Source organism: Columba livia, chromosome 9 (genome assembly GCF_036013475.1).
Source record: "Columba livia isolate bColLiv1 breed racing homer chromosome 9, bColLiv1.pat.W.v2, whole genome shotgun sequence".
In the NCBI taxonomy this organism is placed as follows: domain Eukaryota; kingdom Metazoa; phylum Chordata; class Aves; order Columbiformes; family Columbidae; genus Columba; species Columba livia.
The window spans coordinates 9,813,844-9,885,932 of NC_088610.1; the positions used below are offsets into that span (position 1 = coordinate 9,813,844).

A 72,089-nucleotide genomic window follows, 5' to 3' on the forward strand; every position below is an offset into this window, starting at 1 on the left:
CTCAGACAAGAGTCTTGTTCAATTGCTAGTATCAAACATGTACCAATAATGTAAATCCCTCCATCCCACCTCAACTCTTGCCAGGTTTTCCCATTTACAGGTAAAAGTTTCCTTTATCCTTGGTAAAGACAAAATCTCTCTCTTAAGCAAGCAGAGGGTTCCCAAGATCTCCCTTTCTAGCTTTTCTTCAATGTCAAAGTAGAAGCATTAGGTAACATTTATTCAACCCATTCCCAACCCACGTGGAAACTTGCACATTTCATAATGTCTGTCCTTTTTTCTCTAAAAATGCAAAATTTCACAATAGAAAGAACCACTAAGTATAAATCCACAAAATTCCCTTTGTGAGTAAAGCTACCAGCCCTTCTAAACAGGCACTAGGAAAATGAGGAAAGAAATACAATTAAACTCCCTTTCAGGACAGTTTTCTCCTGAAAGTCACCACAATCTGGATCTAGTAAAAGGCTCTGCCAAGTAGGAGAATCAAACCTCATGTAATTAATTACAGGGAAGGAGTCCCTGTAATTGGTTTAGATGAGATGAAAAATTAAAGACTAGTTATGCCCTGGTAAAGTCACTAGCTTGCACAGTGATCCTGCCCCTTTTCTGATAAAAAAGGGACAAAGGGGAAACCATCTTAAAACCAAATCCACTCCTACATATGAGGAAACTCTAGTTGCCTACCAGGCCCATACCTCTCTACAGCCTTTTCTTGTTCCCCCATAAAACAAACATCTAGTTGTTTTCCACTTGCTGGCTCCCCTTTCCATATTCAAAAAGGCCTCATAGGCTGACAGGGGCCTTGTGCTCTGCAATGAATGGATTTGGTTCCTTGATCAAGTATGAAAGTTTCCTTTTATTTCCATCTCATGAAACACTTGTACAACAGTACAAGTGCCTTGACCAAAACCTTTCTTCTATCCTCTTTAAAAGGCAGTAGTTTATTTTCTTAGTAGTGTTATTTAGATAACAGGGAAGGAAAGAGACAGGAGACTACCTCCAAACTATCTCAGAAGACATTAAATCAGGCACTTGAAATTTTAGTGAAAAAAGGCACCCAGACTGAAATTTTGACGTATTCAAAGTGAACACAGAACTCACAGAAACTATATAGCAGCAAAGAGAAATTCTGTCTTCCACTGCAAGAGCCAGCAAAATCACAAGCTGCTCAGCCAACGATCAACTCTTAGGCTAAGCTGCTCACGTGAGGGCTTGTGAGTCCGAGGCCTTAAGCAACTACAAGCTGCTTTTGTTCACCAGGTTCTCCAGGAGCCCATGAGGGCATCAACACGTTCTACAAGCACAGAGGATGACACTAAAGCTTTTCATTCCTGCAAAGTAAGTACTGATCAGACAGCACCACATGGAGCTTTGAGTTGTGACCAGTTTGAAGCGGAACCTTAGGGCCAAAGGCTGGCACGGTCTCACTGCCGCGTTACTCAGTTTCCAAAACTGTGACTTCCGACTAGAACTAGAGACAGATGGACACTCGACTGTTGTGCTGCATGTGACAGCGTGTTATTAATGGATGACACTATGTAAATAATATCTAAGTACAAGAGCCAGGCCTGTAATTCTCCCTCATTTTTAGTGATCTCCAGCAATCAAATAACTGAACTTGTCCACCTGGAACTTGTGTCTGATGTGACATCAACGTGGATGGCCTGAGGGGTCAGTACCCTGTGCTGACAGCTCAGCAGGGACGGCTCCACTAGCACAGAAATGTTCAGGACAGGGTGGCTCTGCATGAAGGACACGGTGTTAGTGCACCAAGGACACAATGTCACGGCACCAAGGACAGGGTGTCAGTGCACCAAGGACAGAACGGAGGCAGCAAGACCACAGCTCATAGAAAAATGGGACCATCAGAGAGGAGGAGCAAATTACTAGAATAAAAGATGAGAAAAATGGAAGAAAAACTACATGTAAAAACCAAATCTGGTGTACGAAAAGGCTCTAGGTCAGGAATTAAACCCCGCATTTGCATCAAGCATAAGATCTGTACTGTCATTTTGACACCACTGTGCTCTGTTCCTCTTGCAGCAACTACCGGCCAAGGCCAAGGGCAGACGTGTCTCGGACTGATCTCTGCAAGACCTCCACCAGTGTCCCCTCGGTTCCGGAGCGCTCCCCGGAGCGCACAGCACCGGAGGCCCCCGGCCGTCCCCGAGCCGAGGTGATGACTCTTTCCCTACTCGGGGCCCCTCCCTGCGGGCCGCCCCCGCTCCCGGCCTGCGCCCCCCCGCTGCTCCGCACCCCTCCCACCGCAGGCAGCACCCCCACCCGGCTCTGCCCCCGGGCCCTGTCCCGGGGCGGTGTCCGCAGCTCTCTTTCCCCGCCCCACGCCGCTTTACGACAGCCGGTGGCGGCTTTGCGGCCGGTCCCGGTGCCGTAAGGCGAGCCGGGGCGCTCCACGAGCAGAGCCCGGCTGGTCGCCAGAGTGCGGTCGGGGCGGCCATGGTGAGTGCGGGCGGGCGGGCCTGGCGGGTCTCGCCGTAGGAGCCGGGGGCCACTTGTGTACGGGCCGGCGACTCCCAAGCCTTTCCCGGGGCCGAGGAGCGCGGCTCGTCCTTGGCCCTGTCCGGCTGCCCTGGGCCGCGCGGGGCGGGCGCTGCCTGCGCAGGCCGCGGCGGGGCCGCAGTCTCCCGCCCCGGCCCCGGTGCCCTCCGCCGGTAAAGCGGGGTCTCGCTCGCCCCGCACAGCTGGGGCTTCCCGCCCGACCCCCACCCCGCTGCCGGCAGCACCTGCGCTGCTTTGGCCCTGTCCCTGGGGGCACTCGGGGCAGCGTTGCCAAAGTAAATCCTCTTCTAGCTGCCTTTCCCCGTTCACATTGTTTTCTACATATATACCAGTCCGACCCGCTGTAGAGATTGCCGGGTGAGCTTTTTTCCTTTTCCTTTGGTAAACAAGTACTTTATGTCTTCCCTGTGCAGGCCAGTACAATGGTGGCGGTTGGTCTGACCATAGCGGCAGCTGGATTCGCAGGTTTGTGGATGATGGGAGGACACTGAACGCCCAGCTGTACTTATCGTTGCCTGCTTCAGTACCGATGAATGTTAAGGGAGTTCAGTAGCTGATACAGGACATGCTTTTGGGAGCGCCTAAATCGAGAAACGTAGCTCTATTTAAAGAGCGAAATTCTAACTTTTTAAATGTCCCTTAAAAGTTTATCCCACGTTCTAATCCACAAGTTGCCAGTTGCACTGAATTGCTAAAGCTTTATGAAACTTTACACTTTCCTTGTTCAACACTCTTTTCTTTAAGGTCGCTATGCACTAAAAGCTATGAAGCAAATGGAGCCACAAGTAAAACAAGCACTGCAGAGTCTATCAAAACCTGTAAGTTTCTGTTTTATCTGTAGCCTCTTTTTATTTAAGAGTTTACATGTTGAAATAAACACAGACAACTGTATAGCACAGTTGTATTTTCTTGTAATACTAAACACAATTTTGTCAGTAATAGAATTAATCTTGATGATTCTGATGGTGGTTGACTAATAGTGAATTTATTTTGGCAAGTTCCAGTAGTCATTTAAGTGGTATTCTGTTTCAGCTGTATTTCATATTACAAGTGCAAAAGAAACTTGCAGTGTTACAGACTAAAAGCTCAGCAGCTACTAAAGCAATGAGTTGTTTTAGCTGATAAAAGTAAAAATTAGTGTCTTTTAAAATAACATGTTTTCTCTTTCAGGGTTTCAGTGGTTATTACAGAGGTGGATTTGAACCCAAAATGACTAAACGAGAAGCAGCTTTAATACTAGGAGTGAGGTAATAGGAAATTTATTAGAAATTAAAGGTAAAAAAGGAAGGTATGGTGTTATGTAGTTGCTGTCCTGGTTTGAAAAGGACTTAATTCTCTGTGCTTAAGACTGTCCCATGTCCAGCTTCCCCTGGGGATGTCAGTGCTAAGGTGGGAAATAAGAAGCAGCCTTTCAGGATTTTCTGTTTTTATTTGGGATTCTTTGCTGCATGTCAGCTTGCTTAAAACTCCCTCTGGTTGGACTTCCATACATCTGCAAATCCCTCGCATGGTCAAAATCCACATGAATACACCATTTTCAAGAAGCCTTGGGGTTTACTCGGTGTGGGGAGCACAGCTGTGGTGTTTGCTGGTGGTTCCTGTCACTGCTGGTGAATTTCAGGTAGGTGCAGTGTGAGGGTGCTGCAAACCCGCTCCTTGCAGGTGGAGTCAATTCATCATTTCTAGAGAATCTTGGGTATGAGTTTGGCAGCTGTTCCTGCTAATCCTTAAAGAGACTTAAGACCAAATACAAAAGTTTACCTAATGAGATACAGAAGAAGAACCATTTCTGTTTGAAGACAACTTCCAACTGTGAAGTTTGTATACGAACAGGTTTGGTATTGGGGTTTTTTGTTGTTTGTTTATATAAATTAAGAGCAAATTTTATTTGATTTTTTCCTCCAGCTTTTAAGAAGTTGTCCCAGTAAAAATGTTACAATATAACTGTTTTCAGTGGTGTGAATGTCCCCTGCCGTATCGCACTACTGTAGCACATCATCTTCAACATAAAGAATTTTGGGAAAACCTTAGAAACCCTCTCCAGGATTTACCTGCTACACATCAGTAATAGGAAAAGAAAAACATACATGTAACCAAAGAGTTTATGGATAAGGAAGAGCGCTTGCTTATTCTAAGACGTCTTCTAAAGATCCAGGGGTTTTATGAGGTTTCCTTAAGTCAGTTTTTCTCTCTCTTTTAAAGCCCTACAGCAAACAGAAGTAAAATACGAGAAGCTCACAGACGCATCATGCTTCTGAATCATCCAGATAAAGGCAAGTAAATTAAGTCATATTAATGAATACATGTTTTTAACACAGATTAATACAACTGTGTAGGGAAGAAGTGTACCTCAGCTACCAAAAAGAAAACCCCCAAAACAACAAAAAGACCAGAGTATATTTGTGTCCTTGATGTAACGTGTGAATTTGGGTTCATTTGAATGCATTTGGAGATCACCATAAATGGCCGGTATTGAGCCTTCTGTGTCTGTTGAAGACACTAAATTATGAAATATTTCTGTTGGTGGTACTCTGAAGGCTCAGAATCTAGTTATGCTTAAAATTAATAACTTCAGGCATCTATACTTCTTATAACTTCTATTTACTTCAGTGAGTCAGAATCATGTGTTAGTGCTTGGCATTTAACTCTTTAATCCTCATTTAAAAGGTAAATATGGCATCCTTTAAAGCGGCTGTTGAACTTCATTTACTTTTATCCACCAAAATTCAAAATAATTATTTGCATATGCCTTTCATAGATAATATCTAGCAGAAGTTAATGTGAAAATTAATGAATATATGCAGAACCTAAAAGACTTCTAGGTGCATTTCACCTGTTTTATGTGACTTCAATCAGTTAAATTAAGCTTCAAGTAAAGAGAGTAATTCTAGTACTAATAAATGATACACGTGCTACAAATACACCCTACAGACCTTTGCACCTCATGGTCAGTTACAGTTTCAGTGCGTTTGCATTGTTGATTCTGTTTCAGTATCTTTGTAAATCATTGGTATGTCATGTTTAAAAACTGAGCCAGTCCATTGCCGCAGCAGCAGTTCAGATGCTGGCCCTGAACTGGGGGAAGGTCTGTCTGCAGGCTTGTTAGCTTCACACTGCTGTATTCACAACAAACTCCGTGCTAAGTCATTAGCGACCGATTCATTTACAACTGATAAAACTGGAGGAAAAAACCCACTCCAATAAACTAAGAGCATCTGAACAGGAATGAGCTGCCTGCACATCTCCCTGCTGCAGTGAATGTATGTGTAAGTTTACATGGCTTCAGTCATAATGCAGTTTGTTCTTTAATTTGAATTACTTTCAAACTATACTGTTTGTTTTTTTTTTTCCTGTGTACTGTGGCATTAACAACACAGAAAGAAAATACTGTTTTTCATCTGACGTGACATGAGGTTATCTTTATTCTAGGTGGTTCTCCATATGTAGCAGCCAAAATCAATGAAGCTAAAGATTTACTGGAAGACCAAGCTAAAAAATGAAAGAGAGAAAAGCCAGGAGGGTTTGTCCATGCAAATGATTATTTTTGATAAATGGCTTAAGAAAAGTTCTAATGTCAGTCTTTGACTTAATATAAATGAAGCTGGAATTATGAATCCAGGGAGGTGCTTCCCTCCCCGCTCACTTCTTAGGCACTTTTTGGGGAAATGTGTGAGGGAGCAGGGCATAAAAGCTTTTCTTCATAGCTGTTCTTTATTAAGCAGGAAAATCTGCCACTCAGAAGTATTTTCAGTGTACAAGAGTAATAACTTGGTTTGGCCAATGCATGTTAGCAGGTACAGGTAGACTTACATGCTGTTACCTAATTTTTGTTAAACTAGCTATGTTTAAAGTTAATGCTGCTGTTCTTTCATATGCCAAAGGTAGCACGATGAATTGTTTTGGGGGGGATGGAAAGAAATCAAGAGGATTTATTTGACAGCAAGAACTGGGACAGATGTGTGTGTGTCTCTGACTGAAGAAATAAAGTATAGGAAACAACGTACTCCGTTGTCTTCACCTTGTGAAGAACAAGATTGGTTGAGCTGTTACTGATGGGTCTGGAATGTCTGGGATTTTTAGTAACTTTCAATTTTTAATTCATTTTATAGAATTTAATAAATTCCAAATTTGTAATTTAAGTATTGTAACTTTATACATTATTTTACGCTATGAAGTTAGAACTCACATAATAAGGCTTGCATTTATAGTCATTAGGAAAGAGGAACTCTTACACAGACCACTGAAGATACCTGAGCTGGATTTATTGTGCTGCATGAAGCCTGCATACCCCAGCAGTGGCCTTGTAAGTATGTGGATTGGGGCCAGAGAGTTTGCTCATACTCCAAAATTGTGCCAGTCTTTCTGCAACTGTGGGAAAGCTGCTGTATGGCACACGTACGAGTTAACACCCGTCTTAACACCCGTATTCACAAATACAATGGATTTCAGCATTTTAATTTTTTCCAGAACTAAGAAGTCTGTACTTCAGAGTGGTGTGAGCAGTCCTGCACTGTGTGAGCGCTGGCTGCTATGTCGCTGCATTTGTGTAGACTAGTTACAGGCCATTAATATTACCAGAGTGACAGTAAGGACGAGTGCCATGCCTTAAGAAAAAAGGATCTCATCAATAACAGGAGTATGAAAAATGTTTAGAACCTACATGTTTAGAAACAAAGGTAACTTTACTACAGAATTTAAAGTGGGGTGCAAAAACCAGCTGGAACGTTGCTGTGCAGCAGTTCCAGAGTGCACGTTTCTAGCCAGATGCAGTTTTTTCCTTGCCAAATACTGACTTTCCAAATGTAACTTCCCCCAACCGCCCCAGCCCCTTCCCCATTTTCCAAATTTTCTCCACTCTGGTTGCTGCCTTATGAGTTGAGATACTTGTGCACACTTCAGAGTTCTAACATTTTAACTGTTTGCTGTCCAGGAGGGAGCACTGTCAATGGGTGTCAACATTTAAGTCATATTACAAACTGCACATCTCCTTAAATGAAATACATACCAGACCCAGCCGTACAGCTCTGCTGGAGCTCTATCAGGTAGAGCAGCTGCAGTCACAGGTGGTTCCAGGGACTTGGTTTTGTTCTTGCTCACTTTTGATGAAATCAGGTAAGACCATTTTTTTTCTTTGAAGTCAGCATTACCGGTTTGCTCCAATTTCTTCCAAGATCTCCTTGCTACCCAGGTGTTTTTCTGTACCTGTGTTTTCTGCTTCATTGCTCATGTGCCTGAAAAGATGGGTTAGTGTGTCATGCTTCCAACTTCTCTATCAAAAACTACATCTGCATTAATTTCTATATATGTTAGTCAGGTTAAGCGATTCTCCAAGATAAGTCTGGCTTTAGACTTGGTAACTGATGTTTTATATCATCACCTTAAAGAATGGAAGGTTAGCATGTTAGAATTGTGACTCTTCCGAAAGAGTTAAAGGTTCAAGCTGCCTTGCAAGTGTTAGTGTTAACAGCTTGAAAAGCTTAAAGTCAATAGTAATTTAAATTTGATAGAAACAGTCAACAGATGGAAGATCAAAGTTTATTTTCTTTTACTACCAGCATACAAAAAAAACATATTGCACATCAAACAACCAAAACAAAAATAAAAATACTCTACTAAGGACTAACATATGTAGTTTATACAGAATAAACTTTCTGGAAATTGATCTTTTCAGTAGTTCAGGTTATGTCTTAATGGACATGACTAATTCAGCTTAGTGTTAACTAAAGCTATGTTTGATTTTTAAATACTGTACAGTTTAATAAATAAACCAAACAAAGCCTCAATGTAGAACAGTCACTGCCAATGTCACCCAGTATCCCTGCAGATTATGAGAATTTAACAAATGTATTCCAGTGGTCTGCAGATTTTTCCTCTACATACAGCATTTAAAAAACATGTATTAAAACAGACCAGTTTCCAGACTAAAGTAATGGAGAAATTACATTTCAGTGCAAAATATTTTAGACTGCATTTCTTTCTAGTATTCCTCAGGTGAAGAAGTGGTTGCATATTATTAAAAATGTAACAAAAGCAGCTAATGCTTTCATAAAGAGTATTATGTTAGGGATCCCCCTCACATCTTTGCCATATTTTGAAAACAAAATAACATTTCCTATAGCCAGCAATTTTGTTTATTTAAATGTTACATATACTATCTCAAGGCACATCTGATGATATATTTATAACACAGTAGGTGTCAAAGTATGTTTAACATATGATTTTTTCAGGATCCCTCCCCTTTCTGTATTCCAAAATGGAGGAACTGAAAGTGCGGTGTCAAGACTGGCGATCCATATTCTATCTTTGGCAAGCTTATACAAGCACTATTTTAAATGTAATGTAAAAGAACTGTAAACTAGGAACTTCAGTTTATGAAACACCATTCAGCACTGCTTCTTCCTGATTATTCCCATCCTCTTGAACAGTAACTTTCTTCTCATCAGGACTGTGCTGTACTTTAGAAGGCTCATCCCCAGAAGTCGTAGCAGGACCATTCACTGCTTTTTCGGAAGGGCTGTTTTCATCAATCGCATCTTTTGCCTTGCAAAGCAGAAACGGGATAATATTAAAAATTCTGTAAAAATACACAGAGTGCAATCTAAATTTCCCTCTGGCTCACACAGCGATTTTGCAAAAGGAAACCCCTCTTGTCTGTGTGTGCCCATATCCTGTCATTTAGTGTTCTGTCACTTGCCTTGTCCTTTATACAGTATTTCTGTATCAGACACTTTGCAAGACATCATGTCAGACAGCACAACCCCAGCACAGCCAGACTGGTTTACTTCACAATTTCTATTTCTCTGAGCCAAGTGGAAAATTATCTGAAAAGCCGAATTTTACATCTGTACTAAGATCAGAGTTTATTAATCCTACAGCAATGGATCTTCCTTATTTTGCTGAACTCAGACGTACCTTGTGGCAATAAGGTCAGTGTTACTCTAGAAGTAAAGGAATTCTGCTTTATTCAGTTCTGAACATTATTTTTTGTATGGAATGTCACTCTTATCCTTTAAGGAGAAGAGATCTCAAATCTACAATCTTTAACAGTTTATAGAAGTCACTAAACGTGCTACCTAGTACCCTCTAGTGTCTTAAGGATTAATTCTCAAGACTCATCCATGGATAATCTTCACTAATGTAGCATTACATAATAGAGTGTAAGTGTAATATTTTAAAGGCAGAAAGACTTAATGTGAGCATTACACTGGTCAACAAAGCCTGCAATGACAGTCTACAAGTCAGTGTCAGTTCTGCTTACTCTGGGCCATTTTTGCTTTTAATGAATTACTCTTTAACTCATGCATTTGTAGTCAAAGGAGGGTGATATAAATGAACCATTCCTTTACTGTTTGCTGCAAGGGAGGAGAAAAAAGGACACATTAAAAAAAGTATGTATCTTCTTACCGTTTCTTTCTTGGTTTTGGCTAGTGTCTCCTTTGGAGGGTTTCTCTGTCTACTTTGAGATTCAGCTCGTGATATATAGTCAGCTACTGTTACTGTTCAAGGAAAGAAATTACAGTGATGCTCACATCAGCAGTCTAATTTAGCGTTAAGCTTCATACATCTTTTCTGTACAAGTTATGCTCTAACTGGGAGATATCTCACAAAAGGCCTTCACACTTACAGGTATCAACTACAGAGCAAGGATCAATTTACTTCTGCTAAATACAGTTTTCAGTAAAACGAGTGGATACATGATGATCTGAACGTGGAATCTTAAAGTTAATTAAATGGTAATTTTGGTCCAATTGTAAATTTTACTAGAAGACAAGGGCTTTCTGTTATGGGTTTGAAGGGATCAGACTGCAGGTTCTTTAAACTACAGCCTGTGTTTGTCATTGGGTTTCTACCACCTTGAGTAGTGAAGAATTTCACACGAATAGAATGAAGGTAAAATATGAAGAGAATTGGGGGAGGTTGAGAGCATGGCGTGACTTACAATAAAGCCGCATTCAAATCTTTGTTACTTCATGAAGCCACTGGTAGGGGAACTCGCCCTCCTCCTGGTATTCAAAGCGCAATCCACAGTGAGCTCTGCCGTGGGGGTGTACGAGCCCTGGGGACGAGCGAGCCCCTCGGCACCGCTACGGCTCCGCTCGCTGGGGCTGCCCCGGGGGTTCTGACCTCTGCTCTTCTCACCCCCTCAGCACATGCTCCTGGTTTTGTCTTATCCGGCCCTCTTGTAACCACACCAACTGAGAGTCAGTTCTGTCTTCAGAATAGTACTACAGATTTAAATATACACTCGGATCTTTGAGCTGAAACACATTAGAGTAGGCAAGCATTCTCTATCGAACAGGAGAGTCAATGATATTTAGTATATATCATGCATTCAGGTGAACTATTTTTCTGGGTTTAGCAGTGGTTGTGTGTGAAACCTACATGGGAACAGGAAGTACAGCACAGGAATTTTCTGTTAGAGGAACTGGACTTGTTACACATGGGTCCTTGCATAATTGTAAAGACAAGTGCGTTTCTGCACAAGGAGACTTATGTCTTTAAAATGAGGTTCTGTAGCCAGCTCCTCTAATGTCAAGATGAAGCATGGTTTATGCACAGTGTTAAGACACCCATTCTTAATATTAGGAACCTCAAATGTAGAGCAATGTAAATCAAATAATACAAGTAAATGACTGAAGTGCACTGTTAGCACTGGGGGAGGGCTGGGAGCTCCTTCCATCTAAATTTCACTCACTACACACTTAGTCTGTCTTTACGAAGAGACTAAATTATTAGAGCTTTTTTCACAAGGACAGTGTAACTACCCATCAATGCTCTTCCTGTTGCATTTAAAATTATTTATTAGGCAAACTGAAGATGAATCCCAAACAAAGACATCAGCAGGAAAAAACACCCAAGAAGTCTTGTTTGGGCAATTTTGTTTTGTTCTCAGAATACTTAAGATTGAAAAGAAATACAGAAATACCACAGCTTTTGGAGAGAGGACTAACATCTTCTGATGGTGAAATGAGCTGCTTAGAAGTAAAAGCTGAAATCTTTTTTTTACTTTTCCCACCAGTTTATAAATTCATATCACTGTTAGAAAACTAGAATGTTCAGAAGCAATGAGTACCTTTGGTGTGTGTTTTGGTTGGTGTTTTTTTGGTTGGTTGGTTTTGGTTTTTTGTAGTTTGTTTGTTTTGGGGGGAGGGGGAAGAGGTATCTTTGCCCAAGTTTCAATTAGTGTAATGCAAATGCTGTATGAGCACCACATATATAAGGAAGACAAATCTGAGTGCAATTTTGAGCCTGTCGATCCGGAAGACCTTCTGTTACTACCTTAACACCACGTACGCACGAGCATGTTCTAGACAAGGCATTCTACTGAAAATCAGCTAGTTCACCTTTAACATTTCAAGTGTTAGTACACACAGAAGAAATGCAACAAGCCACAACAACAAAAGATTGGAAGCATGCAATTCCGTTTCAATTCCACCTCCTTCCCACCCCTCCACTTAGGGCCGGGCAGACCCCCGGAGCTCCCCCCGCGCTCCAGCAGCCCCCGCCTGCCCGGCCAGCGCTCGGCTCCCGGGCCCGCGCTGGAGGCTTGTGGCACATTCAATGCGAGCGCACGGATGCAAGTGAGTGCGGATCATGAACCTTCACGTTTGTCCCGATCCTGGACCACGGAAGGCAACAGCTGTTTGGCTGCTGACTTCAGTGAGAACAGGATCGGCAGCGTAACTCGCACATCCAAGCAGAAAGTTAGACATTATAAATTAGTTTCATTAGGCAGATTAAGAACTTTTAGAAGTTCTCCTAGTAGAAGAAATGCCTTTCATCTTTATCCAGTAGTCTTATTAGTCATTGAGTAACCTTTTTGTATTATGCAGCTATATGTAAAACAGCAGACACAACATTCTCTCATGCTTTTGACCTGAGATGACCCCCAGCTCCACTCCAATTACCTGGCTGTCTATCTTCTGCCTGACCCCTGAAGCGACGCCTGCGGCTACGATTGCGTCGCTGGGGTTTTTTGTCACTATCATCTGCAATTGCAAAGTTTACCATGAACTATTTCTGATGATAAAAGAAATAAGTTCTTCAGCAGTTTCAGCATGGAGCATTTAAAATTGCTTCTGTTAAAGAGACAGGCTAAATAAGACAGGCTGAAAGATAAACAATTTTATACTGAAAGCATACACAATAATGCAGAAACTATATTTTACTTTTTTTTGCTCTTGGCTCATTAAAACATTTAGGCATATGCTTAATGACCTCAGATTTCATTTATTAAATAAGTAACGAAATGTCAAATTTTAGCCACATAACCCATGAAGTTTTTTTTCCTACATTATGAAGCAACATTATATTCTTGTCCCAGTGAGTACCAAGAGAATTTACTGAGGGAAAGTACTTAAGCAGAAGCTGGATAGAGACAAATAAACAGCTACTTAAGTAGCTTTCCCACACTGAGACTGAGGTTAGCGAGGACAAACAGAAAGCTGCTCCAACAGCACCGTTTCCATGAAAACAGCAGTACCAATGGGAAACAACAAGTTAGTCTTTGGTGTCTCCATCAGACAGTTTTTACAAAAGAGACATACAAAAATACTAGTGGAGCTCAGTAAACAGGAGATTTCATGGCAGAGCCATGGAGGAATCTTTCATTAATCAGACAGCAGCCTTTCACAGAACGATTCGTCACTAACAAAAATGAACAACTTTCACTACACTTACATGGACAACACATTTTTTCTCAGCTTGTTCTGGGACTGTCGTCCCACTGTTTACATACCTAAACCATTCTCATTAACAGAAGCTGTATCAGACTCTGTCATTCCATCCATGAGAACAGCATCTTCATCGGTCCTTCGCCTGCGTGACCTCCTGCGCCGGTTGCTACTGTGGTGAGATTCACTCGCATCAGTATCCACCGTCTGGTCTGACTCTGTGTTATCAAGCAAGCTGTAAGGGTTGCTGTCCGGATCTTTAAGCACTAAACAAACAAAGAGTTTCCAACTAAGACACTGGAGCTACATATAATTTAATATCCAGCCTGACTTACATCTGTGTTTGAAAGTTTCAAAATCTAAAGCAACCTTACAAAAAGTTATAACACACAGAACTACGGTGTTGATGATTTCATGCTGGTTCTGGTTCCTCTCTGACTCTAACCCAACAGTCAGTATTCTGCGGCACCACAACAGGCACTTGTGCTATTTCATCAAAAGATCTCTAAGGTAACATTTAGAGAACCTTTCCTCAAACCCACTACATGTATAAAATACACCTTCCAATTCAGAGCAGCATGGTGCTTCTGACACTACTGAAGTGCTGTGGATTAGCACAGTCAAATTCTGATAAAATACGAGATAACTTCAATTCTACACCACCTTCCCTCTTTCTAAACATAAGCTTAACTCAGAAGAGATCATGCCAAAGATTTATAACCTTTTATATCATTATTATGTGTGAGGAACGAAATGAAGATCATAGTGAAAGAGAACAGAAATAGAAATCTAACAAAATAGCATACAACAAGGAACGGTAACACAACTCCACTGAAACCTCAGAGTAAAAATGGAGTACTGCAAGACAGAGGTTATACAGGAAACTGCCAAGAACAAAAACTAAATTCCAAATACATTTGAAACACAGTACCAGAGCTAATGGATGACTTGCCACCACGGGGTCCACCACGTCCACGGCCTCCAGAGACACTACGGCCTCGGCCTCCAGGACGTCGCCTGTTGTCACGCTGATGTCGGCTTTCTCTGTCATCTTCTCCTGCCAAGGACCAGTCACTAAGTTCATCTTTTCTCTCAGATTCTGTTTCAGAGGGATTAGAGAGCTCGGAGTTTGTACCTTGTACGAGAAGAAAACGAAAACTGGAAATGAATATCAAATTGGGCATTATATTCTGGTTTCATATTCTCACAGAAGTCTTGCAATCAGCATGGCTGGCTGGTTATATATACACATTAAATACAAAAATTAAATAAATTCATTAATATATACATATAAAAGTACATAAATGTATGTATAATTACACACATACATATAAAAATACATGCGCATGTAAAATACAGATACAGCATAAGTTACCAACACTTCTATGATTCCCAACCTAAATTTGTAATAACATAAGAAATAAGGGCTCAAAGATGACCAAACCTGTATTTTCTGGACACACACAAATGCCGGATCCTCCCTTTGTGTACACCCTGCAGGCAGCTGCTGCAGTTTCCAGGCAACTTCTCTGAAATTCCCAAGGACAACTTTGCCACCTTATAGCCGATGGCTGTTGCTAAGCAACCCCTTCTGGCTGTTGTGATGCTGCCCGAACCATTTAACTGTTTCTATTAAACAGCACCCACAACATCGCACCCTCTCTGAACTATCCAAATCCTCACTGCCTGTTACTACTTACAAATTCAACACCCACTGTTTATTTTAAGCATCCAGGAACCCTCTCTAGTAACCACTCTGGAATAAAGGTAACCCGGATGATTCTAACATGCGATTCTTGTCATTTTGGGGAACACAAAGTTTTCTAAATTCAATTCTGTGTGTATATAAGCAAACTGAAGAACATTCATTACTATTGAGTCGAACAACTCATTGAGAAATAGTAAAAAGCAAAGTTACAAACATCAGCATTATCACGGGAATCACCCTGACCAACGTGGCACGATCCTGGCAGCTACGGGCAGGGAGAAACTCTGAAATCCCAAAGAACAATATGTCTGATTTCCTAACAGAAATGAGCTACATGTAGGTAATCGAGAGTAATTTACTGCATTGAATAAATAATTTTGGTTTTGTTCTGTTCACTGGGGCACCTGTGTTTCTTGTGAAATCATCTCTATTGACATGCAGGCTGTCTCTATCCCGAGAGCTGCTGCTGAGCGCAGGGGGGGTGCGCGCGCCTCTCAGGAACTCAGTAGCAGTTCCCTGCTCATTTAGAATACATCAGAATATCTCACTACATCTTAAACAAAACCAGTTAGCTCCTGACTGGATTAAAAAAAATGAAACAGGATTTTGTGCTGTCTCCGTTTTTAATTATATTGTTTTACTTTTCAAAAATACTTATAAATAGCTATGATCACAGACAAGCGTTTTTTCTTCTCCTGAGTCAAAACAGACAATGCTACTTCCAGATTCTTTACTTAGGCTCTTGTAGAGTATGTGTAGCTCTCTTTCCCAGCTTTGTATGCTTTAACTACTACTGTTGAAGTGTAAAATCCTACCAGAGTTCAGTTTGCTCATTTCTTCAATTTAGAACTTAACTTCAACGGGAATGTAAATCTAATTAGGTGTTTTGAGCTATGTAAAAAAAAATGGCAATTCTACATTTTCAACCCTACGTTCCACTCAACTACACGGAACACAAAGAAACTCCAGAGACAGTTCTGGATTCAGAAGTGCAGATGCTGAGGAAAACTCACCGTAACCAGATGTGTAATTGGGGCCCCTGCGGCCTCTCCCTCTGCCGCTGTAGGACCTGGAGCCCTGCACCGAGGACAGGGTGCTCTCGTCGGTCGTGTAACCCTTCTCTTTTTCAGGAGCTCTAGCGGAAGAAGGTCTGAAACCCATCCCGATCTGACGCAACTGTTCATCAATCTGGAGCCTCTCCAGTCTGAGTTGTTCTACCTCCTACATAGAAGAAAACAAACAAAAATCGCCGATAAAGAAGTGTTCTTTCCCCTCACAAAGTCACCTTAAAAACCAGCACTCCTGTTGGAGAGTTACCACCACCTTGAAGGGAACTGCAAATAACAGAAATCAGCTGTGAGTTCTGCAATCTCCAAGTTTTGGAAGAAAGCTAAAACCTTTCTTTTGAATCACCAGCTGAAAGATTGTTTTTAAGACTATTATTACTTTTCTTAATTACACTTCACCACGTTTTCTCGTCAAGTTTTAAAAAAAGCAAACTGTCAAAGTAGCATGATACAAATGCACTTATTATTTCTGTTAAGTCAACACCACAAGTCCATACAAGGCCAACTAATCCAAATGGATAAGTGTTCTAACACCATACAGTATTAGTGTGTTACTGTTAGAAATTCCATCCTACCACAGGAGTATATTAACATCAGAACAACTGAACACTAACAGATAAAAAAAGCGTGTGTTACTTCCCAAATGCCCCACACAGCATTGTTCTTTGCAGTCCAATCCTTTCCACACCAACAGCACTAAGTACCCATGATAATGTATTTAAAGGCTGACACCAAACCTATGGGCAAGGGGTGGGTTCAAGGCACCAAATCCTAAATCCCAAAACATGGGTTATCCACTGCAAATCCCACAAAGTTGTACTCAAAATGTTACTTCAACCAAAGCTTCCTCTAGAGATTCTTTCTTCTGAAATGCACTTACCTTTAGATACGCGATGTGGTATTCTAAAAGAACTTGGACATTTCCAATGCTTTCTTTAGTACCAACAAATACAAACGGTACCATTCCCTACAAAAACAAAATGTCAGATCTTACTTTCAAGAAGAATGTTAAAACAATACTTTCTGTTTAATTATGAAAAAAAACGTTTAAATCACAGGAGTGAGCTAAACAGCAAAGACAGTAACAGGGCCTTGGGCTGCAAAGATACACTAGAAATAGCTCAGACCAGGGTAGGGAGGGGATTACACATTCCAGACTTCAGGCTGTCCAGCTTTCCCAACAACCTGTTCTGGCGGTGGCGGTAACCTGACGTACAGCGTTTGTTTTACCCCCACAACACAACTGCTGCGTGTGTTTATCACAGCAGGGTGGAGAGCACCCACAGTTTACCAAGAAGTGTCCGGTGGTTAAACTGAACCAACTTTACAGGAAAAAGCCCCCTTAGAAGAGTTTTATCTTATGTTCTCATATATTTAAAATACATGAACGCTATTAAGACTATCAGTCCCAAATAATTATGCAGCTAAAATACATATAAGAGAAAGCACATATAGGACAGCAGCAAAAACCTTTCCTCATATGTTTCATATAGAATTTACTGCAAGACACCAGGCTGAAAAAGACTTAAAAACTACTCTCTCTATATCCACAGAGATAAAACTGGTTTTGTTAGATAATCCACAAGCGTGTATCCCAGAAAACCAGCCCAATCCCAGACACCACAGTTGTGTAACGTGGACATTGCCACCACTGCAGGCTGGCCATGGGAAAGGGGCATGCAGACCACAAAGGCTGTATTTATAAACTGTAATGATGCAGACGTGAAATAGTGACCCGATTCTGTAAGGTACCACTCTCACTCATTTGAGTCATGGCCCAGAAGTTGTCACTTTCTGCGCATTTTCCTACATATTCTTTGTTAAAAGATTCAATTTAGCTGTCTTCGAAAACAAAAACCTAATCATAGGAAGGAAGAATAAAGTACTTACATCTTCGCGGGGCAGTTTATTTTCATTGTCTCCTTCAATTCTCACCCTGACGACTCCAGACTTGTCTACAATCTCCTGAATCACTTTTCCATTTTTTCCAATAACTTTTCCTTCAGAGGGCAAGAACGGTTAATTTCGCAACAGCATGCAAAATATTTTAACAGGTTTCTTCATATTTCAAGTTATGTGTAACATAATTGTAACAATCACCTGACTCTCCTTTACGGTTCACATTTTTCGAGGTTTTCTCCTACTTCACAGAACTACAAAAAACCCTAAGAAAAGCCCACATTGTGCCAGCAGAGGTGAAAACTTCCCAAACCAAACTGTACATGTGCACAGAATGACAAGTGTTGATGAAAATCACCACTACGCAGAAGTTTCATATGGACCCTAAGAGTGAAATGGCACAAACATGAGTACTACCCGTACTCCCTATATTACCTTTAAAGTATTTATTTTGAGGTCATGTGTGGGATCTAAACCAAAAGGTTCTTTAGAAACTGTATGTTTAAATCTCAAAATAAGTGATTCCTTTGCTCCTTTACGAAAAGATTTCAGCTCTTCCTTGACCCAAATTCATGTGAAAACATTTCTTCATCCCAGCTACAGCTACCTGGCCCTTCAAAATATTTATGTTATGAGTAAAGGAAGGCAGAACCTCTGAAAGAAAAGGGTATAAAAGCCAAAAGTGTGAAAGAAAATTCCAAAAGGACCGTTCTTTACACAGGTATCACCATGACAGAAAGTGCAAAAAGCATTTTAAATGGTTTCATTTCATCAACAGTTCAAATAGCTCAGAAGTGTTTTTTGTGTGTTTTTTGTCTTAAACCCATCATTCTGTATGCCTACAATTTCATTTAGCAGTGATCATGTTACCACTACTACTACAATGAACAACATTATAAACATTCTATGGATATCTATGGACAATCATTAGCCAGGATTTGGGGAAAAGTCCTCAGTCCAAGGAGCCCCAATGGCCAAAACCAGCTCAGCAGGTGGCTCTTGGTACAGAAAGCAGCACCCTGGGCATAACGCGGTATCTTCAACTTGAGTCACCAATGATCACTGTACTTCTTTTAACTTGGCTGTCTTCGTAAAGCGTGGTGAAATATGTCTGCTTATATATATGATTTGGGCAAGATGTCTGCTTTTATCATAAATTGGTATTGTAACTATTTAAAAGCAGCGTTTTCAGGTAAATGTATTGCTATGACAAGTTACATGGGTGTTATTCACGTTAGTTAGAACGTTACCCAAATCCGCAATTTGTAAAAAATTATATTTAGCCACATTCCTTGGTTCAGCTAGGTTTGCTGAATGAGATCATACAAAAAAGTGTTCATGAACAAATTCACAATTCATTTGCTGAATGTCAAAACAAGCTTTAACATTCGGTAGATGAGAGAACCATCAAGCCGCATCAGATACATAATTTGCACAGGTCTTATTAAAAAAAAAGAAACTAACAAAATGCTACACCTTAGAATCGTTTCAGTTGGAGGAGACCCTCAGGATCAGAGTCCAACCATAACCCAACTCCAGCACTAAACCATGTCCTTAGGAACCTCATCTAAATGCCTTTTAAACCCCTCCAGGGCTGGTGACCCCACCACTGCCCTGGGCAGCCTGTTCCAATGCCTGACAACCCTTTCCGTGAAGAATTTTTTCCTAATATCCAATCTAACCCCAAGTTTTCAAGTTTCAGCAGTTACTACATACCAACAAGATTTCTGGGAACTTGAATAAAATCCTCCACGAATTCCAAGTAACTTCTGGCCTTCTTTACTGCATCGGCAGTCTGGAAATTAATTGGGAAAAAAAAAGGTTTGTGATTGTAAGATGTTAAAAGTTTGTAGCAAGAGCTGCAAGCCTGCCAAACAATCTTATTTTCAAAAAGAGAAGAATAGAGACAAGATTAATCTAGTTTTAAAGTATATGCTAAAGAAATAATTGAGTAAAACACCTAGAAACAAAATTCGGTGGCATAGCATCAGTAATGAATACAGCAACTTTTTCTCCAAAATCAAGACACAATTTTCAAATCTATAATCCATTAAAAAAATAATCAATATAACAATTATCACAAAGATTCTGTACTGAAAATAAATAAATTTCTAAGTGGTTCTACCAGCATTCACAGAAACTTCAGCTTATATGAATTCGATGTTAAAACACCTTTAGATCATTCATCTCGTCTCACCTGACACTGCAGTGTATTAGTTATATGGCTATTATTGATGAACAAGCCATAAACCAATAGTTTAGTCTCTGCCTTTTCCTCTGAACTTCTTCAGAAGCACCCAGCTCTTCTCAACAGAAACTGTGCTATCATTGATACTGTCAGCAATGTTAACTTATTTTGTCATTTTTAATGCCATTTTTAATGTATAATATGGCGTTACATTTCCCAGAGGGTCACATGTGGAAAAATGGTGAAGGAGAAAATGAATTTCAGGCTCGTTTGTCTCTTGACAGCAACTGAATGTTATGTCATCACATGTCCAAGGCTGAGGAGCAACCTCTGCACAGAACTTTCCAGGCTCACTGCAAGCGGTGAGTGGCCTTACAGCCCCTTCCATAGAAAGGTGTGCTGCTGTTTCAGAACAGCCTCAATAAAGCAGCTCGTAGGCTGTCTCTCCTCTATGAAATTGCTGTTTTCTTACTCAGTATTCAAAACAATAGAAAGAAAACAACAAAAATCAGTCACAGAACCTTTTGTTGCAATAGACAGAACCACTCTGCATGCAAGTCTTAATACCAAGTCCTGTTTGCAAACACAGGTTAATCCCCTGTGAACGAATGGTGCCAGAAGGACAGGTCCGCGCAGGCTCCCAGGGCTCGGCCGCCCCGCGGCTGTCTGCAGGACAAGGGCACAGGGGCTGCGAGCACGGGCAGAGCACGGGGCTCTGCAGGAGAGACGGGGATTCCAAGGAGCAACACCACGGCAGGAAAGCCCAGGAGCGAACAGACACAGCACACCGACCCTGCTTGGAACTAGTGCAGGTAGGAAGTTTCCTGTTTGCTCTACAAAAATTTGTGTACTTCTGTTTGTCGCCTGTCTTATGTTTGACAGGAAACTGAGCGTGAGTAGCAGGCGCCTTCAGGGAAACTCTCTCCTGTAACTGCAAATTACACTAATGCAACCTGAACCCTCAAGTCACCACTAAAATAGTTTATTGCACAAAGGAATCTGTCCTAATCACACCACCTCTGCAGCATAGCAAATATTACATGCAAGGCATTCTCCTTCCAGAATGCTGGTTTCTGGCCACAGTTCACCTGCAATGTTTTCCAAGATAGGATAGCAGCACTGGTTAATAGGGAAAACTCCTATGAATCCTCTCTTAAAGCTTTATTATTAAATGACAGAAACTAACTGAAAGTTAATCAAGGCTATAAAGAGGCTGGAACAAGAAAAAAAGCTTCAAATTAGCAGCAGCTGAAGTGTAGGAATGAAGGAGTAACAGCATCTAGTCAGTAATGACAGCTTTTGAGCAGAGTTTCCATTTTACACTAATGCCTCAGCCCTTACAACTGTCATTTTCTAGGCAACACATGAACTAAGAGCTCCTGCAGCTTGCAAAGAAACTAGGGAACTCCTGGAATAACCAAAAAAACCCAAAAAACCTCTGCTTCTGGCAGAGATCACAATGACAGCATGAGAAACATGGGCAAACTGGATTTCAAGATAATGAAAAGCAATAGAGCGTGGAAAACAGATGAACAGAAGTCATCCTAAGGAGCAGAGGCTACGCTGCATACTCAGGGCAGCTGCTAAAATGATAAGAATCTCAACACACATTAACAACTTTTCACCTTCAATGAACTCTACAAGCAGAACACAGCTGAGTTCAGACATCCTGCCTCAGAGGTACGTTTAATCAATTCTTTCCTGAATAAAGATGAAGGAACAGTGATGGCTTTCACAGAGTCAGGATGAGAAAATAAACAACTGCCAGGACCAGTTCTCCAGAGCACCCATCCACATATCTACCCTTGGCCACAAGCACTCAGGATTTTTGTTTCAGTACAACCTGTGTGACTCATTCACAGCCCAACATGAGAGCATCTAAAGCTGACCTGGACAATGTGTTCTCAGTTCCCTGCAGTCAGCAATTCGGAAAAGAAAAAGAATTTCTCTCTAAATATCAGTGTGCGTGTGGATGAAACACCTCAAACAATCCCAGCCTCTAGTAACTACCTTTCCAACTTTGACAGTCTACTTGTCCACTTGAGCTTTGGTTACTTCACACTGTAGTCCATATAATCAAGACAGGACCAGGTTACCTGAAGAGCCTTTAATAGAAAGATTAAATACAGGGTATTTTTCTAAACTCAGAATTATACCTTTTGCAGCAGGAGAGTTGTTGTTTGACACCGTTATTCAGAACCATATGGCTGCAGATTTGAGGGACAATGATTTGTACCACAGTCACCAACACAGATCTAGTGGCTACAGGCTGGTGGAGTGAGCTCCTGTTACAAATGGTGGATGTGTCTCAGGAGCCTCAAACAAGGTTTCAAAAGTCTCTCCAAAGTCCAAAGACCTTCCCTAACGCAAAAAAAAAAACCTCAAAACCTTTAGGCATCATTTGAAAAGCCTTATTCCATGCAGACAAAAGACAAAGCCCTCCTAAGTCATGGCAGGGAACAATGCTTTTTCAATCGTGATACAAGTCTTTTTTCAAGAAATTAAAGGCATGTTACTACCCTAGTTTAAATGGAACTGAGCGATGAAAGTGCCAAAGGAAAAATGAGTTTTAAGAAGTAACCATCTCCTGAAAAAGCCAGGACATGATCTTGCTATCGTTCTACCCAAAGGAACAGTTCTCATGCAGTTAAATATATTTAAAAATATGGTATAAGAGAGAAGCACAAGCATTAAGAACTGAACCCAGATGCTAGCACTGAAGGTCTAAGAGAAGCTTTTCTGCTAAGGCTCTCCCTCTCTGGGGAAGCACAAGATTCCAGAAGTAAGGACAGCCACTCACTGTCCAAGCTCTGAAGTTCAAGTACTGTGGTCTCCGTAACAGGTATCACAAGCAACAGGTCAGGCAGAAGGGGAAGGGTCTTGGAATCAAAGTGGTCTTGACCAGACAAGGGAAAAGCATGAACACCATGCCATACAGTTTAGCTTCCTTCTCATCATATAGCTTTCCAATACTCCTTAAAATTTATCTCCCTTTCCTCAAAGATTTGGCCCTGAAAAACAGTGAACTTTGCTACGGGAGCCCCTCAGGCCCTGGCCACAATGCCAAGGACATTGGATCACTCCTTCCACACATCTCAGCCTAAAATTGCCTGCACACTCAGCCATCAGGGGCCCGGCTGCTTGCCAAGGTCGGCTGAAAAGAGGCAAAAAGAGTAGACGAGTTCACCCAGACGCTGAAGCCCTTGTCATGTGGAACACTGAGGCTGCCTGGCTTTTTTAGAAGCAGCTATCACTTCCAGGAAGGACAAGGCTGGAAGTGTCCAAAGGCATTTTTATGCAGGGGCATCTGGTATGTATAATCATTGCTGTGCACTACCGTAAGAGGCTGGTGACAGTCATAACCTTTCCACAAGTTTCAGCATCATATCATTCATGTTAAAGAGACTGAAACTGGAATACACTATACTGCATTTAGGCTTGTCCGATTCTTCTTCGTGAACTGTGAGACGTGATTTACTGGTAGCACAGGGTCAAAGAAGGATCTGTTGCCACCCTGATACTCTGGAAGTATTTAAGGTTTCCAAAAAAAAAATACAGAACTTCAGAGCTAGTGAAGAATACAGAAGTTTGCCCTCCCCCTCAGCAATAACAACTTCATCTGACCCTGAGGATCACTCCTGACACGCACGGAGTATAATTCAAGATCACAGATTCCTCAAACAGTGGACATCCAAGGATTTCTAAAAGTGTCCAAACCAGAGACTCAGGTGTTAGTGGCACCTGTAGAGTGGCTAACAGGGGATTAAACCCCTCAGGAAGTGTTCTGACAGGGCCCTGGTGGCAGCGGCATCTTTCTCACTACTCTTCTGCCTCCTAAACAGATCCTCATTTTGACCCAAGGGCCAACTACAACTCAAGGCACTTGTGAGATTTAAAGCACAACAGGTAGGAGTCACACAAATAGAATCAATTTGTGGCAAAACAGTATTTTTTTGCCAAAGCCAGCATTATATTGCCAAAATAGAAGGGTGACAAGCAGCAGATATAGGCTTTAACATGTTTGGCTAGGTCAGAGGAACACATACCACACAGCAAAACGCACAAAGTGGGGGAAGGGGAGAACCATCAAGAACAGCACGTACAGTCTGAAGGAAAAATAATCTGTGATCAAGTAAAATAGCAGCAAATGGTACTTCTCGCAGGCTGACTGAGATGTACAGTGCAGTTACAGAATTTCTGCACTGGAACATAGAGCGATTAGGACAGAACACGTTTCAAATACATGCAGTACAAGCTGCCGTAGTGTGAACAGGCATATAGACACTCAGACAACTACTCAGCTATTTCTAGTTCTTAGTTTTGAGTACAGCGCTCACCACTCCAAAAAACAGATACAGAGCAGAACACTCAGACTGCTACAAAGTTTCCCTCTTACCTCTCCGTAGATTCTGAAAGTACCGGTATCCTCCTCAAGTTCAATGGCAGTAACTCCTGGAACCTTTCTGGCCTGTTGTATGTTACTGCCGTGCGTTCCTATAGCAAGTCCCATTAAATCTTCTCTGACTACAAACTCCTCATGAAATGCTGCAGCAAGCTGCTTTGTGCACTGAAGGGAAAACAAAGTAAGACTCATTCACATGCACTCAATGTAACTTACAGTTACATGCTCAGTTTCAAGCAAGAATTACAAGCTATAGCTTACTTCCAAGTGTTTTGTAGCTTCTTCATTTCTTGACATAAGCATAAGTTTGGTACGAATGCTGCGCAAATGCATGTCACTCAGTATGTTCACCCTCTTCACTGCTGCTTCACTGGCAGACTACGAAAGAGAAGATGAAGGTTCATTTTTTAAGCAGATCTACATCTAAAGAATAAACCATGGACCTATTTAAACTAAATCACAAACATCATCTAAATTTCTAGTACTTACACGGACATTCTTCTTCCTCAAAACAAAGCATAAGGAATTCAGAACCACCTTTGCAAACCAACAGTTTTCTGTTCTCACTCACAGCATATTTTACACTAAAGATTGCGCTGCTGCATATGCACAGTAACTCTTTCCCCTTGATGTTCCTCAGACAAACAAATATCATTCTACCATATACATACTTGTCACTCACTGTCTGAATGGCAGAGCTAAGGAAATAAGCAGGGCAGCACAATCCTGAAAGTGAGGTTCAAGCAGGTAACATTAACAGATCTGTAACAAGAAACTAACGCCGGGCAAAGTCTAAGTAATAAGTGAAAACCGCCACAGAAGAATTTAGGTGAACAATTCCTTCATGGCTCTGTTAACTGGTGCAAGTTCTTCATGCGGAAACCCAGCTGTAGTAATATAGTGTGATACAGTATGGGGGGGATCTACCGCTCCAGAGTGCAGTAAGCTGGAGTCAGCTTGGAGCCAGCCACACAAATCACTGAAACAGCACTCAGTTGTGCATTACAAAAATCGTAACAACAACGAGAGTGAAAGCTGCTCCCAAACTCAGGCTGTATTCAGTACAGTACTTGTAGCCCCTCCAAAAGGCCAACCCCCAAGAGTAAAATTTAAAGACACCTACTCAGATCTCCCACAATTTACACAGCTTGACAAGTTAAACCATTTTCCATACGAATATACAGCTGGCTATATACTTCCCACAAATAATATACTGAAATGTCATACAGTATTTACACAGAAATAACTACTCACCAGTATTATTAGTTGAGCAGTTTCAGCATGATAAAAAATTCGACATGCTCCCACAGCTTTCTTGAAATCTTTATGTGCATTTTCATTAGCACACCTAAGGAGACAAAGTGACTGTTACTGCAACAAGCTGTATCACAACATTTAAAGCCATGATCAGAACCAACAATGTTTCAGTAGTTTGTGGCAAAGACTGTTCAGAAACTAGAAAATTCCCATTCTCCGTAACACGGTTCCAGGGCTTACTTCCCTGAGGACTGAGCACCATGAGGGTTATTTGGAAAGTCTCAGCACCAGAGGCCCACTTGAGCCATCACCTGTACAGGCTGAACTCAGAACCTGAAGGTCCCATCTCAGAATTTGTGTTCCCCACAGCAGCTCATCAGGGATCCCCGCCAGTAATTTCTGAACCAGCTACTGCAGCCACAGCCACCCTTCAAGGTTCTTCCTGGACCTCTAGACAGGCCTCTAAAACATAAGCCAAGTGTTTTCTTCCCCTCAAAATACAGTAAATGCCTCATTGAAGTGTGCAGAGCTACTCACGCATCTCTCAGATCTTCAGGAACATCCACTGTGCACTTGAAAAAGGTGTTCTTTTTGACAGTTTTGTTTTGATTCACAGGTCGGAGTCGTTCGTAAGTGACAATTTCATTGTAAGTGGCATCACAAGCAGCGTATTCAATGACGTAAAACTACGGAAGAATTTTTTTTAAATGGTAAATTCAGTAAGGGACAACAAAGACATAGTACCATTACCAGCATCAACAACAAAGTACAAAATACTTGTGTGTGTGTGTGTATATATATATATATACATATATATATATATATATACACGGGTTGCTTGTGAATTTCACATTTGCTTTGAGGAAAAAAAAAAATGAATACAGAACTGTGTTAAAGACTGCACAAAGAAACCAAAATTGAACAGTGAGTTTTTCTAGGGGGGGTCAATTCAATGAAACAACTAATTTGACAATGCTATATAAAAATACCAAACAGCTGAGAATGAAAAGGTTTTTTTTTCTGTCACAACTACTAGAAAATTGAGAATTGATAAAAATGCATTTAAATTCAGAATTAATTTTTTTCTTTTACTACTTTTTTGGAAATGCACAGCATTGCAAGGTAACTGATAATACAACTCCAAATTTCTGTGACATGCAAGAGAAGACTCTACCTTTTAAATCAGTTTGTCTCCTTTTCTTCACGATCTGTTCATCCGCAAGGATCAAGGCACAGAATCTTCCTTTGATAACTTTTAGCACCACCTCACCCTCACAGAGCTCAACAGCAGTTGCTATTTGTTGACAGTTTTCAAACAATATCAGAAATTGACAATTTTCTTGTCTCAACCCCGTTTACTTTGGTTTTAGGAATCTAATACTGTAGAAACCTCAAAACACAAGACCCTTCCTAGTACAAAGTTAAACTCTCTTGCTGTCATTTCACAAAATAAAGCTTTAATGAGACTATCAGACACTCTATACATTCTATAGCTCTATACACTTAAGCGTCTGTCACGTTTTTGTATTCGTAGTACTTAATTCATAGTTTTTCCATCACAAAGACTGTTCGTTTTTTCCGTACTTAACATAACAGCATGAAACCAGGAGGTTTTAAAATCATTTACCTCTCCTTTCATCATTCGAACTTTTGCCAGCCACCAGCCACAAGGTTCTTGGTCATTTGCTCTAGAATACACCTGAAAATGAACATATTATAGTAAGAAACACTGAAAGCACAGACAGACACAAGTCACTTGTGTGCACGTACAATGAAGAAAGAACATCCCAGGTTTTCTAATTCTCACTAGAATGGAACAGTGTACTACTTGAAAGTAATTTTTGGATAAATTAGCCAGGCATATGATTCGTGCACAAATTTTTATTACTTTGCACTGCAAGGATTGTGAAATTTGTTTTTCATACATTATCGACAATTCACCATAAATTTCTAAAAGGAAGATAAAACCTTGGCTCAATGCTTATTCAGGGGCAATTCCTCACTAAATTCAAACATTGTCTTCACACTGAAAGTTCACACACACAACTAACTCCACAATTACTATTTTTGTTTTGTCCTTGGCTTACTTGATATACCCAGAAGTACTGAAATGAACCAAATCATCGTATGACGACACATGCCAAATTTAACAAACACCACCAAGTCAATGCAAGATCAGATATAGAAGAGATGATTTAGATTCTAAAACTTTCATTTTTCCTCGTCTTCTGCAAGTTTCATTTACTCCGCATACACTTTTGACAGCCCAAAGTCATTTGCATGCACACTAAACAAGCAATTTTGCAATAGCAAGGAGGTAGAAAATAACCCTTTACATTTAACCACGCCTACAAATAGTATGTATTTCAAAGAAAACAGCAGAAAAACACAGCACCTGTACTACATTGTTTCTTAGATTACAATACCATTGTAGTTTGCGGCTAGTGTAAAGTCATTACTTTTGATTTTTAAAGACAAGTGAAAAGCAGAAGTTAAACTAACTACTGAATTACTAAACATACCACAACAAGCTGAGAGCAGAACATGCACCTTTTCACTTCCCAGTTTAATACACTAATTAGCACTGTTTCTAAGATAACATAATTCAGACAATTTCCTACCAGATATTTCTGAAACATTCTCAGCATTTTTTTTACATTTAGAGAAGGTTTAATCTGTAATTTTGTGAAAAAAATGAAATGTCAGTTTCACTGAAAGCTTCTTCACTCTGTGGATGTAGATCAGCATCACTGCCTTGAAAGGACGATCAGTTACATATCACGACAGTTCATCAGGATCAACTCACCTCCACTTCATCTCCTTCACCGATTTCTTTCTTGATGTCAGGGGGTGGTGGTAATCTGACTTCATTAAAGGGTACCTGACGCTCTGGTTGCCAACTAGAAGTTGAAGAGACATTACACATTGTTGCTAAAATTTTCCTGTTGGTTTCTTTGTTTTTAGAACTCTGAGTTTAGCTAAAACTCACTCTTTCCACATAATTAAGTCTGTTTCTCCATCGCTAGAAAGCAAACTATAGGAGCAAAGGAACAAAACTCTGTCAAGACAAAAACAATGTCTGGGAAGACATTTAACGATAAAACAATTTTTCAATTAACTTGAAAATTTAACATGACTGGGCTCACTAAACAGCTTTCACAAAAGCCCAGTGAAAAGATTACGAGATGATGTAGTTACATTTCTACTGTTCAAGACTTTACACAGGTAGAAGCTTAACTTCGCTGCCCACCATGGGGTTCACCCCTTTCTTCACCTCTTACTTAACATTTCAACTGCTTACCATCCATGTTTTAAGTATTCCAGGAAAATCTGACTCTGATTGTTAGCAAAGCTTTACATCCTTACCTATAAACTTGTTAACACTCCTCGCTAATTGTCTGGCAAACAGATTAAGTTCAAAACGTACCTTTATATCTGATTATCAATACCAATTATTACTAGGCATATAAAATTCAAATTTTACCTTCTTGTACAGAAAGGCTATTTATTTTACTGTAGCTGGCTCTAGAAAGCATTTTACTAGAAGAACTGTATATTTGAAGTGCATTTTACAAAGACTACTGGAGCAATTCACATCATCTATGCTCTCCTGAAATTCCTGTCCCTTCTGTGAAAGTCACAGCACAGCATCAACTGGTCCTCATGCTTCCAGTCGGAAGCTCAACTGAAGACTACAGAGGCCAAAATAAAACCAGAGGAAAAAATGTCCCACCTACCCTCCTCAAAAACGCCAACTCATTAGCTCTGGCTGAGGGACATGCTGTGTGCCAGAGCATTGCAACGTCCGTCACTCATGCCCATCTGAATCCAAGTTCACATCAGGCACAGACGGGATCCAGAACCAACCTGTAACACTGCGGATTACTGCAAGCAATTTGCTTCCTCCTAATCCACACAGACAGAGCAGCCTCAGTTAGTGGAACCACTCTCACTGTTAGGAGAAAGTTCCAGAAGTGCCTTTTGCTACCTTCTCTCTGAAAATACGGCTTACACTCAAGTGCCTCAATAGTGAAGGACCCATACAGTTCTGCTCTAGCCATTATTATACGCTTCAATTTTCCTCTAACTATAGTGGAACTTTGAAACCCAAGAAAAACGCATGAAAATTATGGATAGCTTTTGTTGAAGTTGGAAAGGATTTTGGGCATCAAGTGTTATTTAAATCTCATTCTATTTCCATAACATTGTGAGGGGGACTGGCAAAAATCACTTGTAATTCAGTTGCCCTCGTTGCAACTATAATGGTCAGTAAACTCAGGGTTTGGGTTTTCCCTCCCCTCTCTGCCTTTGTGAAGTTATTGTTCTCACAGATTCAAAGGCAAATAGTAAAACTTGAGGACAAAATGCATCCTCTAAATTATAGGTTATATAAAACTTCAGTTTAGAAACAGTATGAGCATAATAATCACAACTGAACAACAGGATCAAATATGTTGCAAACTCAAACGAGCCACTTGAAATTCTCAAGAGAATTTCAACTGTGCCTTGTAGTTAAGGAATCGAGCAAACAGGAGCTCATGGAAAGTTATAAACTGCCCATGAGATGCTATGATTGAAACCTTGTACCTTCAATAAAGTCTGCTTGAAGTTGCAGGAGGCTAATTCTGGTTCCATCTCTAATCACCTAAAGGAACTCCCTCCTCCACTAGAAGCAGATGGGCCAATAATTATTTGGCCCTACCAGCTGCAAGATGTTGTGGTATTTCGTTATTAAACAGTGGAAAAGTGCACAGAAGGCTCAATTTTCAGAATACGAGAAGCCCAAGTTTTGATGGCAAAAAGTCCAAAATTGGTGCATGTCAATGGTGAAATGCAAAAAAAGAAAAAAAAAAGATGTTTTAAGAAATTATTTGTGACTGGCTACAAATTACCTAAGAGGTTCTGACAGAACTGATGCCTAATAGTCAGAAGGATTGATTACCCAGATAACTGGCACAAATTCGAAAAAAAGGAGGTGCTTGCTTCTTACAAAAGCAAAGCTTGTTTTTCAGTTTCGCTGCTTCAAATTCCTATGGGCCTATATGAAATTGCATCTCAAGATCCAATTTTTTCTTATACGGTATTAAAAGTTTCCAGTTGCTGAAGTTTCCGTCTTCATTCTCTGTCCTCTTACCTCCAAAAAATTACCCGATAAAATAATCAATGGTATCTGCCCAGGGATTAATTATGGATATGGCCACAAAAATCATCGTTCGCAGTCTGTTCCAGCGCATCAACGCGGGGAACCTTACAATAGTTGCAAAAACTGTGTAAGAACAGCAGAAAATGCAAAGCGACAATTCAGACTCCCTCCAGTGGAGCAGATGCGTTTACTTCGTTAGTGCTCATCACTATTCCAGCAGAATGATGCACTCATGACAGGCCACTCCTACCAGCTTTGGTTTTACTAAAGCCCTTATGAATTTAACTCAGCAAAAAGTATAAAGAAAACATAAGATTTACATCACAGAAGAATTTGACTAGAACCACATACACACTGATAAGACCTATTTTTGGTCAACAAAACGCTCAACATATGTTGTAGCACAGCCTTTTTGGAATTTGGCTGCTGCTGCCAGACTTTCTGTAAAACACAGGGGTGACATGGATACTAAACAGTAGAAATGTGTTTGCCAACAATTAGACCCCTGCTGAGAACCACAGGCACTTCCCTCAGCTTAACTGGTTTCTGACATGAAAGTAGATGCTTTGAAGGCAAAGAGCCTCCTACCTTCAAGAAAAGTAATATTATGTTGAATATGAAACCGAAGATTTGTCACATCTCCTCAGACTACGGACAGGAGGAAGGACCCAATTACGTTTGTTGGGTTTTGGGATGGAGATATGAAAGCCTAGGAGACAGTAACCACTTCCATAACCACCTCAGTGTTAGTAGAAATCAGGGTTGCCAACTGATCTTCTAACTACTTTCTATAAAAGAAGGGCTAGAAAACACAGGTGAAAAAGAAACAAAGACTGGACTTTGCAAGGCAAACCCTAGGATTACTACTTCCCTCTCCTCCCTCCCCCCCCACACATACATGTGCACAAACATATGCATACACACCCTAGGATTATATATGCAGGATTATAAAATACTGTTTATAAACACCCACTCGCACATTCCCTAGTATTACCTTTATTACTCAGCAATTTTCCTTGAAGAAAGGCTCAAAGACTAATCTACAGGTTGGTGCTCACAAAATTTAATAACAATTTTCCTATCAAAAGCTGATACACTTTTAGGATCTCCACCTAGCAAGGGGAAGGGAAACACGAAAGAGGATGTAGCTCCTAGAACATCTTAAATCAGCCCTGGAATCTCCCAGGTAATCCACGGCGTTATCAGTCTGAATGCTGAACAACAGGTATCCATTTGTACTTTACCATCCCATGGATTATCTTCAACCTGCCACTACAAGTCCCTATCAGCACTGCTGTGTTTACATATTAAAGGAAAAGGGCACCACAGATAATTCTTTCCCCAAGTTTGCTTACAAATTTGTACTCTTTTCCACTAAAAAAAGAAAAAAAAAGGTCTTTATACTGGATATGTATGCATATTTATTTCCTTAACAGTTAAAAAGAAAAATCAATCACCGTCAGGATACTTCTATCTGTTTCTCTCTAGTTGAAAACACTGATCAGCATTCCTCAGACTAGACATATAGAGAAATGTTGATTTAATAGAAGTCCTTTGGTATTTTTCATCTTTTTTTGTTTTACTATAGGAAGATCAGGCCTCTGCCGCTGATTATTATTTTAATTAGTAATGCCCATAGATGTGACAGCCAAACTTAAAGATACAAAAAATGTACATGCCTGTGTAACTGCTGAGCTGAATGTGATACAACAATTCAAGAAAGCAGTTCATGGAAGCTGTGAACAGAATATTGAGCCTGTACTTGTAGAACTACAACTTTCTAATGAAATCTGCTTTCTTAATGTTGAAGCAAGCAACACCAAAACCACAAAATCAAAACAGCAACCTAGTAGTCGAATGACGATTTTAAAAAATAAATACTTACTTGTTTTCAAATACAACTGTGAGAGAGTCCTCATGAACATCTTTGATAAATCCCTAAAACAAAAACATTTTTGTTGTAAGAATGCATGTGAAATCAAAACAAGGCAACAATTTCAAGCCAGCCTGAAACTAAGCCAAACAGCAGCTCACCACCAATACTATGGTTCCAAGTTAGGAAAGTTCCAAGACACGATGCCACTGTTCGCATGAGGTTGCTGATATTCTTAGTTGGCTATTCTAAGAAATGCAGTGCAGAAAGACTGTTTCAAATGACCAAATCAGATCAGCACATTTACAACCAAAAACTTACTGTCCGAGCTCGTTATTTTATCTACAGGAGTGCAAAACTGCTTTACAGGAAAAAATGAGTGGTCAAGGTCCAGGACAATTAGTACAACTCACAATACAATGTTAAATAGCTGTGCAGAGCACTATCTGCTTTATAGGTGTTCTTCTCAACACGAAACTGAATCCTTCAGAACAGTACAACAGTAAGTTTGGATAAAATTTGGTACTACAGCCTGCCATAGACCTAGTTACGGTATCACCTTTCAAGTAGCAAACTGGGGACTGTATGAGGCCAAACACCTGTAGGACCTCAGGGAAAAGAAAGAAAATACAATATTTCACTTTTTGTGTCATGTTATTATGATGTCAGGAACAACTGAGGGGAAATCCTACTTCCATTCCTTTGTTTTGAAAAATCAAGGGCTTCCTTAGGGGGCATTGGTTATGTCAAAAACCTAAAGACAAAGATAACCTGATACAGAAAACTGTACTCAAGTACCCATGCAGAAATTAAGTTCCTACATTAAGGAAGGCAGGCATGTTGTGAAAAAAAGCAGATAAAGAGACAAGAAACATCTTTCAAACTACTCCTGCTTTTGCTGCAGCCTGGTATTTGGCCAGGCACAGGAGGTCAAGAAGGAATCTGCAGTTTTGAAGGAGTAAGAGAGTTGTATAGCTGTGTTAAAAGAAGTTCCAGGAAATCTGCTGAATGGATTATATCCATACAAGAAACCTCCAGCTGAGGAGGAGGAAGAACGTATCATCTGTGCAAGAAGCAACTGCCCACATAGGTATAATGTGTCGGCCCAGGGAAAGGCTAATTTTGACACAGGAGATCCCTCAATGTAATAACAGACATTAAAGAAGCCCATGCTGACAGCTGGTTGCAAAGAGCCTATACAAACAAATCTCCTTTTACCTGAACCGATACTTGAGGAACTCTGTGAAGGGATTTGCTCAAAACCTGCTTTTCTGCTCCCTGACCTTCACTCAAAACCATCTGCCAGTAACACAAAGACTGGTTCTAGCAGAAAGCACACTGATAATCCTGAGGAGAGCAGGCTACCAGCAATCACAGGAATCTCCTCCTTGAACCACCTCATGTCTTCTTAGTAAAATAAACCCTCTCAAAGGCCATCCTGCCACTGCAAGGGAAGGAAGGCAAATCTCTTTCTTCAGAAGCTAGAAAGCTGCAACAAGTGGCAATGAAATACACGTGTAATCAGGGACTTCCTGTTGCAAGAAAGTTTCTGGACAGGTAAACTAGACAGGAATACTGAAGCTATGTCTGTTTAAAGATGCCAAGAGCATACAAAACTTCACTGCCTGAACTATGTGTCAGCTAACAGAACTTTTACTACATTTATGCTATTGATGTCCCCTTTAAGCATGCCCCAACATGGGAAAGAATTAGCATGGCACGGAGTAGAAAGAGTTGTTCTACTACAATGCATTCAAATTCTATCCAGGGACAAAACATGCAAGTCACGGCACTGTGCACCAAATTCATCCAGTCCAACGTTCTGCAAAATGACAACTTATCAACAGAAAGCAGTATTTACAGAGAGACACTTAACTCCTTACTATGGAGAGCCATTTATCTGCATTCCAAGAGCCTGTGATTCAGCATTAGTCTTTGCCTCATTATGGTGCTTTACTTCATAGCTGAACCTTACCTCTACTGTTATTACATGCTCTCACAGCACTCGACACGAAGAGAAAAAAATATGCATTTCCTCTCTAAGGTCAGCCTGTAGGAGCCTCAAAATTGTTCTGCAGATCTGAATGTAGTTATCTTTCTTTTGTTAAAGAAACAGAACTTCAGAATCAAGAGATTCAAAATCAGGTACCATAAAACACCTGAAAAACATTCAGAACATAACGCTCTGCAGAGTTTAGAAAATCCTGAATCCATTGACTAGCTGCAGGATTCATTAATAAGACAAAAGATGTAGAAATAAGGAATCCCAACTGCATTGCATTTCCAGGATTTCAGACCAGCCCATCACTAGGTAAAGTCTTTCTGTGTAATGGTAACAAACAGGTTTAATATTAAAAACTGATTTTCAAGCTAACACCCTATTAAAGAATGGGAAAGCTGAACACTAATGCAGAGATATGACCAGCACCAGCCTGAAGATGACACTGCACATACGTCAGCTGCAGAAACAGAAACATCGAACACTTTTAAATGAAATCGAAAGTACACATTCCGGCAAAGAGGCTGTACATTTTACAACCCCTTGTGGGTTTCAGGAAGGCTTTCAGCTCAAAGTGCGCACACCGCTCTTCCCATTCAAGAACACAGTGCAGACTTCGGACTCACGGCCAGGTACGCAGGGACTTATTGAAATGATCTGAAGAGCATTTCCAGTTGGTTTTCTCAAACTCCTTCACTCCACAGGATTTATATATGAGAAACACCCAAAATCAAATATAACATTTATTGAGTATGCACTTCAGATCACAAATGGACATACATAAAGCATTAAATAAAATTACATAGTTATTTTAGTTGTGAGGCCTACGTTGTTGTGAGGCCTGGAAAAAGTATGAGCAGAGTCAAATTGTACAAACACAAGATTAATAGTGAAGGAATAACATAAAACTCAGAAATCCCAAGTATGAATCGTCCTACTATAAGGGTTTCTTCAGAAATGGCATGATGAACATAAAACAGAAAGGAAATATTCTGCTTTTTAACTAGGAGTTTTGAAGGATTTCTTCATCAGTGAGGTAACCTATAAATAGATTGGTACTCCAAGCTTGCACTAGTCACGTCTAATATTGTATCAAAAACATTTTCTGCTAAATTAAGTAACGATGCATCATCTTAACTTCTGCACAAATGAACAAGGTACTCCATTACTTTAGCAGCGTTGCCTAAGGTAGACAATGCCAATACCCAAGTTTGAAATGTTCTCTTTTCTTTACACATCATTCCATGTATCCTCATTCTAAACAGAGACGATGAGGCAGAGCTAACAAAAGACACCCAAACACATCATCAATAAATACACTGGCATCAAAAATACACGGTGATGAACTGTATTATCAGCAAGTAAGCTTATACTTAACATTTGTGTGTGTTCTACCACACATGCAAAACTGCAGAAGGCAGGAGGGCAAAAAAAATCTACGTGACTTCATCTTGCCAGGGCCCTGGTTTGGAGCGTCCAGATATTAGTGTCAGTCACTGAGTTCCCGCTGTGAGCAGGTCTCTGCAGCCCATGTATGCCCTGCCTGCTGCAGCCCAGCTCCAGCCAGGAGCCCACACTGTACTCCAGGCTATTAATGTCCCACTGGCTCCCCAGGCACTTCGGTTCAGATCTGTCTCTGCCACCCACTTGGCAGCAGCCAGGCTCCCAGCACCTGTGAAACGAGGGGCAGGATCGCTGGGATCTTGCCTGGGTTTGGGATCAGAGACCCAGCAAATCCAGCACAGGGCCGTACCGTGTTGAGTACGAACAAGAGGACAGGCACGGATCATTTGCCACAAAAAGCACTACAGTTGAGACTACTTCATTTCATAATACACACGCTCTTTCCCTTTTACCTGGGTTTTACTCATGGATTTAGGATTAGGATCTGCTGATAACATAAACGGATCAAGACTTACCAAAATGCCCTTTCAGTGAACTGTACGTCTCCACATACATACACACTTTTTTTTAAATCCAGTTCCAGATAAAGTCACAAAATCTGCATAACAGGCAGATACAATCCAAATCCACTCTTCATGTTGCTTTATCTGACCCTCAAGCAGGATGGTCCAATCTAGGAGTGGGGGGCTGTAAGTTCAGCTGTAAACATTCTTTCCAGGGACAACCACTGTGCTGGCTTTTGAGTCACACATACCTACACACTAAAAACTATACTAAGATCACCTTACCCACTTGCTGAGCAAATTTCAAAGAGTAAACGCTTTGGCATCTGGTACCATGGACTGTTTCTGAATCAGTGACATAAAGGTCAAGAAGCCTATATCCAATTACCAATCCTTCACTCCTTTCAGAAGCAAGTACCATTAGTATTTTTAACTAACGTTCATACACAACAAATACATTAAATATTAATTATTACTAAGGGATGTATCCCACGCTGACCTCCTGTGGGGAGGGAAATCAAAGCAAACACAGCAAACTTGTAAATAATCAAATCACTGGTCAAAAATGACTGAACTTCATAAAGCATTATTTTTATTAGAAGCGCACCTGTTTATACCAGGAATTGATAAAAGCAAGCAGATCTAGCTTGCCACAAAACACAAACATTACAAGTAGGCAACATGTAAGAAAGAGACCCTGAACTATAAAATGGATTTTAGCAACCACAGTTTAATCTATGACATTACTGCTTATTTCCATTCCCAATCATAATTATCGTATGTAAATTCAAGGGTCCTTACGACAGTTAAGCAAGAACTTCAGCACAGAATCCCACGGTTTAGGCTTATTCATGAACATCTAAATGATTCACATTACTTATACTGCTTTCTTCATACTCATATCCCCAAAAGACAAAACTTCTGAAATCCGCCCTCCTGACTGGGTACACCAGCAATCAATACCCACTGCCTGTAGCACCTCGCTTTTCTCAGCCTAAAAGAGTCAAGCAAATGGCTCGTCAACAGCAATGACCACAGATACTTTTGGCACAACTTTCAAAAGATCAGTAACTACTTTAGAATGTCTGAAACTTCCCACCCATTACAGGTAGACAGAATAAATAAATGTTGACCACTATAACACAGTTGAGATCTTAAAAAAAGTCATTCCAGTTACCATGTTTCCTGGTGTAGTAATTGGGCATGAACAGTTGCATAAGTTACACTCTTAAAAACAGTTTCCTATTTTAATAACCATAAAGCTAAAAACCATTCAGAAGAACTCAGACTTGTTTTCAAAGCCACTAATTAAAAATTGTAAGAAAAATTAAAAAGCCATTATATTTTTTTATTGACGCATAAACTGTTTCTCAAACAGAATTGCTCATCGCGCTTTAACACTGTACATGTGGAGAAATGCTGTGTACTTCTCTTTCATCATGTTTTCCCTCTGTAATATTTTGGCTAGTCTACCTTGAGGCCTATGCCAACTCCCGCTACCAGCGCTTCCGTTAGTGCTGTTACCAGAATAACTGCACCTCTTGAAAGAGGAACAGACCAAAAAGGAAGCACTTCAGAACATGAAAATTAAAGATTGAGTTCCATGCTAATTTACATTTTTACCTATTTCATGTCCTTGCACAATCTAAACAGCTACTGCTCTAGGAGAGAGAGAGAGTACACAAGGGCATGCAACACACCAGTCAGTTTTTCAGCACATGTGAGTCCCTACAATGAAGAGTAAAATGGACCTTTCAGAGTTATTCAGATGCCACTGAACTATTCCGGTAGAAGAAATTATCTAGTGTTCAATTTGTGTACCTTGGTCTCATTTTATTGTAAGGCCCAACCTACTTCATGTAAGCTGACATTTGAACTTGTACATAATGTGCAGAACCGGGGCTGTGATTTGCATACAGGTGAGATATGCAGGCTGAGATACTGGATAACCAGGAACTTTTGTCTTGTTCCTGCCAAGAGCTGCACAGACACCCCTCACAGCTGGCAGGACCGGAGGCAACGGCCATGAACTGAAGACAGGAGGTTCTGTATGAACATCAGCAATCACTTTACTGTGAGGGTGACTGAGCACAGCCACAGGTTGCCCAGGGAGGTTCTGGAGTCTCCAACCTCATAGATATTCAAAAGCCATCTGGACACGGTCCTGGACAGCTGGCTCTATGTGGCCCTGCTTGAGCAGGGGTGTGGAACCGACAACCTCCCACACTTTCTGCCAGCCCCAACCACACGTGATACTGTGAATTACTTAATGATGTTAATGACACAGAGAATCCCCATCCTGAAAACAGGGCAGCCAGGCCAAGATGAGGCTGGAGTATTCAACTTTCACTCTCTACAACCCACTCAGAGCCCAAAGAAACCCAGATATTTTGGGCCATTTCACTTTGAAAGTCTAAAGTCTCAATGATAAAAAACTATCCTCCAATCTAGCACTCACCTATAAAGCATCAACTGGTCTGCTCTCAGAAGCCCTCATCACTCATCTAATATATGCAAACCCTTAATCGGTAAGGTTCATCAACCTTGTCCATCCTCCTCCCTGTTCCACAACACAAAGCTCTTGTCTCTTCAGAAGAACACGACCACTTTGAGCCCCATCAGTGCCATCTGTTCTCTAAAGACAATGGCTGCTCAACATTATGATATATGCAAAGTCTTCTGAGCTGCAGGGAGTGGCTAAACACTGGCTCTGCTGTATACTGCTTGAGAACACGGAATAAAATACAAAATAAATGCTGTCCTGTTCTCCAGATTATATTACTTGTTTAAATAGTTTGGAGATTCATAAATAAAAGGTTAAATGTAGATTTTTTTTTTTGGACAGGACAGTATAAAAATGTTATCTTGGGGTGTCTACCATAACCACAGTTACTGCCCGTTGATTTATGCATCATGAGAAACATTTTGACTTTTCAATTACAGTAATAAAAAATATAGTTTTCCTCACTAATTTATAGCAACTATAGTATATATGTATAAATACACATACCAAGAATTCCCTGCTAAAGCTGAATTCTACTGAAATGAAGAACAATTATTAGAAGAACAAAAGAACCCATGCTCATATTTCCAGTAACTAATGAAAGCCCAACTATAATGCTCCAACATACTTAATCACGACATTTGTTCTACTACAGATAAATCGCAGATCACATTAAAAGTCCCCCCAAAACCTCTGTCATGTATTTATTCATGTAATTATTTTGGTTTTTATCTCTGCTGGCATAGCAGGATCCTTCTCATGTCATTTACCGTGAGGTATGCAGTGCTAATGAATCTGAATTCAGACTATTCCAAAGGTAAACCTCAGATTTCAGCCCATCTTAAAAATCCTGCTTTTCTCTTCAGAAAATTTTTGCTACCTCCTCCATACAGTCACAGGGGGCTTAGAGAAGATGAGCCTATTCTCACTATCTTACAAATGCTATTATCAATGCTATCAGTGCCCAAAATAGGATACTTTCTAAATGAGACTGACACACCTCCCTCCTTTGCTTCAGAAACTTCAAACAGAAAGTCACCAGTAGTGTTACTTGGCTCCAAAACGCAGGCACAACCTCTGCCTACCTCCACAGTAAGACTCACAAAATGGAGTCACTGACACACATCTCGCTGCATCAAGCTCACAAGAAACACCTTCTGAAATTGTGTTTCAGTTTGGTTTATTCGGTTTTGGTTTTTTAGGGAGTTCTATGGTTACACACACACAAACAAACAGTGGAATATTCTGAATTCGGGCTTTGGTGGCTGTGGGTCCAATCACTCTAACAACCTGACTTCATCCACCATGAAGATGTCCTCACTGGACTTAATGCCCATTTCACTGATCTGAAAGCCATGAGTACCATTTTTAAGTAAAACTTCTGCTTTTGTTATCACTGTTTGCAGGGCTAAAACACACGATGGTGCTAATCCAGGCCTAACAATTCTGACTCAGGAGGAGACCTTATCATTGCAGATTTAAAATCAGGCTTATTGTAATAAATTCTGTGTACACGGGTCCTTTCAGTCCAAGAATTCAGTACGCCTCCTAATACTCTCACTAGTTTCACACTGCTCTTAAGCAAAACAAACAACTAATCCACGGTTAATAAATTTGTCCAAGATCACAAGATGGAAAGCTAAGAAGAGTGTCTCCAAATTCTGGGCTTCCTAAAAAAATCAATTCTACTTAGGCCTATGCTGTTCTAAATGCAAACAATTTTGATGTGGGTTTCTGTGTGGTATTTCAAGTCCAAGCAAAATGTATCTCATTTGCAAAATTTATTATCTACTGATTTTGGCAGCAATTTAAGCAGCTTACCTAGCAAGGGGACATAGCGCACCCCTCACATTCTTTCCTCCTAAGAGTATCTCCTACTTGTCTCTTTTAATAGACAGTTGAAAAAACTAACTCCTGAAGTCAGCTGGTTACAATCCTTTGAACACCAACTGCCCTCACATACTGTACAATTACCACATGACTTCCAAGCCAAATCCACAGCTGCACACAGGAAATTCGGAGGGGAAAGAAAAGAAAGAAAGAAAAAAAAGGACACCTCATTCCTCCCAGTGTAATATTGCGTGTGCAATACCACACCATGTGTGCGGTTAGGGACAATAGCTAAAGAGAGTCCTGAGATTAAGCCCTCCCAGAACACAGCTAGTGTGTGCTCACAATACTGGCTGGAATCGGCCCTCCTGGAAAGGAAGACAGAAGGCTCTTGCCATAAAAAGAGCTGGGATTCTTAACCATCTGAAGCCAGGCTTAGGGGAAAATGACTGACGGGCAACAGCTGAGAGTATTTTGCATTGATCCTGTAACATCCTGACATTCCAGGGAGGGTGATGGTGAAGGAAGCTTTCTGATGACATAAATAAACTAGAAATCTTTAAGGAATTATTTAAAATATTTTTACATTATTATTTTCGGCTCTGTTCACCCCATCCCACCCGAAGCCCCTACTCGTTCCAAAAATAGCCCGCACGGCCGCCCATCCTTTCCCAAACGCAGGGTTATCACACCCCCGCTGCGCATCTGCTCCCCCCACGCTCCCTCTCCCGCGCACCCACCTCCCGTGAGGGCCCTGGGCCGCCCGCCCGCCACCTCCCGCCCCGGCCCCCGCGCCCGCTCCGTCCGGCCAGCCCCACCGTCCCCGCCACACCCAGACACCTTCCCCCGGCGCCCTTCCCCCTCGCCCTCCCCTCCTCCGCGGCCCGGCGCGGGGGCTCCCCCCACGGCCGCCACCGGCCACCCGCCCCCGTCCGCGCTCGGATACCGCCGGGCGGCCGCCCCCCGCGCAGCCCCCGCCGCACCGGCCCCGCCGCCACCCCTCCCCGCAGCGGTACCTTGTAGAAGGCCCCGTTAGAGCCGCGCACTTCCACCGTCAGCTCCTCCATGTTGAGAGCGCAAAGGACGCCGGGACGTGCTTCTAGAAACTGTCACCACGGGGGGGAGCGCTGGCGGGCTCCCCTCCCCCTCCGCCCGCCCCCCCGGGGTGGGGGCTGCGCCGGCACTGCCCCGCCCTCCTCCCCGGCGGAGCGCGGTGGGTCTGCCCACGCCGCGGTTGCGGGGGGGCTCCCAGCCGGTGGATCGCGGCGTTCCCCGCGGGAAGGGCAGCCGGCCGCCGCCTTTCCCCCCCGCCGCGGCCGGCGGGAGTGGGAGCGGCCGGCTGCTGACCTGCGCGCGGCGGAGGGGCTGTGCGGCGGCGCGCCCGGCCCGGGGCGCAGGTGTCGCGGTGGCCTCGCCCCGGCCCGTGGGAGCCGCCGGGGGCGGTAGCGGCGGAGGCGGCGCTGCTGGCGCTGCAGGCTGCAGTCAGCGCTGCAGGGAAAATGCCGTGCGTTTTGTTTTGTTTTGTTTTGTTTTTCAATGAACGACGATTCAAAAGGCCGGGCCTTCAGGGGACGCCTTCCGTTCCCGAGGCGCCTCCGGCCGCTTAGCTTCCCGTCCCGTGCCCGTCACGCACCCCCGTGCCCTATCTGCACGTTCTCTGCCCGGCCGCCTTTGTCCCGGCCGGGGCTCCCGCCTTGCGCTGGGGGCGGGAGCACCCGCACCGAGCGGCCCCTCGCGGCCCGGCCCCCGGCTCTGCCTGGAGGGGCGCGGTGCGGCCCGGCCCCGCTGCGCGCTTTGTCCGACCTCCGCCACGGGAAAAAGTAAAAATACAACATGAGTGTGCTATTCGGTGACTGTTAAAACACAATCCGACGCCAGTTTTGCTATGAGCTCAGTGCTCGCATAAGCTTAGTCATGCAGAGCTTGATGAAAGGCCTGTATCTTTGCCAAATGCGGGTATTTTTTGCAATAGCTTTAAATATCAATAACTACTTTCAAATGCCCTTCCTGCTGATCATTCCTGTTCGATGTCAGCCTGAAATGAACAGGCGTACTTGATGGTATTTTACCCATCGAATGTTTTCATTTCTAGTTTCTCCATGTTAATCTCCCACTATATCCTTTAGCCAGTTCTAAGCACGTGTGTGAGAGGGTGAGGATTTCAGATGATACAGACCTACAAGAGCTGCTGGGTAAGGAGGCTCAGACGTGCCGCAGCTGAAGGAAGGATGGGGGTTCAAGGCCATGGGCTCGGGGTGAGCCCCAGCTGTGCCCCACGGTGAGCATGCAGCTCCGGTCACTTACACTGCGCTGGTGGGGTCCAGTGAATAAACTGGGGGCGTGGGGATAAGCTGGGAAGGTTCTGTTGGGGAAGAACTGAAGATCAGAGTTACAGGTTCAATGGGCAGTAGAGCCTTGAGTCATTGTGGTGAAGCATGAAGGGAAATGAGACAAATTAATTGGGAAAAAACCCCACTAGACTCTACTTGTTCCAGACAACACCATGCTTTTTCCACTCAGTAACTTGAATCTTTGCTTGGCTATGAAGTAGTGTTTAGAAAAAAAACACTATTATGTGATCTAGTCTTTTCCCATGCTGTGTGCATGAATAATACCATTCTTGCATAATATTTATTCCACAGGAATGTTGGAGGGTACCTTTTGTTATAAATATGGTTGAAATCTTCAGAAATGACCCACAATTTGTTCTGTCATAGGTGCCCAGGCCACACGTAGGGTAAGAGAGCTCTTCATGCAAAATGGTAGGCATCCCCTTTCCAGGATACAGTCCAAAACCTGATAAAATGAAGCAAACAGTTATGCTACAAAAATTATACACCAAAAGTTTTCATCGCCCCAGGACTGAATGGCCTGAAGTTCATTTGCCCAGCTTTCAAGATACAGACTCTCTATGTCAACTGCTAAAAAAGGGTATTTGGGATTAAAAAAAATAAGCAAAAGTGAACCATGCTTGAACCAAACAGGACACAGATGAAAAAAAACCAAACACAACCCCAGACTTCAGACCTGCGTGAAGTGCCGGGTGTCCACATCTGCAAAACGAGGACAGTTCTGGTCAATAATGATAACGAGAACTGACTTGAGCCAATGCAATCTGCATCTGAATTTCCTTGATAAAAATTGTTTTTCTGGAAGTGTACACATGATAGTAGTTAAAGTGACAGAGTTGTTTACGAATTAATATTGAGACCGATTGCTATACCGAGGTGAAAATGGGGGTAGAAGAGCATTATTATTAGGTTGTGGGCCATAATAGTTTGCAACTCATCAGCCACACTGGTGAGGATTCATCTATTCTAGGTTTAGTTTTCACTTAATGCAAATTAGAAGTAACTACCAAATTAAATTACTTTATGTACTTACCAAAATAAGAAAAGGGAGGATCTTTACCCAGCTTTGGGAACTCAGGAGTCTTCCTTTGATAGTAGCTACTTACAACTTTGTTCACAAGACTAGGTAAGGTTATTTTTTTGTTTGTTTTAATTTTGCAACACCCACAGTGAAACTGCCACCTACATTTCATAGGGCAGTTCTGGTCAGGGAGATGCCATAGTTAAGTCTACTTGAACCACTCTCTGTCCTCTGTTGAAACTGTTGGGCAACGCAGGAGGGGGAGCGAGCTTCACGGTGCCAAAAGAACAGTAAGCAAGAAATAGCAGGATTCCTGATCCTTGGGGCTCTTGGTGGCAAAGAGCAGAAAAAGGTCTTGCTTGTTTAAGTGAGCAAAATAAAGGCTGAAGGATTAAACAATGAAGGATTAGGATTGTTGTCTTCAAATACATCCGGGCACACCGAAGGGCTAAGGATCCATGAGAGACTAAGGCTATGAAAGACAGAGAACAGGACTGGCAAAAAGACTCCCCAACAGGTATAGGCTGACCATTACTAAATTTAGCCTGGAAATTAGAGTTTATAATGGGAGCTTGAGGAAATTTCCAGAACAGCCTTTCAGAGTGAAATAATGGAAGATAATAAAGACTGCCTGCTTTTAAGATGGAAAAAGCTTTTATGATGGTGATATACCATGAGCAATATAAACCATATTTTCAAGATAGGAGACTTAGAAAGTATTGATTCCAACAAATAAACAACCTGCCCCCACCCCCATCCTTCCAAATGCCATTGTGTAAAATTCGGGAAGTATATGGACAAACTGGAGAGGATTCTGAAGGGAAGCCATAAAAACATGGATTGAATATGTAACTCGCAGTGAAATAGTATCAGAGCAGAGTTTTAATGTTTTGAAATAATGGGTTTTGGCCACAATCTCTAAGTACCCAGGAAGGAGAAAAATAATAAAGATCTCTTCAGATTCCTGTCACTTGCCATTTTAAAGTCAAGATTGGATATGCACTGGTTCATATAAAAAAGAGTTTTTGGAAATCTTATCATCGATGTTACTGAAGGTTAGAATGGAATTGTCATCTGGGACCTTCTGACGTCAGACTCTGTTAAATGTTCATCTTACCCAAAAGCAGAGAAATTTCAGCCATTTTCAGAGACTTGGGCAAGAGTGAGCCAACTATGAGATCAACACCATAACTCCTCAGAGTAGTGATATTTCAAATAAGATTATGTTTAGTTATTAAAAGACGCACAGATTGATAGCCCTCTTAAACTACTAGTAGGCTGATAGTTTATTTGCAATTTTTTTTTGTATTTTTAAACCAATCGGTGACTTGTCTGCCAATTAACTTCATTTTCTGATACCAAACCAAGAGGTATTACTGTGTTTCACTGAACATGTTACCCTTCCCTTCAGTAAAATAAAAATCCAGAAGCATACATTCTTAGTATATTTTGCAAAAATTAGGCAGAAATCAAGGTTAAATAAATTCAGACTTATGCCTTTACTTACAAATGTGGAGTATAATAACCTGGGTCTTCCATTCAGTGAAGGGAAATGCTGAAATTTAGCACCTTATGCCATAAAAAAATTAAATAATAATAAAAAATTAATGTAGGTTCGCCTTTAAGTGGGTAGAAACCTTTTTGGTTCAGTTGCTTACTCCAAAATTTTGGCAGAAGGCTGATACTGATGAGAGACGTCCATCCAGAGACTTCAGCCTCCGCAGAAGTGTAAGGCAAGTGGCAGCACTTAGACCCTCTGTAAATCACTGTGCATCCCTAGTCCTCAGAGATGAGCAATACGGATGAATATTTGAAGGTTATTACGAGATAAGATCATATTGGCCTCATGCCTTATCAAATGACAAAACAAAATTACAACTCAGAAAAAGTCTCGGAGAAGTTCTTTTGAAATATTACATGCTTCCCAGTGTGGGGGGTTTACTCATTTACATGTATGTTTTCTTTGTTCCACATATTATACTTGGGTAGCAGGAGGAAGTTTGTGAGACATAAAATCAGCTCCGATGGACTTGTGCAAGTAGAATGGGGGATCTCATCTTTTGTGGCACCAACCAGCTATTAAGGCATATGGTCTTGATACAGATCAGCCTGTTGGGCTGCCACTGTATAAAGGGCTAGTGGTTTGTTGTAAAAACGGAAAGAAAACTCCTAAAGAAAAGCTTGTGTTTTGTTTTGTTTTGTCTTTCACTGTGATTTTTGCATTATTTGAATATTGAGCTGAAGAGGAATCTCTACCAATTTTCAGCAGCCTTTTACAAATGCATTCCTGACCTTTCCAAATGAATGAATTTTGTCTGGAGGTTTGCTGGACTGAGTGCCGTGCACACATACATCTGCAAGTACTGTAAGCAGACACCGCTTCTGAAAATAGGATCCACAAAAGGTGTTGCTAAGTGAGTGTATGGAAAAACATTTTTGTGCAGTGCGGTTTAAAACCTTCTGTCTGGCACAGAAATCAGGGAAAGAAGAAATCGTGTTACTAGAATTGCAAATAAACGTTCACAATTATTTACATCTATCTTGAAAGGAAACAATCTTTAGAGCGGATAGCACTCACATTTATCTGTTTTTGTCTAGGCACAATGAACTTCAAATGTTTCAGTTATAGGGTTAAACCCTCACTATGCTTTGTAGGATAAAAAGTGTTGATAATCCAGCGCATGCAGTAGGTTTCTACTATTATATTTTACTTCCTGTTACTGCAGTCTGAAAAATAAAGTCACTGAGCTAATTAAATTATATAAGGAAGACATCAAGAACCAGGATTAAAAGAAAATTGGTTTTGACTACAGTCTGTATTTATGCTGAAGTAATGATGAGTAATATGATTCAGGTTTCATTTGTTCAAAGTCCACAAGATAACATGCATGCTCAGCAAAAGAAAAATATACATCCAGGCAACAGACCACCATGTGAAAATAATTTCACAGTGAATGACAACATACACAGCTTGTTTTTTCACGTTGGGTGAACTGGCTCACCAGAAGGCTTGGCTGGTCTTCCTATTTTTGTCAGTAGCAGCACAGGAAAGTAAGCAAAATAAAACTAAAAGTTTGATGTCATTCTAAAAGCAAAGAGAAGCAGTAGATAATGCAAGCTGTATGTGCAATGCTAATTCTGGCACAATGAAAAGAAACTGCAAAATCATTTCACTGAAATTTTAATGAACTTAAATGAGAACACTGCTGTTTAATGGACTTTATGCAATGGTCTGAAGCTCATCCATTCACAATACAACTTTTCATGGGCTTGGCTCGGTTTGGTAATTTTCATTATCACTTCCCATCCACCTCTTTTCGCTGCTGCTGTGGATGCAGCTGATCAAAAATAACCTGGCTTGTGCTTGACTTTGTTCCAAGTCAGGAAGTGAAATGCACTGAGCACCAGAGAGGGACCTCTGCGGTAATATGAAGTCATGGTGAAGTAATGGTGTGGAAGTAATACTATGTGTATCACATAGTATTAGCTTCAGATGTCCAAGCCTAGAAGTTCTCCAAGTGTTGGGTTATATCCTTCCTATCGCTGTTGTCACCCACACAAACCCGAATTAATAATTTCTGTCTTCTAAATACTTCCAATGGAAACCACAAAATTAAAGTATTGTTTTCTTCTCTACCGCTGATGCAGTTTTGGTCCTGGTTTGATCCTCAGACAAGTCTAGACTACCTTTGTTTTGACTTGACCCCTGGGCCAACTTATAGTATCAGAGCTGTGTAAAGAGACATCCACATTTCTCGTGCTGGACTGGGCCAGAGCAGGGTTTCAGGTAATGTCGATTCATGTGATATGAATTATGAGCTACTCCTCGCAGACATCAAGATGTACATGTTTAATCCCTGGTTCTGAGTATTAGTATTTAATTTCTTAAAGTCAGGGCCTACTACCAAGAAAAGGCAATGTAGTCCTGAGCAAGGTTTGTGAGAGACAGTGAGCAGCGGCCACGTTGCTATCATAAGTATGTGATCTGAGGTATAGGGATTTAGTGCTACATGACATCAAAAAACAGAACAATAGCACTTAAACAAAGGTGTCTCTGGAGTAGCAGAGGACTGCAGGTCAACCCAAATGAAGAAATGCAGTATGGAAGAGTGAAGGGGGGAACTCACAGGTAGGATGAAGTTAGCAATGCATCTGTGTGAAACTAAGCAAACACCCTGAAAATCTTATTCCTGTTCCTGTAGGATTAACTGATAAAATCTAAAGAACAAAAGAATTCATTTCAAGAAGAGATCAGTTGTGAGCTCAACGTACTCTGCTGTTGAGAGTTCCATAAGCAGGTTTCTGTCTTGCCACGTTTTACTTTTTGAAGGCCCTAGTACAGCAAAGTACTTAGATACGTATTTTATTTAGTACCTGAATGGAAAGGCTATAAGAATGACTTTAAATAGTTGGCTTAATTTGTGCTCTTCAAAAAAGGAAGGAGTTTAAAATAAAGTTTTCTGCTAATTAGTTGGCAGAATAATGTAAAACATTCTGTACACACATATGTTTAGGTTCCTCTGAAAAGTCCCACCTGCAGGACAACAGGTATTTATTTTATATATATATATAAACTGCACATATATGTATTTGTTGTTGTTATTATTATTACTATTATTATTCTTGAAACTGCAGATAAATACAGAGTTTCAGTATCCTAGGAGTGAAAACAAACATTTCACAGATGAAGTAGTAAGAATGTTTATATGTCAGTATCAGGATCTCAACATGAGTTGTTCTGCCCAAATGGATTGTATTCAACTCCCTCAAAAAAATTAGGGGAACCTTTTCGATTACTGTAGTCATATGCACTGACTTTAAGAAATTAAATACTAATACTCAGAATAAGGGATTAAACATGTACATTTTGATGTTTGCAGGCCATAGCTAGTCATTGATACCACATAAATATACATTACTTCAACCCCTGCTCTCCTGTTAGATGCAATGAGACAGTATGGAACAGATATTATTTCAGTGAAATGAGTTATCAAGCAGTTAAAATAGTTCTGTGGCTTTTGTGATTGCTCTCTTAACTGAGATGACCTTCCTCTGGTACGTGTGTCCCAGTTGTATCACAAATGCCACTGAAGAGGGTGGGATAAAATCTGGACTCTTGCCTTTTTCTTTTTTCCATCTTTCTAAAAATACTGTTCCATTAATAGCAGAGTATTTTCCCAGACTGCATATCTGTTGAGATGAAAAAGGGAACTCATGAAGCTACTTTGGTGATAAAGTAGACAGTTCTAATAAATGCAACAAAATGTCCATCCTTTTGATCTCATCAATAATATTATTGCACGAGTGCTCAGGACATAGTGTCTTTGGTGTAACTTCCACTGCTGTTTTTTCAGTTGTTTGATACCCTGATGCCAAACACTATCTGGCATATTAGACACTGCAGTTCTGATTTCACCAGTGATTCGTTGCCACAAGACTCATCATCTGAGTCCTAAAAACTGAGGGTGCTTTAATCCACTCTTTCCCAAACAGTCCATGCTGCTTGCTCTGGTCCCACTGGGTGGAATTACACCTCCAGGCCTGGGCTTTGCCTTCTGGGCTGAACTGGTACTTGGGAACAGAGCCCCTCTGCTCAACAGTTAAAATGCTGCTTGAGAAAGCAGGGAAGAAGTGGCTAATTGTGAGAAAACAAATACATTGGAGCCATCAAAAGCAGAGGCTGAGGAGGATTAATGCGAACAGACAAAATAGCAAAGAAAAGAAATAGAAACAAAGAGGAGACAAATGATAAAAAGGGAAAAGTCAAGAACAGCAAGAGAAGAACAGCATAAGAAAGAAAGGTTCAAAATATAGGCTTAGATGAAGAAAGGAAGAAGTTTGATGAGTGAAAAAGATGAGGGAAGAAGAGGAAGATAGAAAAAATGGGTCATAAATATGGAAAGGCAAGAGAGGAAGACAGTTCTAGGGAGTACATGAAAACGCATGATTGTCACCTCTGACATTCACCTGCTTTTTCCCACTAAAAAAGAACGAAGAAGAGATGGTAAAAGGCATCAATTATGCAAACCCACAGGCTACTTGATATCTAACCTAATGTCCACTAGTATTGGGGAAATCCAAGTCCAAATCTATTTCTTGCTGACTTGGAGCAGGATTTGCCTGCAGTTCTTTTCCTGTCCAGGCTGTGTGATCCTGTCTGTCCTGCGCGATGTTGCTTCACGTCGAGATCCTGGACGAAGCTCTGAATGCAGCAGCGTTTGCATGGGCAGCAGCACGGCCACCTGACACAGCGTGGCACCCGGGCTGAGATTCTCTGCGTGTCGCAGGGTACTCAGCCTCCGGGGAACGTCAAGCAAGGGTGGGCAAAGCATTTCCAGTGCTCTGACATCCTTATGCATGAATACGTTGTGAAGTACAGATGTAATTCAGTTGTTTTCTGTTTGAAGCTGTTTCGCTTCCCAGCAATACTTCAGTGCTCACAAAGCTACAGAGAGTGTGAGAAGGACAGTTTAGATTTTGAGCCAGTAAATTCTTGCATATTGATAACAATCACAAATACAATGGCCTTTTCTGTATAAAATAAAAGTATCCTTATCCAAATCAGTTTGCAGGACTGGAAACTTTGAAAAAATTCACAAGTTCCACTTTATGGAACCATTTTGAACAACTTTTAATTCACATGCCAGATGTTTTAAGAATTGAATATTTTCATCATTAAATGACATTTGATTTTAATTTAAAATATGTTTTAAAAATGTGTGACAATAAAGTCTGATGTCTTAGCTACTCATACCTATTCCTGTGAGAAAATAAAGTCTCAAATACCATAAATTCCACACTCTGGAGCAATTTAGGTCTCCTTAGAGATCACAGTTTGAACTACAAATGCATTAAGGGCTGTATCCTGCTGTAGCTGAAATCCTTCCTAAGTCTACTTCTGCTTTTCAATCTCTCTAATTTTCCATTAGATCAAGAGTCACACATTTTTGTTGGCAGTAAAGCAATTCCAATTTGAACTGCCTTCTGTCTTCAATAGGAATTTTCCCAAAGTACAGAAACAAAAATGTAAAACTTTGCTGTGTTTCATTACTTTCATTCTTTTGAACATTGCTTCTCTGAAAGCTCTGTGTGAAATTATTAGAAGACAGGTTTTGAAATGCTTGTGAAAGTAGATGCATATATGGGACTCAAAGGGCCTTATTTAAAAAAGAAATTTGCCAGTTACCCAGATCTCTGGTTGGTTATGCCCATTCACGGATACAGAATCCATCATTCGTATGATTATTTTTACATCTGAACTTTTTTTTTTTTTTAATACCAGATAGACTTGAAACTTTCAGGGTCATTTGCCCAGCATGTAGTTGAATGTCCTGTGCTATAGATTCCAATTAGCAAGACCATGTTCAATGGTCCTACACCACCAATGCTGTCTAACTGCTTTCCACTTGGCTTTATATGTTTCTTCTTTGTTGCAGCTGCAACCAGGTCTATCTACCCTTTGATAGAAAAATTTCAATTACCCCAGGGAGAAGCTTTCAGCTTTATTAAGCATTGAAGTCTACACATTTGTTCTTCTGTTGAAGAGCAGTTCAAAAGGAGAGTTTCTGAGGAAGTAATCTGATAAATTAGGATAAATCTTGTGGACTTTCACTGCTCATGTTTTTTTTCTGTAACCTGAGCCTAAGAATCTGCCAACCCAATGTACGGTTAAGCATTTCTTTAACACTTTTAGCACCTGACAGATGTTTCTTATACTTTACAAGTAAATGGCTCTTCAGTGTTTTTTGAGACTGCTGTGCTCTCAGCATAAAATTGATGTCACAGAAGGCTGAGTAGCTGTGCTCTAGCCTTGATAGATAGTGATAGAAAACTGTTCCCATCTGGTAGCTTTATATTGGCCTCTGAGTAAACTAATGGTTTCCTTTCTTAGATGACAGGTGTCAACTCATCACCTCCTTGTTGCTAAGAGTAACCTTAGTTATCTAAGAAAAAGCAAGGACTGCGTACACCAGACCTCTCGTCTGCCCTCACTTTGTTGTGAGTGGCCTCCGAGGGGAGTGGGGTGGCCAAGTGACGTGGAGGAACGCTGGCAATAGCCCTGCTGTGAGTCACATTGCTTCGCAGACAAAGAAAAAGGAGCTTCTCTTCCTAATGTCTTGTATTTTACTTCATTGGTGGGTTCATTTACGCGAGTAAATAAGGCTGTCATTTATGCTTTTTCATGTTTGAAAATTCCACAAAAGTTTCGTGTCAGTGGTTTGAAATCGAATCTTTCATTATTGTCTCTATCTTGCAAATTAATTTATTACTGTATTTGAAGTCTAAATGCCTCTTGAGAGAGCTGAACATAGAGTCTAACAATCTACCCATAAAGAGCAAACATGAGTTACACATTTAAAGAAGATAATCTTTCAGTTGTATGGAAATCCTGTCACTCTTGCTTTGCTGTTTAAGCTTCATATAATAAAGCCTTTCATTCTGTTTTCAGAAAAGTTTTGGTTCTTCCTCACTCATCCCTGTTCTGTGTGGCAGAGAAAAATGGCACGTTAAATTGAGTTTGTGAAAGGGCATGCAATGACATGAAATTAATGTCACCAAATTAGAAGAACACAAGAGTTCTTGCATAGAATACATATTTCTAGAAATCCTCACTAAAGAACGAGGAGGAAACAAACAACCATGGACAGAGCCCTCCAAACCCACAATGCCACTGAGTCTCAAGCTACACCATGCCTTTTGTGGAGTACTAGTAAGTCACAGCCACTATCAGTTTCAGACACAGGTAGTAGAATTTACATAAGCAAATCTCATCTGGCTAAATACTGCCCTATAAATATACATATTATAATCTGCTATTAACATGCAAGATTATATTGTCATAATACACCAAAATACAACCAAGGATTTTGAACGAATTATCACTCTTCATCCCATCGTAAGGCCTATATGCCACCTATATCTCTCTTACAAGACGTGTATGTCCTCTACTGTCCCTCTGGACAGAGGCATTTCACAACAAATACTTCCACTAAAACCAAATCAAAATTGAAAAAAAGAAAGAAAATAAAATCCCCAAACTGTTTCTGTGTCTTAGGAAAACACGATTTCATGATGCAATAAAAATATTAAGACAGAGGAAAAATAATTAAGATTACAGAAATTAATTCTATATCAAATCCACAGAAGAGCTTCTGTTGACATCAAAGCTTTGGCATCTCTTTGATAATGAGATTACACATAATACTTGAATTTCTACATATTCTTCTCTGCAGAGTAGATGCATTACCACCCTCTATCAATGATTCTGCACAAAATTCAACCAGTTTAAAGCAAGAGTTATAATTTTTGATCGATTGGGTTTGAAAAAACAGCAACCCAAGACCTGACACCGTAACTGTGGAGTTGAAACTGTAGCTAGAGCTTGTGTTTCCAGTATTTCATCATGTCACGCATAGATAATATTTTAGGTTTTCACTTCCAGTCAGTCAAGACGTCTGCCTTTCAAATTTCAATTTGTATCATCTATCCAGCTTCATTCAATACGTAACTACATGTAATTACATTCCATAACTACATGTAACTACATTCAATACGTAACTACATGAAACTTCATAAACAGTTCTGTTGACAGGACAAAAAAGTGGAGAAGTTGCCGTCTCACTCTCTCACCTGGTTGAATCTGGAAAAATTAGCTAGAGTACAATGGAGTTAGAAGGCAGTAGATAAGACTGAACGTAAGGAAAAGGTTGTTTATGGAAAAACATATCTCTGCCTATCCCCTTATCAGAATAGAAATAGCATCATAAACAAATAATCTTACTTTGATACTCTGCATTTTCTGAATAGCCTGCTAATGTAGTCTGGTCCCATTTTGATATGTAACCTTTTAAGAGGAGACTTGGTAAGATATGAGGGAGCTCAGTCCTACTGAAGCTGCATTGGGCTCAGGTGCCAAGTCACTATGCCCAAGTTCAAGGTATATGTTGCTGAATCGGTCATTGCTAATACTGATGTTTACGGCATTAAAAGAGAGAAAGTACTGGAGGAAAGTCTTGCAGGTGCCAGACAGAGAGACGTCTGTATTAAGACGTATGCTGAATTGTTAATTTGTAGTTATCAGCAAAACCAAACTAAGAATCTGCATGCTCAGCTGAGAACGTTATTGGTGTATCCTGTTCGTGCTTCAAAGATAAGAGTTGCTTTCAGCTTGAAATGTTGAGATTTTTTCCTCCTAGGTTTGAGCTCTTCAGTTCAAAACATACTGCTCAAACTTGGTTACTAAACAAGCAATGAATTGACGTCTACATCAGTGTAAGATCTACTAAATTTTCTGGGATTTGGGGTGACTCAGTGCTACCTGTGTGCATCAAGAGGAAAGGTTTTTCTAAAAAGTATTTAAAATCCACTAAGTGGAAACCATGATGTTCCTTAATTCTAAACTCAAGCCATGAAGTTCATCAGAAGACAGGCTTAAGATCAGCATCTCTGTCAGGGTACATCTGAACTGTAACTGGAGAAGACCAACTCCATTCTCCATATGTGAAAACACTACAGCTCCTGGTGGTCTAGCAGACAGCTCTGATGCTGGAATTGGTCCATGAGTTATCCCCACCTTAGCTCCAGCCTTTCTCCTGCCCTGCTCAGACCTTTTGTCTGCTTCTTCCTCCTCACCTCTGTAGCAGCCTTCTACAGATACAGAAAATGAGGTCTAGTGGCAGGGGCTTTCAGGGGAAATGAAAGCTGACCAGCTGGTGAAGAGGAACAGTGTTGCATCTGACACAGTGGAAGTGACGGAAAACTCTTGAGATGAGCCCAGTGCTGCAGCCTGTGCCAATATGCAGAGGCCGAAGCTGCTGGGGCAGGTCAGACAGGGCAGGAGCTGCTGCTGGTGCGGCAGTGAGGGTGGTTTGTGGTACAGAAGAGGATGAGAGCTGCTGGCTGGGAGCTGCAGCGGGAGGACGGCGTGTATGTTACAGGGCATTGTTAAGCAGACATCCAACTCTTCCAGCTACTGAGGCTGCACATCTCTGCTTTGTGTTATCAGACAACAGCAAAAAGCAGGTGAAGAAGAATTCAAATGAGCAGAACAGCTCTGTCAGAAACTTTATGCTGTATCAATAAGGCAAATTATTTGTTTCAGTACAGTGCTTTCTCCTCCTCATACAATGATTTATAATTTCTAGTAACTTTTATTTCATGGACCTCTAATGAAAGATCCTGTTGTAATAATCTATACCAGGGAACAGTTTAGATTGCCTGCACAGAAGCTACATAACTTTCACATGCTGTTAAGCAAGTATCTCTTTATTAATCAAATATTAGTTGGAGAATTTCCCTTCTCCTAGTCATGCTTCCAAGGCACTAATGTTAGAGAAGGTCATCAGACACAGATTGAGATGCTGGTGAATCTCTTCCTTTAGGATATATAGTTACTCAGTGTAACCTACAGTGGGAGACTGAACCAGGGACGGCAGTGTATTAGAAATCATAGAACAGATCTACAAAGTGTAAGAAAACAAAAAATTCAACAAGTGCTGGATAAGACTTCCAAGAAGCCAGGCTCTGCTGCAAGAATTCTGCAACTATCTCAGCCAGAGCTTTTCAGCATCTTCAGTGATTGTCTCATTACAGTAAATTAAGACACCTCAATGCTTGATAATTATAGTACTTCACAAAGCAAGGAGTAATTTATGTCTCCCTGGCTAACGATGGTACCTCACAGGCTGAGAGGACCACTTCAATGAAGTGGCATTGTGTAAGTGAGCCGGGCACTCGTGCACATGCAGAAAATGTTTGTGTATTAGTGCATTTTTTCCTCTCCAAAGGAAACATACATTCTGTAGCATTGTTGTATCATTCGTCTTATTGCATTACTCCACTTCAAGATATTCTTTCTAGAAGATGTCTTCAGTCCTTTCTCCATATAACTGAAGAGTAGGTCAGACAGTAGGTAAGTCTGTTATAGTCTGAGGCACAAGAACTCTCCTCTAAAGAAATTTTCAAAGTCATTTCAATGAAAAGGAAATAAACAAAACAACAAACCTGCTGATTAGCCTTTTGCAATACTTAGCTGCTATTCAGCTGACATCAAGTGGCAGACAGAAAATAACACTACTATATTACTATTATATATTAATATTACTATGAGAAGGCAGCAGCAGTCCTCACCCTCATCCCATCAGCAACATTATCTGGCACCAGCTAATGGGATGTCTACTATCAAGAGTTGTCCGAACCTTAAAAGAATCCATTCAAAGCAGAGAAGGAACAGAGAGATGTTACCAAGGTGAAGGATACAACACACTTACTTTCACTGTGCTTTTTCATCCCACTGGTAGAACAGCTTTGTCTGTGAATCTAGATGCAGCATGGAGGGAGTAAAAGAGAGAATGTGCACACACACATCTTGCAAAATTAATGCCACAGTGGTAAGTTCAACAGGAATCCCATTTTAATAGGAAAAAATACTATTTCCATGAAATCACTGTCTCCCTGGAACACCCTCCCAGGCAGGTACTTGTACCTACAGGACAAGTGGCAAAGCTTTGCCAAATCCTCAGAAAACTCCGAGCATCACACATCACTGGCTGGCAAGCAGTGAAGTTACACAGGACTGCCGAAGATGTAAAACGTGTGGCATGCTTCACAGCGGCACCTGGTATTCACCAGAAAATAGAAACCTCAGCACATGTAATTGCAGAGCTCCAGCTCTGCCTGTGCGGCCCGGTGCATGGGCTTCTTGCTGCACTGTGAAGAAGCCGGTAGTGAAGCACAGTGCCAGCACCACCTCTTGGATCACTTCACTTCTTCTTCCAAGAGACCATAAGAACAGAGGACTTGCATTTTGTTTTTGTAATCTTCAATATCTATTTTTCTTTTAACTACTTTTATCCTTGCTTTTCCTCGGTGAGAGGCATCCAAAATATTTTTAATTTAGTTTTAGGATTTGAGAGAGCCATAGGCCGGTTCATTATAAGCAACTGGAGTTTATCTGGGAAAAGTGCCAGAAAACTTTCTAACAGTTCTAAGTATTCTGAAACAATAGTCTGATAAGCTTACCTTTGAGAAAAGGAAGGTATTAGCCACCACAGAGGAACTGAAAGGAGACCATCATATCTTAGAAAGTTTTGTTCAGGTGCTAAGGCTTTTTTCTTTTCATTTCCCTGTCAAAACATTAACCACTTCTGAGTAACAGATTCAGCAAATGAATTCAGAGAGCTCATAATGAATTATTTGGAGTTTACAGTCAGTCTTTGGAACTGACAATCTGATGATTTAATTCTAATCCAATATATCAATAGCTAACAAACATCTATTTATATAACTAAACACTTCAGTTAGTAATCACTTGGTAAGTGGGCTGCCTTAACTTTCACTTTAGCTTAATACTGGTGATACCAGCTCAGTTGTAGTTTCTTGCTTTCATTTTTTTTTTCTGTAGAAAGATTTAATAATTTTTAAAACAAAATAATAATTTAATTACATATATATATATATATTTAGTAAGCAGCAAAGAAAAAGAACATTTCCATAATGAGTGAATATTAAGTGATCACAGAAAAACCTGATAGGCCCCCAATTAGTGTTTGGGTCTCTTACATAGTCCTATTCATAGATCACACTAACAGACCACGGTTGGCCATCTCACTCAGCACACAGATTTGTACCTTTGAAGAAGGCACACTCCCAAAAATACCTCAAAGCAATCACCTCCATAATGTGACCCTACCAGGGCACTGGGCAGTAATTTGTTTCTGACAAAACGTGCTCCTAACACAATTAAAACTAGACCAGGCGATACCCTGCTTAACTCTCAAGAAGCCTTCGAGACTGAGGACAATACAGCAGCCAGCTGGAGAAAGTGAGTGCCCCGTTTTCCGTAAGTCCATTCTCTGCCTCAGCAGCAAACTCATTTCCCTCCCAAATACACTGGATTTCCCTTAATATTCAGTGTTTACACTTAGTGATGCATTAGACTGCCTATCACACAGCCTCTGGTGGATATTTGCTCTTTTGGCCATGACAGCGGTAAAAATACACATGGTAGACACCCCCAACGATATGTACAACGAACTTGCTATAGTTAAATAATTCTCTGTAGAATTTACGTAACCTCACCTGGCAGGTAATGATTTGAATATGAAGGTGTTTCTGGACTGCTTGAGCTTTTCATCCAGTTGGGATCGTGTCTCCATCAGGAGAGGAAAAAGCAAAGGAACTGAGGTTGTGTGGTTCCACCTCCAGATCTGCCTTCTGCTAGGCTGGCACCTGTCGTGCTTTCTATTCAAACAACAATCAAAATGGGGTTTACCAAAACTTTGTATAATCCAAAACAAATGCCTTCTTTTCACTTCAAAGTCCTTTGGCTAGACTTATGCATAGGAAGTCCTTCTGAACTGATGCATGCAAAAACTTATAATTTAAAGATAGAATACATGATGTGGTTATTGATATTGCCTTCTCATGCAAGGGCTGTAATTCTCCTAACACACAAAAGCACGATCCATGCCAGATATACACAGGCACAGATTTTTAAGGATCAGTATCCTACACCCAGCTGGAGAGGTACTGTCATTTATGTTTTCTGCACATCGGTTCCCCATTAGTAAAACCCGGAATGTTTTAAGACTGCTAAGCTCTAGCCTAACTTCAGAAGTGATTTACCTGTAATTGTACATGATATTTAACAGTTATTGTGATGTTTTTTTCTTCTTTTGTGGTGAAGTGCTTACAGCAAATCTGCATTTCGACCTCTACAACTTTAACCTCCAAAAACTTGAAGAGGCTGCAAATTCAGACACAGCATGAATACAATGAATCTTATTTTTCCGTATATTGTGATGTTGCTGCCATCTAGAGTACAAAACTAATATTGCGTCAAAAAAAGCCCACAAACACCAGCAGCATTTAATTAATAGATTCTGTATTAACAGTGAGCAACTATAATCATAATAATACATTTTTCTCTATTTTGTTCCACTGCTGCCACCTAGAGTTATAAAACAAGTATATTATTTTTCTAACTACAGCTGTTTAATTAGTGGTTATTTACATTCATGGGTGACACCTTACTTTTCCACAATTTTCTCATTGCTTTTTGTCTGTCTCTTTGTCCTGAATGTCAGAATAACCCAAGTATTTCATCTTATGTTCCCTTAAAAAAAATAAATAAAGTAGTTAAGCCAAATAATTAATTTGTTGTGATTTTAGGTTTTAAAAGGTGATCTTTAAATAAGAAAATATCTTAGGTCAACCTGACATATTTTTCTGGTTGCAGGACATCATTCATAATAAAAATTGGTCTTAATATTCATATGACACCCCCTAATCAGAATTATTAGGGATAAAACTAAGCTGCCATTGTCATTAACAACAACAGATGGCTGCTGTTACTCCTGTAAAAAAGAAACAAGAATTTTACAGAACCTTTTTTTTTTTTTTTTGGTGTGTGTGTGTCATAGAAAGCAACATCCATGCCTTGGGGACTGTAAAACAATCAATAAAAGAAAATAACGAATAATAGGTTACCAATTCTGCAGTCACTAGTGCATGTGACCTCCTTGTATATTTGAAGGTTCAAAAGAAGTCTCCTTTGATGCCTAGTAGGTAACTACAGAAATTCCTGGAAGAAATCCTAGGCATTCTTGTTCTTTTAGCCTATTTAATTTGTAGACAGCTTTGGATGACTGCACTGGAGGTAACAGCAACCCTCCAAGATCAAACATCCACCAACTCTTTACCTGGATTGTTCCTTCCCCTTTGCTGATGTAATCACTTTCATTATCCCTCTTCAGGTGGCCTCGGCAGCTTACTTTGTTGGGAATCCTTAGCTTGTCATGTCTAGTGGAAACAGTGGCACTTTCTATATCTTTGTTTGACAGCTCTATTACAGTGCCTCAAAACTCAGGAATTTAATACATAGGCCTCCTCAATATCTCTAATGGCAAATTTCATGAAAAAAAAAAAACCCTTTTCTTGGACTTTGATCACAGAACTTTCTCTAGCTGGCTGTTCTTGGTTCCTAGTTCCTCTAGCTGTGCCCCTTGCCTTCTTTCCGCTATCTATGAAGTAAAGCCGATGCCCTGGTTTTGTCTTTTCAAACTATCTTTATGAAAACTAGTCACAGTTCTTGTCACAATGGCTTCACCTTAATAGCAACATGAAAGTTACACATGCTTCTGTATATCCTCCAAATAGCTCACCCCAGGACAACTGCTGCAGATAACACAGGCAGCCAAATGAAGCAAGGTTTTGTTCTCGGGTTGGTGTCGTTTGTCTTTTTGGTTGTAATATGGAAACTTTTGAATAATACATCCAATCAGTTGCACAGTTTCTCAAAGAATGTCCTAAATGCGTAGGTATTTACAGATTTAAGCAGAATCAAATGAGAAAGAAAGCTAAATGGAATATATGAAACTGAGATATAGAGCTGGCGGAACCAAAAGCTTCAATATGATCTGCACTAGTCTACAGATCAAAGCTATTAATGGCATGCACTATAACAACAAAATATCTCATCTCTGCTTGTCTTCTCACTGCAGGAATAAGAGCATTAATAATGGTGTGAAAGATAGGTCTGGAGGAAAGAGCCACAAGAGTCCAACATGTATGAGTGAAGAGCAAATGGTCTGGGGATGGAAAGAGCCCCTGTGGGGCTGGGAGGAAGGACTCACACCTGGCGATGTCCAGCTGATGGGAGGACACCCGTGGTATCTGACATGACAACTGACGGGGGTGCTTCAGGGCGTTCCTGAAAATTAAAGAGTGGGGAAGTGATGGATAGGACCTTCACAAGCTAACTAGACAAATACAAAAATTGCTTAGTGTAAGGAAAGGCCTAAAAAGCAGTCTCCTGAAGTATTCGTCATCCTCAATAGTGACTACTGTATGGGATTATACAAGAAAAATAACCCCATGCAAGTTTACAAATAGGCTTTGTGTTAAAGGTATGACAAAAGCATTGGCAATAGGCTGTTGTTATCTCCTAACCTCAGCTATATCTGAATAATGAAAGAGGAAAAAAAAATGTGTAAACTACATAATCACTACTTCAGTAGCTATTACAACCTCTTGCTCATACTGTCTATATCTGTGTAGACTAGTCTGAGTTTTGTTGAAAGAGCTTCGATGATTCTTCCTGTAAAATTGACCCCGGGTGAATGATAGTACATGACTTTTATGAGAACAGTCTATATGTTATCTTCCTGGGCTAGCAACCGCTGTTGGAAACGTATCTCTTTTTCTCAGTTTGAAATAGGGGTCATTTGTTATCACATTTTGTTTGGTCTGTGGTGACAACCATTTGGGGATATCTTGTTTTTGTTAGGCACTAACAACATTTTTCCTTTGGCCTCTAAGTCTCAGATCTGGCAATTCTAATACATGATACTCCCAGTTGAAGAAAAAGGGATTAAGTTGTTGGTACTTTATATTTTTTAAAAATCAGTTTCTCTGGTATTTATGCTAATTTTTCTTCTACTACTTGTGACCATAAAAGCTAGAGAGTATTATAGTTCCACTGATATAACAGAGAATAACAAAAATGAGGCAGTTGTGACTTGTAAACCATTATCTATGAATTTGCATGGAATACCATCCTGGCCAAATTACGATAAGCCTTTGTTATTCAGCATATTCTATTATAACTCAATATTTAAAATGAGAATGGATCAGAAGATTGCAGCACTGAGTGACCATCTAGCAGAATGATTCATTCTGTATAAGTTCTTGAGGGTTTTTTGTGCTTTGTTAGGCTTAAAAAATAATCAAGAATTTGTTTCTGTAACTTCCATAAGGTTTTTTCCTCCGGCAGTGCTCCTTGTAGTGTATCGGTCACACGTCCTCCAGCCTGAGTGGAACATGCAACTGGTCGTTTCCCAGGTACCTCACTAGGTAATGGTCCTTCTTGAAGGCTCACCTTGTGTGCATCTCCCTTTCAGTGCTCTGATGAGTTTGCCAGTGAATAAAACTTCTGTATGGTTAGTATAGTTAATCCTTTTCTGGCATGTAGTGCCTGTTACGTGTAGTATAGTCTGCCTCTCAAAGCATGGGACTAATTAGTTTTACTTCAGATAAGCAGTCCAGAGGTAATTACTTATTCTTCTTCTAGAACCCTAAAGATTCAGATTATGGCATTTTAATTGCTGGGCTGGGTTGAGGCTAAAGAGGAAATTTGGAAAGAGGTATCTACTAAGAATGGATGTAACACATCTGAATCTCCTTTACTAAGTTGATTCTACTCAAACTAATGTTTTTCTTTTCACTAAAATAACAATACTTCTCCATTTCAAAACACATTCATAGTATCTGCCACTATCTTTGGATCCTCATCTTGTGTTTTCTACAGTGAGCTTATTATTACCTTAGTAGATGCCTGAATTTATTCAGTAACTATTATTTTAACCACTTAGCTTTCTTCTGGTGTGAACAATTCAGCACAATGGAATCTGTATCAATGTGTTACCTTTTGCTAAAAGCACATGAAGAACTTAACAAAGTGCTTAAGAGATTTAAGAAAAGCATTTGAATCCTGATCAGCAGACAAGGTCTAACCGATACACGATAGTTAAGATTCTGCAGCCTGCTCTTCAATCCAAATTCACATGGGATCCCTGTTGCATTGTTTCAAGTGCTATTTTCATCTTCTTATAATGTGATTCAAAATGGTTCAGACATGAGTTCCTATTCTGTTTACATTATTAAACAAGCATAGCTTTTGCTTTTGACAGTAAGTGGTCAGGCTCATAATGCCTCTAGTAATTATCTTTCGCTGAATACCAATATTTATTTTGAAGTTTACATCCAGGAACTAATCAGGAACAAAATCCTGCTTTGAAAATGCATTTAGCGCCTCAGAGAGAACTGCTCCCATGTGATCACAGCTTTGTCCTCAAGCTGTTTGTCCATGTATTTGTGTTTGCTTTTATACCTTGACAGTTTTTCCTGAGTGGTGCATATCTGCATTATATAAGCAAGACATATGAAGTGGAGAAAGGTAATACAATTTATGAGACCGAATGCTATAAATGGGAGAGACAAGCTTTTCAGTGCATATCCCTGTGTTTGGGTTTGAAATAGACACAGCAAAATTTAATCTGAGGTTTAATACAATTATGCCAGCTTAGCTAGACACACTATCGCATCCCTTTTCATGGAGCAGTTTTGAAATATTTTACAGTTGTCCTACATTTATGAAAACCAATTTGTCTTTCTTCTGAACCTTTTGCTAGCTCTGTTCTCCGTAGTTGGACCAAGGTATATATTTCTAATGAATGCGGTTCCTGTAACTGCAAATTCTAGCATTTGGAAAGAAGACTTGAAGACTTTTTCAGTAGCTCTCAAACTATTCAGTCAATTTACTGCAATAACTGTTTTGGCCTCTATTCTTTCTACCATAAGCATTTGGTCTGAGCAACCTCACATTATATAGATGCATTAGCTATGTCTGAACCATAATGATCAATGACCTTATTCAGGATTTTATTATAAAGAATAAGTATTTTTGCCAAGTAATATTGTTGATCACAGGATTCTTGAAATACATTCCCATTAAAAACCACTGAACAGCAAAAAAAATAATGTCCCAACTCCCATCCCTGGGATTACTTCAGTACTTTAGCCCGTGACTGATGGCTGATAAAGACATTGTTGGCTGCAATGAGTTGAAATGTAACCACTGAACTAAAGAATCACAATCATCCATCTTTCCTCTGGCTTCACAAATGTCTAAACTGCAATAGCCTCTGCAGAAGGAACCAGCCCATGTGCTCCCCTTGTCGTACCTGTGAGGTAGCATAATGCCCAGGCTGAACTTTAGGCCTTTGGAGAACTTTCAAGTGTGTACAGTTACGGGATACACATATCTCCAACCTTAGACAGCAACTACATGGAGCATTTGAGGAAACATTGGTAATTAAGTTTCACTTTATCAACAAACCCCCTGTGGATCTTATTCTACAATAAATAGATTGTAAATTCCACCTAAGATTTTTCATCAAAGTAACTAGTGACCCAGAGCTTATCAGAATTGCACATCTCTGGTTTTTACTGTTGAGGTTGTCTCACAGAGAAGGGCAAAGCTGAACATTAAGCAGGATGCGTGGGGGGGGTTTAGTATCCACTGCAATGCACTGCTGGTCTCCAAAATGCCTTTCCTGGTTTATTGCAGTATCTGACACTTTGGATTTTGAACTAAACGTCTCAATTTAACAATATAGGGTGTTGGTGTGTGTCTAGGTTTGTCCACTTTCTCAGTGGATATTCTGTGAACTCCATCTGTGGTTACCTACTGTTGTGGGGGACTGGACTCAGTAAACTAGGGGACACCTTCCAATGCCATGTTCCAGCTATCTCGAGGTTTAAGAAAGAAGTTTTTAAAAAGTGCTAGGGTCAAAAAGGCCTAGAGTTCCAGTAGTCTCTCAAAATTATTTCAAAGGTAAGACTGTAACAGTTACAGAATTTAGTTTTGTCTATCTGTCAAAAAATAATCAGTCATCTCCATCTCCACACAAAGGTAAACTCTTTAAACACAATTCCAGACTAAAACTTTAGGTGCAGAACTGTATTATTATGTTGGTCTCCCTAAATGGTTCTGCCAAGATGAAAACAGAATTTTGTACAACACTCCCAGCAAGCCCATAATTTACCCTCATATTTCAGAACTGGAGAGACCATGGAATGTATATATTTGTCAAATAGCATCAATGCTAATTTTTATTGATTGGCAGCTGCATTAATTCTAAAGCAGGCCACTAACAAAGTCATGCTTTTCCAAGCAGTGCTGTCTGTTCCAGGAATAGCCAGGAATTCAAAATAACAGTCTGGAAAGCCAACCAGCATCTAAAATACAATGATTAGTAGATGTAGTGCAATCCTCAAATTCATTCCTCTATTAAATTAAATAAAGAGACAGTGCTTCTGCAGAAGAAGAAATGCTTGACACGCTTGTTTAAAAAAGTCTAGATCCTGAAGTTTTTTCTTAATAGGGATCTACCAGATAGGTATCATTTAGGCATTCTGGTATATTTTCAGTTGTAGGGAATTTTATTCTAAAATAATAATAATTTTACTTCTGAAAAAAATTATTGTTATCCAAACCAGAACAATTATTTCAGAAAAGCAAAAGTGAAATAATTACTCTGGGATGGTTATGCAAACCGATTTCAAAATGCAGTCAACCTGTTCATCAATAGAATATGCCCCAAATGCAGGCTCTTGCATGCTTGAGGTGGTAGATAAATTACAGCAGTGAAAATGAAGAAAATCCATTGAAGACCTGTGTTTGGGTGACTATTTCCCATGCTATTAGCTATGTTTACAATATCATAATCATAATTTTATCATTATTTAGCTGTACTGTAATAAGCCCAGACACTTGATTCAGGCCCCAAAGCGACCAGGGAAACCAGGTAAGTGACAACAGAAAAGTGGGAACTTCAAAACATGCTCATATGGGGAGTTATCCTACTGAAGACAGAGGTTTCAGGCCTGAATTTAGAATCAAATTGCTTTTGTCCTTAAACAGGGCTTCTCCCTTATTGCCCATTTCTTTCTTTTTCTGTGTGATTTCACTGTGAAGACACAAAGCTGAATTTGCAAAATCACAGCCATTTCCATGGCAACAGATGGGGATGTTGTAAAGTCCACTGTTGGAGTAACCAGAACAAGCGACTGAGCTGTCGGGGTAAGGAAGGAGTAGGAGCACTTTATAACCACGACGATGCATTTCTACAATCATTGCTGGTTAACACCATACCCATTTTGTGGGCATCCACTGCTACTTTCACCCCCAGGCCACAATTCTTTACAGAAGTTAAGATGAGTTAAAGGGCTGATTTAATAAACAGAAAAATCAATGGAAAGTCTGCTGCTGTTTTTTTGGGAACTGGATGGAACAAGAGAGTATTCCACTAAGAATGTAATGTAGGGAAGTATTATTCTTGTTTAAAGGGGATATAAAATAACTTGATGCCATGTGATTTACCCAGCATCAGGTACTAGATCTCTGAAAGATCTATCATGGGACTCAAAAATTACAGAAATCTTGTCCTATTTTTTTAATAAATTACAACCTAGCTTTAGCATTCCAATGCTTTGGGTTTGTATCTGCCCAATAGGATGAATTTTACAACAGTGAATTTCTGTTTTCTTTGGGAGAGACAATAATTTTCAGTATTATGGGGTTAAATTTAAAATTTGATTTAATGTTCAAGGTTAAACTCACATTGAAGTTCCAAAAAATTAGGATGAAGAAGGAAAAAAAAAAAATAAGAGGAAAAAAATTAGTTCTGATTCCAAATATTAGCAATTTAACTTGAATATAACATTATATGTAGAAATATGAATGTTATCTTTAAAACTAAACTGCTGCCATTGAAGCCAATGGAGATTTTGTTTCAATCATCCCCACTGTCAGGTTTATATTTTAAAAAACATTTTATTATAAAGAGATATATATTTTAAAAGTGCCCCTTTGATAAATGGCAGCAGCAGAATGGTATCTTTGAATAAGCTCTTTGAAGCCTGCAGTTTTATGAGCTCAGTGCCTTCAGAAGCTTCTAAAGTAGTTATAGACAAATGGAGCCAGCCAAGGCTTCGCACGCTCACTTCAAACATAAGTGAGTGACTAACACAAAATTGTAGTGGCCATTAAAACTTCAAAGGAGAAGTGTGACCTGAGTATTACTTGTCATAGTACAGATTTTGTTACTGGAAGATCTGATCAACTTTTTAAATTATAGCACCTCCACCAAATGCCAAGATCATGACTTAGATAAATTATTCTGTCTCCAATAAAATGTATTCCTAAGATTTCACTTATCATACCAATGAAAGCAAGTGCTAGCTGGATAGCCGTATCATGCTGGCTCCCCCTTCTTGCTTCCAGCTAAATCTTGACTCAGTCTTGCTAAAGCTGCTGTCCTCATAATCTATCCTATCTTCTTCCTATCTCTCATGGTGTCTTTGCCCAGAAAGCCTTTCCTTCTGCGGCAGGCCATAAAACTTACAAGTTCTTCACAACTCACTTTTCCCCCCAATATTTCTTGAGCTATGGACAAATTTTCTAGCCATCCTACAGGCACAATCACACAAATACTTAGGATAATCAGGAAGATTAAGAAGTCACTGTTATCAACTCAGCTAGTGGTTATCTCCCCCATCAGAAGTATGGTAACTGTGAATTGCTAATCTTTGAAAAAATCTAGTGATCTAGTAGTCTTGCATAGATTTCTTTATCTCTCTTAGACTATAAGGTCCTCAAATGTAATGCCTTCTTTAATTATGTTAAAGAAAAAATTAATAATATGTGTATACATACAGTGACATGTAGGGGTGTTAACATCTTAACAACTATGCTTCATTTTCTGAAAAACAATCAGAAACAATTAGAGAATTTGATTGATCTTTATTTAATATACATGGAGAAGGAATATAATCTGGTCTTTTACTATTTCTTTAGGTCTCAGAACTAATTGTAATTTTTTATAGATCCTCTATGGATAAAAAAAAAGAAAATACCTGTATTTTATCCTGTCTTGGGCTTTCCAGCTCACTGTAGTGAAGTTATTTGGACAACTTATCTGCATGGTTGAGCCCAAAAGTTATTCCTTACTACTTATCCAGAAAGAGGGAAAAAAAAAAGTGGGAATGCTTGTTACTCCCCTGGAATGTGACCATTTTGATAGACCAGTCACAGGGAGTCTGGAAATGATCAAAGAAAATGTACACCAACTACTATTGAGGGTGGTATTCCACAGAAAACACTTTGGGAACCACTGCCACAGCCCAAACTAACTGCTCCAGAGTCTGCAGATCTTTTATGTTCAAGTATACTGGTTAGAAAACTACATGACCCATGGTTGCATATACTGTCGCAAAGAACCATGTTAGGAAGCCAAAAATACAGTATATACAAGTGGTTTAAGGCTTGTTATTGCAGACTTCAGTTCCATTACTGCAGAAAGCTTTCAAGGTCAGCAGAGGGCTCAAAAAGTTTTGAAATCTGCAATCCCCAATTCAGAAAATACAAGTCTCTTCAGAACAAAACAGGACCCTTCTGTCTCCAGATGAATTCTTAGCCACTCCCATTAGCCATAAGAAGTCTCTTAGCTTGCCAGAATACCTGCGGGAACGTCAGTCATAGTTCTTCCAGCTACAAGCAATGATAAACGGACACATTGCTCTTATTGTTTTAGCAAGCAAGGTTCCCTGTAATTAAGAGAATTCAAATGCAGGTGCAATGGCATGAGTCCCTAAAACTGATAAAAGGTAGGGAAAAGTAGTTTAGGCAAAACACACAAAATAGCAAGCTTTTCATCTATTTTTTTTTTTAATCTTGAAGCAGAAAAATTACTATAAGTTTGGCAAGATGTAATGTAGAGTGAGCATTCATTATGTTGTACATGTAATAAAATCATCTTATAACTTTGAAATACTGTTTAAAATTGTCCCATGTGCAACTCATTAGTACATTGACATTAAATAACACTTAAAACCAAGCTGCAAGTTTCATGTCCATTAGTCTGAAACTGATTTCCAGAGGTAACACAAATAATAAATAATAGAGATTTGAGTCACTAAAATCTCATTCTTATCAGATTAAAAAAATAAAAGGAAGAAAAAAATGTAAAAAATAAATTAATCATGAAAATTCCATGAGATAAAAGCAACAACTAGAAGCTCAGAGAAGCAACTACAAGTCATCTCTGAAAAGTACTTTCATGGGGCAAAATATGATTAAGTGAGTCCCTTTGGCTAAGTTGTCTGAAGGTTCCTAAGCAAGAAGTAGGAAAGGACTCTGTGATCCAGGAGGATTTCTCTCCTTTGTAAGTATATTTGCAATTTTGCAGTCAAGAAGCTTTCCTTTTTCTTTGCTAGAACTTCTGCATTAAATTCAAAATTTGGTTTGTCAAATGTTAAGAGCAAATTTAGATGCAACTGGCAATCATGGAATACATTGTTGCTTTTCAAGAAGAAACACCAAACCTCTAAAAATTTTCCAAAAGTGAGCTTAATCGCCCCTGTGGTATTCTGCCACTGGAGCCAGCTTCATGGTTCTCACTCACAAATACTGTTTTCATTGGAAAACTGCTATAGCGAATATAAACCAATGGTCTAGCAAAAGGAATGCAGCAAACAAATAAGCCACAATGTTGAGTGTCCTAACTTTCATAGAAGACAGTAAGGCGCCAAAAGGTTAGCAAAAAATGCCCTAATAAATTACTGAAGATGAAGAGAATTTTGCAGGGAGTGGGAACTGCTTGATATGGCTCAAACAAGAATTTGTTTTTTGAAAGTACAGCTCTACATAGACATGTACATATGCATTATAAATTAGTTTATAGCATTTTCATAAGTCCTCCATAATGGTCTATTTGGTGCAAGCCACAGTGACTAGTCTAGCAGGAAGTGCTAAGAATACATGAATTGCCATCCTGGCCTGAATCAAAGGTCTTTTCTGTAGTTCTGTCTCCTGACAGTGGCCAACAGCAAATGTTCAGGGAATAACAAAGATAGGGCAAGCACAGACAAAGGCAAATTCCCCTTAGAATAGCATTAGTGTTCTCTAAAAAAACACTTGGGGAACTGGAAGAGAAAGGAAATACACACTCCACTTATTCATTAAGTGTGTGCTCAAAAGAAGGTACTAAAGTCCATGCAATTGCCTGATTATACACTTATGTTGAAGGTATTAAAATGCCAACAGTAAGCTCATTAAAAGAAATCAACAGCCAGTAATGGTAAACTTTTGCAGAATTGGCCTTTAAATTATAAAGTCTTCAAGGTGTCTGTCTTCCTGACTGGAAGATTTCTGTTGTGCTCTTTTGTGTGTTGGTCTATACGTATCTCCCAGAGCCTGATCTCCTGAAACCTTATTCCTGAATGCTCTGCTGAGGATAGAGCTGGGAGCACAGAAGTGAGAAGTATTCCAGTCCTCAAGAACTAGCTACAGGCGTATTCCCAAATGCCAGTCATCTCTCTGGAAATGGGAAGATCAGAGGCTGCTACGGAGCAGTCTCGGCACTTCTCCTCCCTATCTGCCCCGCTCCACCTCCCGCTCTGTGTCCCTTCAGGTCTGTGAAGAGACACCCGGCCATGTCCACACCTGTCTCAGGGAGTAACTGCAATGAGTTTTATGGAAGAGATAACATACCTCCAATCCATCGCTTTCCAGAGGATCCCCAGGGAGCAGATGCAAGGGACAACACCTGTTCTCTGGGCCTCATGTTCATCCAAATTTTGCCCTTTATACTTCACTTCCTTCTCAGTCTAGGAACCCAAGAAGAGGAGAAATAGCACCACATTTCATTGGCAGCATCTGTTTACGAGAAACAAGAATTTTTCATCTTAGGAATAGAATATATCCTAATATCAATGATTATATCATTTGGAATCAGATATCAGTTTCAAGCATCTACTGAGAGTTATTGTTATAATAACAACTACCAGAAACTCATTTTTTTAAATCTAGGAAATAACTGTGTTACTTCAATCGTTCACCACTTGATGCACCTATTTACCTCCTTCTTCGCATGCCTGAAGAACAACTGCCTCCACAAATCTCCATAATTAAAGGAATTTTTTCATGGAGATTTGTACTTTCCAGATATGCAAAGACCTATCTTCCTTTCCTTCAACACTCTTTCAAACATTTCTGGATTCGTTTAACAAAAATATATACATATATCACAGGTATTATATTTATATGTATGTGTGTATACAGACACACAAATTAATACTTATGTAAATATACATACATATAAATGTACAGAGATTGCTTGAGATGCTTGCTTGGGCCATGCACAGTAGCTTGTGCTGATGGATAATGAAGCACCACTAGACAGAACAGTCACTTGTGGCAGGTAGCTAAGAAATTTCAATAAAGTAAACTCTCAGTATTATCAAAATTATACATTTGGGGCTGTTAGCATGGCCTAGAAAAAGATGAGGACAGGCTCATCTCATTAAATGAGAAGAAATAGTGGAATTAGCTTGAATCTAATTACAAGCCACACTATCTAATGTAAAAACATGACTGTTTTTTCACTCCCATTCATTTTGGCTAGTAATTAGTTTTGGCCTCTAAAATGCCACCCTTTAATCATCCAAACACAGATGTGATTTGCCGTGCAATTTAATCTTGCTTTAATGAAGAACTAATGGACGCATCGCAAATTACTTTCCCTGTTGGAGAAAAATTCTATTTCCTGCTTTTCAAAAGATCAAGAGTATCTTGTGATAATAGCCCAAGCGGCCCTGGCAGCCTCGTCGCACAGAGCAAACAAGCTCTTTTACTCAACTCCCAATTCAATGGAGAAAAAGAGGCTACAATTAGCAACAAAGCAGGGGAAACGCGGCATTACAGCCGAATCACTTTCTGCAGCTCAACCCCCAGCAACCACTGCCTTGTTAGAGCCAGGTCTAAAGTGTCAGGAGCGAACAATGTGCTGTGATAAATTACTCTCTTCAAACAGCTGCACTGCTAATTTTCAATTATACACACAAATGGCTCTCAGATTGGAAGAAAATGGAGTGCATGGGGAGAACAGTAGTAGATTTCTATGTTTGTTTGGTGGTGAGTGTGGAGGCGGGAGAGTGACATCCTGAAAAGAAAGCTGGAGCATGTGGAGTCGGTATTTCAACACCGGATGATGAGCCCTCCCAAATCTTACCGAACCTGGTGGCTTCCTTTTCACATCTCTGCTAGGCTGATGGAGAAAAAGCAACAAAACCAGTTAGATCCATTTTTAGAGTAAAAAGCTTGGACCATTGGCCACCTCAGTAGCCT

General features: G+C 40.3%; 2 protein-coding genes across 5 annotated transcripts; one reads left to right on the forward strand and one right to left on the reverse strand.

The window, feature by feature from the left end:
- Positions 1–2,323: 2,323 nt before the first annotated feature.
- On the forward strand, positions 2,324–6,659 carry DNAJC19 (DnaJ heat shock protein family (Hsp40) member C19). 2 transcript variants are annotated; one of them, XM_065072955.1, is made up of 6 exons: positions 2,324–2,460; positions 2,934–2,985; positions 3,265–3,338; positions 3,691–3,767; positions 4,723–4,793; positions 5,950–6,659. In XM_065072955.1, the coding sequence occupies exons 1-6, from the start codon at positions 2,458–2,460 to the stop codon at positions 6,018–6,020; spliced, it is 348 nt and encodes a 115-aa protein (XP_064929027.1). In that variant the 5' UTR covers positions 2,324–2,457; the 3' UTR covers positions 6,021–6,659. The 2 variants fall into 2 exon arrangements, with proteins under 2 accessions (XP_064929027.1, XP_064929028.1); XM_065072956.1 differs by lacking the exon at positions 2,934–2,985 and having other exon boundaries at positions 2,379–2,460.
- Positions 6,660–8,041: 1,382 nt separating this feature from the next.
- On the reverse strand, positions 8,042–42,143 carry FXR1 (FMR1 autosomal homolog 1). 3 transcript variants are annotated; one of them, XM_065072928.1, is made up of 17 exons: positions 41,986–42,143; positions 32,743–32,795; positions 28,521–28,614; positions 27,342–27,413; positions 26,252–26,400; positions 25,712–25,805; positions 24,719–24,835; positions 24,452–24,622; positions 19,584–19,662; positions 17,859–17,968; positions 16,849–16,935; positions 15,915–16,122; positions 14,125–14,328; positions 13,259–13,459; positions 12,429–12,509; positions 9,925–10,016; positions 8,042–9,060 (listed from the first exon to the last, which is right to left on the reverse strand). In XM_065072928.1, exons 1-17 carry the CDS (start codon positions 42,034–42,036, stop codon positions 8,890–8,892), a joined length of 2,034 nt encoding a protein of 677 aa, XP_064929000.1. In that variant the 5' UTR covers positions 42,037–42,143; the 3' UTR covers positions 8,042–8,889. The 3 variants fall into 3 exon arrangements, with proteins under 3 accessions (XP_064929000.1, XP_064929001.1, XP_064929002.1); XM_065072929.1 differs by lacking the exon at positions 12,429–12,509; XM_065072930.1 differs by lacking the exons at positions 9,925–10,016; positions 12,429–12,509.
- Between the last annotated feature and the right edge of the window lie 29,946 nt (positions 42,144–72,089).

Coding starts and splice junctions, on each gene's coding strand:
- DNAJC19 (XM_065072955.1), top strand. Junction 3,339..3,690: donor TGCAGAGTCTATCAAAACCT/GTAAGTTTCTGT, acceptor TTTCTCTTTCAG/GGTTTCAGTGGTTATTACAG. Junction 4,794..5,949: donor TCTGAATCATCCAGATAAAG/GCAAGTAAATTA, acceptor TCTTTATTCTAG/GTGGTTCTCCATATGTAGCA.
- FXR1 (XM_065072928.1), bottom strand. CDS start 42,036: ATGGAGGAGCTGACGGTGGAAGTGCGCGGCTCTAACGGGGCCTTCTAC. Junction 25,806..26,251: donor CCTGAAGATCTGAGAGATGC/GTGAGTAGCTCT, acceptor TTGTCTCCTTAG/GTGTGCTAATGAAAATGCAC. Junction 16,123..16,848: donor ACCACATCGCGTATCTAAAG/GTAAGTGCATTT, acceptor TCTTCTATGTAG/GAGGTAGAACAACTCAGACT.